The sequence below is a fragment of the Rutidosis leptorrhynchoides genome, chromosome 1 (genome assembly GCF_046630445.1).
Source record: "Rutidosis leptorrhynchoides isolate AG116_Rl617_1_P2 chromosome 1, CSIRO_AGI_Rlap_v1, whole genome shotgun sequence".
Lineage (NCBI taxonomy): Eukaryota > Viridiplantae > Streptophyta > Magnoliopsida > Asterales > Asteraceae > Rutidosis > Rutidosis leptorrhynchoides.
In genome coordinates, this window is record NC_092333.1 from 531,757,126 (window position 1) to 531,829,214 (window position 72,089).

General features: G+C 35.7%; 2 protein-coding genes and 1 long non-coding RNA gene across 3 annotated transcripts; 2 read left to right on the forward strand and 1 right to left on the reverse strand.

Moving 5' to 3' along the window:
- The first annotated feature begins 5,269 nt into the window (after positions 1-5,269).
- Positions 5,270-6,848, forward strand: LOC139877498 (uncharacterized). Its single transcript, XM_071864934.1, has one exon. It carries the CDS (start codon positions 5,704-5,706, stop codon positions 6,646-6,648), a length of 945 nt encoding a protein of 314 aa, XP_071721035.1. The 5' UTR covers positions 5,270-5,703; the 3' UTR covers positions 6,649-6,848.
- A 5,395-nt stretch (positions 6,849-12,243) lies between these two features.
- Positions 12,244-12,663, reverse strand: LOC139842282 (uncharacterized). Its single transcript, XM_071832443.1, has one exon. It carries the CDS (start codon positions 12,661-12,663, stop codon positions 12,244-12,246), a length of 420 nt encoding a protein of 139 aa, XP_071688544.1.
- Positions 12,664-35,402: 22,739 nt separating this feature from the next.
- LOC139877509 (uncharacterized) lies at positions 35,403-58,691 on the forward strand. The gene is made up of 7 exons (XR_011768635.1): positions 35,403-35,567; positions 50,534-50,735; positions 50,957-51,204; positions 51,381-51,447; positions 51,528-51,659; positions 58,026-58,094; positions 58,561-58,691. It is a non-coding gene; the product is annotated as an uncharacterized lncRNA (long non-coding RNA).
- Positions 58,692-72,089: the final 13,398 nt, after the last annotated feature.

The window sequence follows — 72,089 nt, forward strand, 5'->3', positions numbered from 1 at the left end:
TTGCGTCTTTATTACTAATTGTTTTTTTTTCAGAAAAAGGAAAGGAAGAGAAAAAGGAAGGAAAAGGATTGGGTTGGTGAGGAGGAAATTTGGTCAATGGTTGATAAATTTATAAACGATCAAGGAACTTTGCAACCACCACCACCAAGTGCATGGAGAGATCAAAGGAAGCATGTGGGGCCAGCAAAAGATTTGAAATCACTAATCCTCAATAAGCAAGATACGCGTTGCATGTTCATTTTCCAAAATGAAACCTTCCTCTTCCTTGATACTGAGTTTTGGAAACGTTTATTGGGAATTGCATTTTCTGGTTATTTGGAAAACATAGTAAGTTTGTTAATAATTATAAACTTATGCATGTTTTGTTTTGTTTTGTTTTTAGCTTTATAACATTCATAATCAACTTGATCTGATTATAGCATATTGATGGATGGGCTACCTTCCTGTTGAGATTTCGGCAGAGGTTTCTGCCCCGAGCTAGCCAGATGTCCTCGAGTCCTCAGTTTCCGATTGCAGATTATACATGTAGTTCTCGATGGACGATTATGCCATTGGGTTTCCTCAATCAACTTGAGAAATTCAAGTCCTTTTATGATGATGACACTCAAAATGAGGAGGAGAAGGGGGATACATCTAATCCTGAAGCAGAGGGGATCATTAAATTCAATCCCCCAGATTATATGTATTTGATTGGTCTTGGGGATGGTAGTGATGACCTTTATCCATCCTGGGCTGAATGTGATAAGGTTAGTCCTTTTTTTTTTATATAAACTATACATTTTGAGTAAACTGTAATAGGCGCAAGACAAATCTTGCGCCCTTGCGTCCGTTCGCAAACACTCTCTTGCGTCCTTGCGACCCTCGCAAGATTAACCTTGCGTCTTCATTATGGACGCAAAGTAAAATTTGCGTCCATGCGTCCACCCGCAAGGTAGACCTTGCATCCTTGCTCCTGACGCAAGGTCTACCTTGCGTCCTTGCGTGTCTCGCAAGGTCAACCTTGCGTCCTGCCTTCTTGACTTTTTATGTTTCTTTTGTTGCAGATTTTGATTCCAGTACATTTTTCAGATCCTGAACATTTTATACTACTCACTTTGAACTTAGATGAACAGAGAGTATTAGTCTATGATAGTTTAAAGGGTTGTTTAAAAAAAGGTCAACTCGAGGCTGTCTTCAAAAACTTATCAGACAACTTGCCGTTATATTTGAAGGCTATTGATTACTTTAACAAGAAGCAGGACTCACAAATTGTTGACTATTATGAGAACAGAGAAGATGTAGAGTTGATGATCGAGGATGCACCGTATGTGCCAATGCAGAGTGGTGGCCATGGTGATTGTGGTGTTTGGGTCTGTCTTCATATGGAGAGGATAGTTTTTGGTTGGGATCAGATTGACAACATTGGAGACCCTAAAAAGGCTGCTAAGGACTATAGAATTCGAATGGCAAGAACATTCTTCCGTGCACGCTTTGATACACAGGAACCACCACCACCAGAGGACCCAGAGGACCCAAAGGTTGTTAATTAGTTAACTTGTAGATGTAATTATTATACAGTTTTTAGGTAAAACATGTAATTTTTGTATGTAAATAATCTGGGACAGACGCAAGGACTTTTTTGCGTCCTTGCTTCTAGTTTTTTGACAGAAGCAAGGTGTTGTTTGCGTCCTTGCGTCTCTTTAAATGGCTTACGCAAGGTTTTGTTTGCGTTCTTGCGTATGTTTGAAGGAACGCAAGGTTTTGTTTGCGTTCTTGCGTATTTAAAAGATATACGCAAGTTGATGTTTGCGTGCTTGCGTATGTTTCATGACATACGCAAGGTATTGTTTGAAAAGTTGCGTCTTTTTTAAAGACAGACGCAAGTTATTGTTTGCGTATTTGCGTGTGTTTGATGACATACGCAAGATTTTTCTTGCGTTCTTGCGTCTCTATGTAGGTCAATTTATGACACATATTTAAACAACTAACTGAGACTGATAAACAACAAACTGAGACTGATAAACAAGCAACTAATTCTGGTCCCCTAATTCTGGTCTAAATCGTACGTTTGATAAAATTGAGACTGATAAGCTTGCGAAGGTTCGACTTTCTCTTTCGACTTTGACTTTGATTTTGAGGCTGTTTTTTAACCCTCTGAGAAGTAGATTCACCGGTTAGGTCATAAGAAGCGCTACATGTTGTTCGGTTATGACCTGCTTGCTTGCAACGAGTACATGTTCTTACTTTCTTTTCAGTTTCTTCACCTTGAGATGGAATCCGATCGGTACTTTTTGGGCGTCCAGGTGCTCTTTTCTTTTGAATTGGGGGCTTTACGATTTTCAAGATCTTGGGCCCTGGATCGGACCATTCGGATCGATGGGGCAAAGGAAGGATGTGTTCGGAATATGTATTTATATAAGTTTGAGACAAGAACCAATGTGATACATAACATGTAACATCTTCCACTCCGAAGAGTCGTGCTGCTGCCAATACATGTCCGCAAGGTATGCCTGATAATTGCCATTGCCCACATGTACATGTTCTATCTTCTAGATTAACGAGGCCGTTTTTCCTTCCATCACGCACCTCTATTAGATTGTTTGTCGATGGAAATGCTTGCCATCTTCTTGATTTGTTCGTCCTCTTACCTAATTTACGTTCAACATATGGAGTAACCGTTGAAGTGAGACTAACTGCTTTGTTGTGATGTTTGAAAAACCAATCCTGTATAGAAGCGCGAAAAAATTCCAATAACATGCAAACTAGTAGTTTGCGAGCATGTTTGGATAGAGCGTTAATAGACTCTACACTGTTGCTAGTAAGGTATGCATACCTAACATGACCAGCATGACTTCTGGACCATTTGTTGAAACCAACGTCATTTAGATACTTGTGAGACGCTTTTAATCTTCGTTGAAATACACTAACATGATCTTGAAAATCTGACAAACGATAAGCCTTAACCATTTTCCAATAGTGCCATTCAAAATATTTGAATTTGTTGGACATCGTTTTTATGTTCATGAATAGATGACGTGCGCAAAAAGAGTGAAAGGCTTCAGGAAACACATTTGAAATACCATGTGCTATTGAAGGAGCACGATCAGAAATAAAGGTAATCTCTGACATACGATTACTCATACCACAACTTTCTAAATGATCTCTTAGATTGCCAAAAAACCATGACCAAACCTCGTTTGTCTCGCCTTCACCAATTCCATAAGCCAATGGCAAAATTCCGTTATTGGCATCCATTGCAACAGCGACTAAATTTGTACCCAAGTATCCAGCTTTCAAATGTGCACCATCAACGATGATAATAGGGCGAACATTTTGGACAAATGATCGAATCTGCACGCAAACAAATCAAATGAGATTGCTATTAGTTTAAGATAAAACAATTGTAGGATGAGTGATACTTACAACTGCGCCAAAGGACATGTAACACATCACGAATCTATTTTCATTGTCAGTCACCACATTTGTCATGCTTCCTGGGTTATGAATCTTAATGTTATGAAGATAAATGGGAAGCATTCGGAACGAGTCATCCATACTGCCACGAAGCATCTCTATTGCATGACACTTGGCTCTCCATGCTTGATTGTAAGAAATGCTCACCCGAAAACGGTTGCCAACATCATCACGTATATCTTTTGGATTATAGTCTCGATTTGCAGCTTTGAACGATTCCATCAGAATACTTCCTAACACCTTTTTGGAAGCATGATTATTATTTCCCATAATTTGGGTACGTGAGCATGTGTGTACGTCATGCAATTTCTTTACGATGAAGTTGTCAGTGTGGCGTATTTTGTATGCACTACATTTCCACTCACAATTTGGCAACATGCATTTAGCAGTGAATCGAGATTTGTCAGACTTTACAGGCTTAATTTGGAAGTTTTCTTCAAGACATTTTGTGTATAGATGGTTTACAAAATCATCCTTGTTTAAAAAAGTTTGTCGAACTTTAATCAAATCGGATACTCTATAACTGGTTGTTATTTGGCTCGTAGATTCAGTCTCTTGGTCATGCTCACTCAATAAAAGTGGCATATTCCAGAATACATCCTTTTTTTCTTCCTCTTCTTCATTTTCATCTTCATCTTGATCTTCTCTGTCATTTTCTTCCTCCGAAGCACTAGACGCGACAACTGATTCAAAAGGGTGATCTGTTTTTTTAATTTTACATACGTTCTCAACTCCATAGTTGAAGAAATCAAACTCTTCTGTGTTTGGAGGTGGTACTTCAGGTCGTGCTTCTTCCAAATTGGGTGTCTGAAGGTTTGTGCTCTCCTCGTTTGTTGGTAGGTTTTGTTGGACATCGTGTGTTGGTAGGTTTTGATGGACATTGTGTATTGATAGGATTTGCACTGACTGTAAGTTTTCTGGGAGTTGATGCATTGTAACTTTGTCGACAATGTAAATATTAATAGGAGCATTTGATATTGCATGTTGTAGAAAATCACGAAAGTCTTCATAATCATCAGTAATATCAAAAACAAGATTATCGACAACATATCTCATTGAAACAGGAGCATTAGGTGGCAAATTAATTTTTCTAAGAACATTTTTTAACAATATTCTTCGAGTAATTAGTTTTTGGGGAGCAACTGGGAGTTTTAATCGTGTTCTAAAACAATCTAGAGGCAAATACATAGGTAAGTTATTAATAAATTGAAAAGAACCACCACAACATATATGAATAACAAAGGTTTCATTATCACTAAAACTCATTATTTAAAATAAAGAAAGTTACCTTAATGACGCTTGAAATTATATGATTTATGTTGAAATGGTGGAAATGAAGTGAAAATAGAGCTGGTAATACCTTATATGAATTGAAAAAGTTATCCGTAATAGTACAAAAATCGTACAAAATCTTATCCACGAAATCATGAAAATCTTATCTGGATAAGACGCAAGACGCAAGGCGCAAAGGTGCAAGTCGCAAGACGCAAGACGCAATACGCAAGGACGCAAGTCTCTTTGTTGCGTTTGTCTGTAACGCAAGGTCGCATGGTCGCAAGATCGCAAAGACGCAAGGTCGCAAAGACGCAAGGTGTCTTGCGCCTTGCGAGGGCAAATTGTCAAACTTTTTTCTTTTAGGGCTGTCAGTCAACAAGCTTAAAAAAAAATGGTATTTTGGTGATAATTCCTATTTTTATCTCAATTTTACCTTTTAACGGACCTCTTTCAAACCAACCGACCCAATATTCTTCCGCCCCTATTCTACAATCTGTCAAAACGCTTCTATTCAAAACTTAATACGTAGTACGGAGTACTGTATAATTTTTGCGATTGCGATTGCCAGCTAAGTAAGCGGCCAAACTAGTGGCGTAAATTGCCATTTGATTTCTGTCCGTACAATAATTTATAGGTAAACTCTTCGTCTGCTTTTTACTTCGATTGTAGTTCTACCTCCTAGGGTTTCAGTTTCAAATTTTTCATTCATTGGAGCTTTATATCTATTTGATTCGGTTTGTCGAATTGCAATTAAACAGGTTGATGATTAATTGTGTGCTAGTGTTTCTATTTCGTCACTAGTTAAAACATATTGAATCATATTTACCTACTTGAAACCAGGAGCCTTCCATATTTAAAGCCCTAGATCAAAACAGTGAGTTTGTATCTGTTTGACCTAAGATTTGACTTACAATTTATATCCTTGTAATCGGTGACCTATTTCGGTCAGTTTGATCAGTAAGAAAGAAAGAAGAGATGGCAGAAAGGAAGGTATTGAATAAGTACTATCCACCGGATTGCGATCCGGCTAAAATTCCACGAAGGCGTATGCCCAAAAACCAACAGATTAAAGTGCGAACGATGCTTCCGATGAGCATTCGGTGTAGCACTTTTGGAAATTATATTTACAAGGGTACCAAGTTTAATTCACGTAAAGAAGACGTTATCAGAGAGACATATCTTGGAATTCAAATCTTCAGATTTTATTTCAAGTGCACAAACTGTTCAGCTGAGATTACCATGAAGACAGACCCTAAAAATTATGATTATACTCTCGAGTTGGGAGCTACAAGAAATTTTGAACCATGGTGTGCAGAAGATGAGGTGGGTGAGGAGCAGAAAAGGAAACAGGATGCTGAAGAGATGGGAGATGCAATGAAATCGTTGGAGAATAGAACACATGATTCAAAACGGGTGATGAACATTTTTTCTGCACTTGATGAATTGAAGTCTATGAAATCAAGGCATGCACGTGTAAGTGTTGATGCAATGTTTGAAGCCTTGCAGCGATCTGCTCCACTACAGCAAAAAGATAAGTTTGAAGAGGAGTGCGAAGCACTTATAAAATCTATCTTTCAGGGATCAAGAAATGTTGTCAACAGAATTGATGATGATGAACTTGAAGATGATGATGATTGCAATGGTGAATTTTCACAAAAATGTTCTAAGAAGAGAAAGGTTTCCAAATCAATTGTTGATATCCCAACAGATTACTTGATAAGTGAGAATTTGAATAATAAAAAAAAATTTCCGAATGGCAGTATCGTGCTCAAGTCTTCGGCTATAAAGTTTTCTGTTGTGAAGAAGCCTTTAGAGGCCAAAACACAAGAAACTGAAAAAGAAGAGAAGTCGAAAACTACTAATAATGGACTACATTCATTATACCAACAGTACGGAGATAGTGATGAAGAAGAAGAGTAGTCATGTGTTTCGTTTTGGCATTGAAAAAAAAGGAAATTTTGTTGGCATTATTGAGTTCTTAAAAGGCATCCAGTACAAGGAACGACATGATTATAACTCAAATTCAGGTTTAATTTTTTCAAGTTACTTATTGTGCTGGTTTTGTTATTCCTAATTTTTGGTTCATATACTGATATTATATGTTCTTAGATTTTATTCTCTTAAACAAGAAAGCTTTTCTATTTTTTGTTGACAATTTTAAAGGCTATAAGCTTGAATTCAGTTTCCAGGCTTTTTATTAAGTAAATTGATATTGATACCGTAAACAAGTCGATATTTTTTTGATTTTTATGAGTGCAAGGATAAAGGATATATCCTTGAAGCACCTGATTGAGATCAAATGATGCCATAAAGTCAAATGCAAGTCAAGGGTAGCCAATGGCAACACATATCAATATGAAAATATATGTCTAGAGGGTGAAGGTAATTGTGAATATCACTTAATGTTTCTTAACAACGTTCATTTTGTTTCAGCATGTTATTGTTTATCTGTTGCATGAAAGGAATTTATAGTGTTAATAATAATTGTAATATACACCAGTTGTATGAAACAGTAACAATGATCAATTGTTTTAGTTTTTTGTGTACTTGAGAACTGTTTGTACAATAACCGGCGATTAGTATTAATATGAGGACATGCAAGTCACAGAGATTGAGATTGGGTGATTATGGTTTTGGTTATATTCGCTGGCGATTCCCCGAAGGTAACAGTCAGGAGACTGTTTTACGCCACCGAAGCAAATGGTATAACATGATTGTATTATTATGTGTGTATGGATTGAATGTGGAATGTTTCCTACATTCTATACCATTTATAAGTGGGATGCAACGGCTTTCCATACCAGTTCGCTAGTTCCCAATGATTTTGGATCACTAGTTGACTTCCCTTTTGGTAAACCTGTTGAGGAAAGTGAGTTTGTCCTTTTCTTTTGTGGTACAGGCATGCACCGAACTAGGAATAGTTTCGCTAGCCTTGACTTTGTAATTGATCGAGGTTTTATGGGCTCTAAGCTCACTGTTGTTGCTCTGATTCCATGACCTCGTTCACTGTAGCTGAAGTTTCCTTCGTTCCATATATTGTAGCCATATCCTTCGAAGCAAACTTTGAAGCTGATAAACGGGCCGGAGGTGGGGTACACTATCAAGCCCCCCAGTTTAATTTTACGAAGCGTTAATATCGACATATGAGCTTCGTTAAGTTAAACTTAGTAATAATTACTTTTGCTGCATTGATTTGACAATTAACTGCGCCGTTTAATACTCTTGTCCCCAAAATTACCTTTTTACCCTTAATGAGAGAATCTTGTCTGTTTTGGAGTTGAGGGTACGATCGTCCAATGGTTTGCGATTACCGAGGGTACCCTGCAGTTTGATTTGACAGCCACCCTTCTCTTTTCCTTAAGGTTTTAACCCTTCCTCTTCTCCCTCTCATTTGTTCTTAATTTCCATTCAAGCTTTACTTTTCTGGAAACCTTTCTTCTTCGCATACTAAGGTACTCTCAATTTCTTCTTACGTTTTTCTTTTTTGTTTATTTTTACCATGTCTAAACGTGGTATTAAGGCCTCTTTTAGCGATGTTAATCCCTCCTTGTTGTCGTATCTAACTGAAATGCTTGGTTTGAAATCTGGCGATATTGTTATTCCGGCTAGCGATAAGCACATCTTGAATCCTCCTAAGGGTTACATTGACGTGTATACCCAATTGTTTACCGAGTGTAACGTTAGGGTTCCTTTTTCTTCTTTCCTTCTCAGTGTTTTAGACTACTTTAAAGTGAATATTTCTGTTTTTCATCCCTTGACTGTGAAAAAGGTTATGGCTTTTGAGGTAATGTGTAGGGCTTATGGCGGTGAACCTTCTGTTGATCTTTTTCGCCGCTTCTTTCGCACTGGTGATACCGGTGATTGGGTTACTGTTCAAAAATGAAAGAGTAGGAGAGGTGCTCCTTCTCCTGTTTATTGCTTTGCTTCCCAATTTCCTGACGTTCGTAGTTGGAAGTGTCCTTTCGTCTTTATGAAAAAATCCTTTTTGTGTTCGAAAGATTATCCTTTCGTTTCTGATCCTGAGAGGGCGTTTGTTCCTAAAGAATACAAGGATCCTATCCATTTTGTTCATGAAGATAATGCTTTGTTTAGAAGGATTTGTAACCATCCCATCATACCTTCTACTTACCCAGATGCTATACTTTTTAAGTTAGAGATGGCACCTGATTGGGAGGAGGGTACTGCTACTCCTGTGTTTTTTTATGGGGAGCAGGGTATGTTTCGTTTTTGTTTTTGTGTATCATTGGTTGCCTCTCTAACTGCTTACATTTTTCTGTTGTGCTTTTGACAGAGATGTCTTTGAGGAATGTTGTCAAGGCCCAAGGGTTGAAGGAGTATACTGTTGCTGTCCAAGCTAGGTCGACTGTTGTTAAGGATGTTGGATCCCCTACATGTTCTGGTTTCATGGAGATATCTAGTAAGCCAAAGGCTGACCATGTCGAAGTGAGTTCGTCGAAGGTTAATACTAAGGAAAAATCAAAGCGAGTGGAAGCTCCTATTGATGTGGATACTCAAGATGACCAACCTCTTGCATCTCTTGCACCAGGAGTTGGGGCTAGGGTGGCACAACGTCACAAAGTTAAAGGTGTGATGAAGCGAAAGGCCCATCCTGATGTTACTTCTGTGGAAAAGCAAAAGTTCGGCCAGCTTCAAGACGAAGCAAGTGATGACATTGTTACTGCCAACCATTTGTTTGGTATGCTTTACTTCAGCTTTTGCTTCGTTGGTTCTTTCTTGTTTGTTATTTATATCTTTGTTTGTTTGCAGATCTGCCTGTGTATTCTGAAGTTCCTGCTCTGAACAACTGCTTTGATCTCATTGATAGTCTCGTTCTTGATAACTGGGGGAATTCTTTTGCTGATGATATGAAGAGTTTTCATGATGCTTATTCTGTTATCAATTTTCAAGCTGTTTCTATGGGTCATATTGCTTCTTCCCTCCTACAGAAGCGTCTGAGCTTGAATCTTTGAGGGAGCGTCATGTTTCTATGGGTGAGCGGGTGAAGAAGCTTGAGCAGCAGATATTAATGACTCCTAGCTATGAAGAGGATTTGAAGGCTGCTCGCGATGAAATAGCAGGTTTACAGAGGCAGGTTAATGTGGGCAAGGTTCAGAAAGTTGCCATTACTGACGAGTTAAAAGACTACAAGAAGCGTTGTGAGGTGTTGAAGTCTGATTACTCTCAAGTTGTTTCTCAGGTTATTCCTCATGCTTGTCAGCAATTTCTGAAAAGTGCAGATTTTGGGCAACTTTTTGGTAACGTGGTGTTAGCTTCCAAAGTTCAGGCCAGGTGTGAAGTGATAGGAGATTTGGCGTCTAAGGGGGTTGTGCAACTTGTTGACTTTGCCGATTATACTGACTAGGGAAAGGCGATGGTTGACTCTGCTTTTGATGAGCTTGAGCAAGCTGATTTTGATTATGTCAAGACCATCTCAGCCAAGATTGATGCCAAGCCTAGTGAGCTTTTGAAGACTCTTTGCTACTGTTGTGCCTGCGGTTCATGAAGATGAAGAAACTCTCCTTGAGGTTCCTGAAGCTATGGGGGAGTCTGAAAAAGTTGATGCCCCCATTAATTAGTTGTTGTTTGTAATCGTTTGAAACAATTATCTTCTTTTATTTGGCCTAGGTGCCTGGGCTTTATTGCCCTTTTTATTTGAACAATGGTCATGTATGACATAACTCTAGTTCGTTTAATTTTAGCATGCCTTTTATTATGTGTTACCATGGATTTTTATCCTGCTTGGATGGGTAAAAACTCTCTACCTTGCAGGATGGTGGTGCAGTGATCACTTTTAAGGAAAACTTGTTTCCTTACGTCGAGTATTCCGAAGCATATTTTGCTTCGTTGCTCGGTATAGTGTGGATTATGACAGGGTTATTTTGCTTGCCGGCCGTCATTTTTCTCACATAATGCTCCGTATGGAGTTTTAATTTTGTCAAGACATTAATTTATCAAAAGTAGTTGAGAAATTCATTAAGTTTCGTGTAGGAAGTTTATAGACTTCAACTACCAATATTGCATCTTTCAACTACATGTTACAAAATAAAAAATACAAGACTTCTAATGATAAAACTTTTTAAGGTTGGTTGCATTCCATGCCCTTGGTATTGGTTTACCGGTTGTTGTTTCCAACTTGTAGGAGCCTTTTTTCAACACTTGTGCAATCACATAGGGGCCTTTCCAATTTGGTCCCAATTTTCCTTCGTATTCCACCTTGCTTGCACTGTTTAACCTTAGGACATATTCTCCTACTTTGAAGGTTGAGGGTTTTACTCTCTTGTTGTAATAGCCTTCAATCATTCGTTTGTATGAGGCTTCCCGAATCACAACTGCTTCCCTTCTTTCTTCGAGCAGATCCAAGTTAACTCGAAGGTTTTCTTCGTTGTTTTCATTGTTCGTTGTTCTTTCTGTTAGTACTTGTATCTCTGCGGGAAGAACGACTTCTGTTCCGTATGCAAGGCTGTAGGGGGTTTCACCATTGCTTCGTTTTGGAGTTGTCCTATGTGCCCACAGCACCAAGGGAAGCTCATCGACCCACCCCTTTCTGCATTTACCCAAGCGCTTCTCTATTCCTTTGATTATGTCTCGGTTTGTTACCTCCACCTGTCCATTACCTTGGGGATGATATACCGAGGTGAAGCTTTGCTGGATTTTCAATTGTTTGCAAAATTTTGGGAATATTCCTTCTGCGAATTGTTTTCCATTGTCCGAGACTATTTCCTGGGGAACTCCGAACCTGCATACGATGTGTTCCCAGACAAATTTCTCTATCTGCTTACCAGTGATTGTTGCCAACGGTTTTGCTTCGGCCCATTTGGTGAAGTAATCAATTGCTACCAGTAGGAATCTTGGGCTTCCTGGTGTATCACTGATGGGTCCAACTATGTCTATTCCCCATTTCACTAACGGCCACGCAGATGTGACAGAGATTAGTTCTTGTTTGGGCAGCCTCGGGACATTTGAGTGGATTTGACAAGACTCACAAGTTTGTAGCACCGTCGTGGTGTCATGGTGCATTGTAGGCCAATAGTATCCTAGTCTCATGATTTTGGCGACTACTGACCTTGGACCCGCGTGTAGACCACATATCCCTTCGTGCATCTCTTGGATTATGACAGTTGCTTGCTTTGGCCCTACACATCGAAGCCATGGGGTGAGAAAGGACCTTCGGTATAGTGCTCCGTTCATCATTTTGTACGAAGGTGCCTTTATCCTTATCTTCCTTGCTTCGTTTCTATCCTCTGGTAATTTCCCTGTCTCAAGATATGCCTGTAGCGGAGTCATCCATGTTACCTCATCTTCTTGTATGAGGTCATTGACTTCTTCCTCTAGGATTGATTTCTTTTCTAGCACCTCCACCAAGACTTCTTTTGCGAGGTGCTCAAATGTCAGCGAAGCAAGTTTGCTCAGTGCGTCTGCCTTCTTATTTTGACTTCTTCGGACATGCTCTATATCGAAACTTTTGAAGCTTTCGATCAGTTCTTTTGCTTTTGACAAGTACTGCTGGATGGTGGGTTACTTTGCTTCAAAGGTGCCCTTGATCTGGTTAGACACTAGCTGTGAGTCAACGAAGGCTCGGAGATGAAGGATTTTTAATTCCTTCGCCATTCTCAATTTTGCTAGCAGAGCTTCGTACTCTGCTTCGTTATTGGTTGTATCGAATTCGAAACGAAGTGCATAAGTGAACTCTTTTCCTTCGGGATTTACTAACATTAGACCAGCACCTGATCCATCGGAACTTGATGCACCGTCGGTGTACAACTTCCACTCTTCATTTTCGATCTTTGGGGTGATGACTTGGGTTGAGTTCTTCGTGTCCTCTTCATTTGCACTATCTGTTTCGGCGATGAAATCTGCTAGAACTTGTCCTTTGATTGCATGCCTGACCCGGAACTCAATGTCATGTTCTCCTAACTCAATGGCCCATTTGGCCATTCTCCCCGATTTTTCAGGTTTCGAGAGCACTTGCCTGATTGGTTTGTTAGTAAGTACCACTATCTGATGTGATTGGAAGTATCTTCGGAGTTTCCTAGCTGTATGGACGAGTGCTAGGGTGAGTTTCTCTAGTTCTGGATAATTCAGCTCAGCTCCTTGAAGTACTCGGCTGACGAAGTATATTGGTACTTGCGTTCTCTCTCGTTCGGTGACCAATACTGTGCTGATGCATTCTTTCGAAGCAGCCAAGTATATGAAGAGTGTTTCTCCTTCTTCAGGTGAGGTTAAGGTTGAAAGGACCCGTCCTAATTCATCTGGACGAAGTCACCAACAACTGGTTCCATTGCGATGATCGACTCCAAAAACTGTCTTTAAAATGAGCAAATGCACAGCGGAATGTTTCTTTCATACCTGAGAATAAACATGCTTTAAAGTGTCAACCAAAAGGTTGGTGAGTTCATTAGTTTATCATAAATAATCATTTCATAATTTTAATAGACCACAAGATTTCATATTTCCATTTCTCATAAACATACGTCCCATGCATAGAGACAAAAATATCATTCATATGGATTGAACACCTGGTAACCGACATTCACAATATACATATAAGAATATCCCCATCATTCCGGGATCTTTCTTCGGACATGATATAAATTTCGAAGTACTAAAGCATCCGGTACTTTGGATGGGGCTTGTTGGGCCCGATAGATCTATCTTTAGAGTTCGCGTCAATTAGGGTGTCTGTTCCCTAATTCTTAGATTACCAGACTTAATAAAAAGGGGCATATTCGATTTCGATCATTCAACCATATAATGTAGTTTCGATTACTTGTGTCTATTTCGTAAAACATTCATAAAAGTTGCGCATGCATTCTCAGCCCAAAAATATAAAAGGGTAAAAAGGCAAATGAAACTCACCATACTGTATTTTGTAGTAAAAATACATATGACGATATTGAACAACTGAACAATGCAGGGTTGACCTTGGATTCACGAACCTATATCATTTGTATATTCATTAATATACATAGTTGTAATCAAACAAGTATATATCTAATTTTATTAGTTACACCATTTTTATATTAATAATATATACTTTTACTTTGTGTTTTCATTTAAAATAATTATTATATATATATATATATATATATATATATATATATATATATATATATATATATATATATATATATATATCTGTTTGATATTATATTAACAATTTACCTAAGTTGTTATATATGAATATTTACATACAATTTGTTAATATGATTAATATATACATATCATCTTAATAATAACATATTAAAAACCTTTATTTTTATACTCATAATGCTTTTAATAGTAATGATATTGATATTACTAGTAATCATAATACTTTTGTTTTAGTGATAACTTTAATTAAATTGTTTGTAATGATAATAAGTCTTAATATTAATAGCACTGATAATAATAATCTTAATAATGTTAAGATATTACTTATAACAATAATAATAATGATAATAATGATATTACTATTTTAAGTATATTTATAATACTTAGTAGAAATGATACTAGTTCTAATATTATTGAGAAATGATAATTTTTATTATTTGTATAATAGAACTAATAATATTAGTTATTATCATAAAAATGATAATTTTTATCCTAATACTTGTATTTTTAATAATAATACTAATTATATTATTAATAATAACAATATTGATAAGTATAATATTGATGGTCTTAATAATAATAATAATAATAATGCTAATAATAGTAATAATAATAATATTAACACTAGTAGCAATAACAATAGTAAATTTAAGATTTCAATAATAACAATAATAATCATAATAATAAATATAATACAAATAATAATGAACAAATAGATAACTACCTCAAAGGCAAAAAAAGAAAATATTTGCCCAAGCTCGAACCCGCGACCTCTCGTTCCTATGTCACACTCCCAAACCATCCATCTGTTTCTTTCTTTCTGTTATAGTTGAGTTTAAATTTATTTACACTATACCTCTGTTTCTTCATCTCCTTCTTAATTAACCAACCCAAAACATTATTATTATCCTCTTAAACTTATCATCATCATCATACCTTTATCATTAACGTATTTGCTGGTTAACCAGGAACAAAACATAGAATAAATCCCGTTTTCAAAATTCATCTACACATGATCATTTCTTGGCCCAACAATATAAAACCAACACGGCCCATTCAAACCCATTTATGTAAATCCATTATATAAGGCCCACCAAGAATAATTGAGGATTCGGTTTAGCAGCAACAACAAACATAATCACTATCATTTACTTTACGTATTATTAGTGTAATTAAACATCATGATCATTATCATCACAATCGTTATTATTATCATCATAGTACGTTCATCATCATTATTTTTACCATGCCCTCACCATCATCATCGATCTTAATTCTAATATCACTTTCGTTCATCATTTTATCATCACCATTTATATCGTATGATCCCTGCCATCATCACTTAATCAACTATGTCTTGATAGGAGAAAAAAAAAATAGACAAGAGGCAGCAGTTTGATCTCGACCCAATCTAAACAGCTTAAGTCAACCAGCTGCAATGATCAACAAAAAAAAAAAAAAAATTGAGTTCCTTTAACTAGTGGAATGGAATGTGGGGTTGGTTAATTGAGTAAAATGTTGGCCAACCTTCTTGTTTTGTTTACACGTACCGAAGGGGAATTCCAAAAAGAATTTGCAACGGCTCACTACAATAAAGCAAGTGGGGTTGATTTGCTTTTAATATGATGGCCACACAAAGAAAGTTATTCCATGGTTCCACCAAGAGTCTCGGTCAAGACAAGAGAAGAAAATGTGTTGTATATTCCAATATTTCGGTTTCTATTTCCTTTAAACAAAAAAAAATGGAGTCTTGTTAAATAAAGGTTGTCGGCCAAGAGAGTTTTTAGAAGTACATAACTCTCTTGTGTGTGATAGAGGTGATCTTGGGATGGTGTTTGGCTGGAACTAAAATAGTGAAACAGAAGTAGATACAATCGGGGCTACACTTGTCAAACAGAAATCTACATAGCGGTAAAAGTAATGGTTGTTTTGGGTCGTGATTTTGATGGTTTGTTCGAACCAAATAAGAAACACGAGTAGGTAAATGGTTTGGTTTTTGAAGTAATTTAAAATGGTGAAAGGTGGTGTTCGTTTGTTTTTCGCAAGTGGTGGATGTGGGTTTTTAAAACGGTTTTAGATGATGGAGATTTGAATTGAAGAAAGGTGGTGGGTTGGTCATGAAGAGAATGAAACAAGAAAGATAGATTGGTGATGTTTAGTGTCGGTTGATGGTGACCGTGATTCATAATGGTTTAAGGTTGTAGCGAAGAAGAGTGATTAAGGTGATGGATTAAATTGGTGGATCACGATGGCTTTCATGGTCATGATGGTAAAGAAAATGACTGATATTGTGCATCCGTAGAAAGTAACAAGGATGGTGTTTGGGTCTTAGGTTTTATGAGAGTCAATTGACATTTATGTTTTGTGCATATGTCTGCGTATCCCTACATGCCTATGCATATACAAATTGTTTGTGGTTTTGATAAGACAAGAAACAGAATTAGATAATGGGAGACAAGGAAATAAAAAAATGAATTCTCCTTTAGTGATTTTAATCACGGATGAACAATGGTTTGTGTCTGTACATGATTATGCCAATCAATCTCATACTATAAGCAATCATATTGGTAAGTTGATAGAGGAAGAAAAATAATAAACGTGTAACTAATAAAATTTAATAGTATATCATTAGTAGCCTAACTTTTGTCTTGCTTTAGTCGACGTCAATATTCCGTGTTCCGTTGAAAATAAATGACGGATAAAAGGTTTCGGAAAAATCCCAAATTTTTATATCAATTATATTTATTTATTCGAGTCATTATTTTATAAAATTGATCATTAGTTGTTTAAAATTATTAAATAATAATTAAATTAATTATCCGCGCTTTATCCCAGGTAAAATATAAAGAATGTTAAAATTTAATAATTAGATCTTAAATATACTTGTAATAAGCCTATAATTCATAATTCATTTTCGGGTCACCGTTTATTTTAAAATCATATAAGTTTGAATTTAACTTTGCTTAATATTAATCGGGATATCAAACGAGTACTAAAATCCTTTAATATTTATAATATACTTTATATATATATATATAAAGATTCATTTTTAAGATACAACATTATTATGTCTTATTTTATTTTACAAGATTAATTATAATAACTAAATAATATAATATTTCATATTATATTTCGAATTAATATATATTTATATATACATACACACGTATCTATTTACAATTAATTGTTCGTGAATCGTTGAGAGCAGTCGAAGGTCAAATGAATATATGAACATAGTTTCAAAGTTTTCGAGACTTAACATTACAGACTTTGCTTATCATGTCGAATTTCATATAAAGATTAAGTTTAAATTTGGTCAGAAATTCCCGGGTCATCACAGTACCTACCCGTTAAAGAAATTTCGTCCCGAAATTTGAGTGAGGTCGTCATGGCTAACAATAAATATGTTTTCCTGAAGAATATGAGCTGATAAATAGAGTTTTATCATTATTGAATAATACAGATAAAATAATTCGATTATTCAAAGAGCACGAATGAAGCTATCACAAAAGAGTGAAATGAATAAATGAAGTTTCGTTTTAACTTTTGACGTTGTCTTGGTTGAATTTAGAAAATGAGCTGCATCGTAACTTTTGACGTAGTCAGGGTTGAATTTAGAAAATAAGGCGCGTCTAAACTTTTGACGCTGTCTTGGTTGAATTCCGGAATTCAAGGGATTAGAGAAAATCTTCGAAATCCAAAAGATTTGATTCTTCGGTGAGTAAGGAAATTAAGATCTCTATAACTAAATACAGTGATCCACCTCGATTACTCTGTCTGATAATTCCATTATAAATTAACCTCTTCCGTTCCATTATTCTCACTATTCCTATACTTTCTTTCTTAGTTCATACATCCAAAAGATTGTGAAAATGCTTAATCCAATTCTAAACCCTGATATTTTCCTAATTATCATTTCTGTCATCCTTCTTTTTAATCTTCCACCAGAAAATCTATTTACTTTAATATAACTTTGGGGTGATACTATTCTTAATTATACCGTGTCCTTATATTGTTATTCGTATTAATATCCACGGTTTGTAACCTCCGGGTTGTGATTGAGCTTTATATCTTCTCTTACATTCTAGGGCTCTTTGTCTTTTTATTCTCCTCTCGACCTCTAGTAAAGCGAGTAATGGTCCAGAATTCGTAAGTATGGAGTTTTGAATGATCTTAATGTTCTAAACAGGAAAGAACGTATTAGCACGATTTGATTTGTCAAATTACCAGAATCACTGAGAATAGAACTATCAAGAATATACTTTCTTGATATGTTCAGAAATTAAGCAGAATGAAAGAGTTATGTAACATGGCACATGATGACGTTATGATCTGTGAATCATCACGTTCCATTTAGAAACTCAGCATGACTTACTGTAATATAATCACGTTGATCAAGTGTCATTATATTATACTAACTCATGCATCAGTTCCCAACATTACTTCAATAACATTCATATTTTAAGCTCGAAAGTTTACAGAATATAGAAACTAACAGTTTCTATATGATGTAACACTGATAGCCCGATGAGATTAATGATTTCAGATAAGAACAGTTATGAAAATATCTTCGAAAATATGGAGAATATTTATAATGAAAGATACGATGATATCTTGGAATTTCTAATATCGATGGATGATGAAGAAAATTTTTTAGCAAGATTTTAACCTGACTTCGGAGCAAAATATTCTCTAATGATTTCAACGGATCCAGAGTTACTTGAATTCTTTGAATATAGGGTATGGTCCTAGTATTTGTCCTTGGTCTCCTTCGTGGTTTGCTCAATCTGTTTTCCAGTTCCAACTTTTCTGAGTTTTACTAACATACTATTCTTTATCTTTATACCTTCGACTGTTAAAGTCGTGTACAGTTTTTGCTGCTGTATTCAGTTTGTACAATTTTTGCTGCTGTATTCAGCTTTTACAATTTTTGCTGCTGTATTCAGCCTTTTCAGAATTTGGAGTATTGATTTGTAGACTGGGTGCTTTTCAAAATTTCAGAGTGGAAGATCATAATTTTAAGAGATAAGGATTATACGTATACTTATAACTGTTGATGTAGACATGCTGCGAGACTTCAAAATACTGGTTGCTAATTCCCGGTAGTTGGTATAGTGATTCTCGTTATAAGATGTAAATGAGTAAATGATAGGGTTTCACTGAATATAGTGATTTTTCAGAAAGTCAAAGATCAACGGAGTTGTTGGTAAATTTACTACTAATGTGATGTGATATAAACGGTTTCCCGATATTGATGACGAAAGACAACTTATATATCAGGGTTATAATAAGCTAATCCGAGTGAGAAGTCGAAGTTGACTTGTTGGAGCTGTGACAAAATTGGCTAATTTGGAAAGGGATTGTAAAGTTATTTACGGTAATATCAACGCCAGAGGAGCTCGCACAGATATGTGTTAAACGTTTACTCAGTTTCCTAGAGTTTTTAAGTGCATAACTATATGCATAAATCTTTTCTCTCATAGATGAAGTGCGGTTGTGTCGTCCTCTCGATTGAGGTGTTTTCAAGAATCATGAAAGGTTTGAACGCAGATTGTAATTATCAAGATATAAATGAGGTTTAAAATGAAATCAAGTGGCAAACTTGAAGAATTGTTTAGTTTTATATGTTATATTCAATATTTTAATTTATTTTAATTGTCCAATGTTATTAGTCCACAGTCGATAGTCCACAGTTGACAGTCCAATAATTCTTATACAGTTTAATATACAATATTCGAATTAATTAATACGTGTCGTGACCCGTATACGTCTCAGACTCGATCACAACTCAAACTATATATATTATTGTAGAATCAACCTTAACCCTATATAGAGAACTCGATCATTACTGCATATAGAGTGTCTATGGTGATTCCAAATAATATATATATAGATGCGTCGATATGATATGTCAAAACCTTGTATACGTGTCCCGATATTTAAAGTGCGTAAAATAAATAACAGAAAATAAATGACGATAAATAAAGTGCGTAAAGTAAATAACAGAAATTAAATGATGTTAAATAAAATTGCGAGAATTAAAATTACGATAAAATAAATTGCGATAATTAAAATGCGATAAATAAAATATACTATGGAATTAACAGTTAGCTAGGAACAGTTAGCTAGGATCTTGTTAGCGTGGTTTCTTAACAAATTTCTATATTGTTAATTAGTCTATTTCTAATCAATTTTTATCGTGTCCATTATTTCTTCATTATGCCACTTGTTGAATTCTGATAGATCAAAATCCAAATATGAAAATTGAATGAAAAAGGTTATTCTGTGGTGAACGGATTTGTATATCATTGGATGTAAGTAGGATATTAAATGACCGTTGAATCAGATTCGAAGAGTGTACAATGTAACTTATTAATGTAAATCTTAAATATTCCTCGGGTATTACCTACCCGTTAAAATATTTTCATCGTTAACAGTTTGTACAAAAAGATTTTTAATTACCATCTTTATGAAAACATATATACATATATATTTTCTTCAGATGTAATCATGAATTTAATGAGTTAGTATGATATTAGACTCATTTGATTTACCGTTAGAATAAGAATAACTAATCTCTAAAATATTAGAGATTATATAATCGCCATGTTGAACGAAGAAAAATGATATAGAACGATTCGTGGAACGATAATTATACTCGAGGTACAGAATGAGATGTTGAGGCATGGATTGCTGATAGTACTGGTGTTGTTACTGTTGGTACTGTTGGTGCCGGTGATGTTGCTGAAGCTGGTAAGTTTTGCACCATGTTCTCCAAATTGATTACTTGAGCACGAAGTTCGTTGACTTCTTCGATTACTCCGGGGTGATTGTCGGTCGTAACGAGCGGATGAATAAGGTTTAGAATCTGAGTTATGATATAGTTGTGGCGAGATATTCGGGAAATGAGGGTGAAAGTGATGTTACGAACAGGTTCGCCGGTAAGTGCTTCAGGTTCATTGTCAAAAGGTGAATTCGGTTGGTGGAAGGGATCGCCTTCTTCGCGTCTCCATTGATTAAGTCGACTACGAACCCATCAGATGAATTGGGGATGGTTGATTGATTGATTCATTCTGGTGACACCGCTCTCGGAGCTTAGGTGAATATCCATGTCGGAATAACTATCGGAATATCTATCGGAATCTGAGGGACTCGAACTGGTTGAGGGATTCATATCGTACGATCAGATGAAGAATTTTTGATTAGAAATAGATTATAGGATGTAGATTAGTATCCTGCAATACATAATTTACATATGCATATATAATACTAAAATCCCATAAGTTACGGAGGAATCTACGGAAGTTGTCAGGCAAAGTTACAGTAGCAGATACGCTAAGATATGAAGTAGCAGATACGCTAGATATGAATTTTGTCTATACACTATTCATGCAGTCAATGCAGTAAAACGTGTCTAGACTAAGAATAATACGCAGGTAATTTCCTAAGGAGGATAAGCAGATGATTTTCGACTAGAAATGATAAGCAAAACTTTTGACATGCAGACACGGTCGAAGTCCAGACTCACTAATGCATCATAACGACTATCAGTTAGACACACTAATGCAAGACCTGGTTCGCTAAGACCACCGCTCTGATACCAACTGAAAGGACCCGTCCTAATCCATCTGGACGAAGTCACCAACAACTGGTTCCATTGCGATGATCGACTCCAAAAACTGTCTTTAAAATGAGCAAATGCACAGCGGAATGTTTCTTTCATACCTCAGAATAAACATGCTTTAAAGTGTCAACCAAAAGGTTGGTGAGTTCATTAGTTTATCATAAATAATCATTTCATAATTTTAATAGACCACAAGATTTCATATTTCCATTTCTCATAAACATACGTCCCATGCATAGAGACAAAAATATCATTCATATGGATTGAACACCTGGTAACCGACATTCACAATATACATATAAGAATATCCCAATCATTCCGGGATCCTCCTTCGGACATGATATAAATTTCGAAGTACTAAAGCATCCGGTACTTTGGATGGGGCTTGTTGTGCCCGATAGATCTATCTTTAGAGTTCGCGTCAATTAGGGTATCTGTTCCCTAATTCTCAGATTACCAGACTTAATAAAAAGGGGCATATTCGATTTCGATCATTCAACCATATAATGTAGTTTCGATTACTTGTGTCTATTTCGTAAAACATTTATAAAAGTTGCGCATGCATTCTCAGCCCAAAAATATAAAAGGGTAAAAAGGCAAATGAAACTCACCATACTGTATTTTGTAGTAAAAATACATATGACGATATTGAACAACTGAACAATGCAGGGTTGACCTTGGATTCACGAACCTATATCATTTGTATATTCATTAATATACATAGTTGTAATCAAACAAGTATATATCTAATTTTATTAGTTACACCATTTTTATATTAATAATATATACTTTTACTTTGTGTTTTCATTTAAAATAATTATTATATATATATATATATATATATATATATATATATATATATATATATATATATATATATATATATATATATATATATATATCTGTTTGATATTATATTAACAATTTACCTAAGTTGTTATATATGAATATTTACATACAATTTGTTAATATGATTAATATATACATATCATCTTAATAATAACATATTAAAAACCTTTATTTTTATACTCATAATGCTTTTAATAGTAATGATATTGATATTACTAGTAATCATAATACTTTTGTTTTAGTGATAACTTTAATTAAATTGTTTGTAATGATAATAAGTCTTAATATTAATAGCACTGATAATAATAATCTTAATAATGTTAAGATATTACTTATAACAATAATAATAATGATAATAATGATATTACTATTTTAAGTATATTTATAATACTTAGTAGAAATGATACTAGTTCTAATATTATTGAGAAATGATAATTTTTATTATTTGTATAATAGAACTAATAATATTAGTTATTATCATAAAAATGATAATTTTTATCCTAATACTTGTATTTTTAATAATAATACTAATTATATTATTAATAATAACAATATTGATAAGTATAATATTGATGGTCTTAATAATAATAATAATAATAATGCTAATAATAGTAATAATAATAATATTAACACTAGTAGCAATAACAATAGTAAATTTAAGATTTCAATAATAACAATAATAATCATAATAATAAATATAATACAAATAATAATGAACAAATAGATAACTACCTCAAAGGCAAAAAAAGAAAATATTTGCCCAAGCTCGAACCCGCGACCTCTCGTTCCTATGTCACACTCCCAAACCATCCATCTGTTTCTTTCTTTCTGTTATAGTTGAGTTTAAATTTATTTACACTATACCTCTGTTTCTTCATCTCCTTCTTAATTAACCAACCCAAAACATTATTATTATCCTCTTAAACTTATCATCATCATCATACCTTTATCATTAACGTATTTGCTGGTTAACCAGGAACAAAACATAGAATAAATCCCGTTTTCAAAATTCATCTACACATGATCATTTCTTGGCCCAACTATATAAAACCAACACGGCCCATTCAAACCCATTTCTGTAAATCCATTATATAAGGCCCACCAAGAATAATTGAGGATTCGGTTTAGCAGCAACAACAAACATAATCACTATCATTTACTTTAAGTATTATTAGTGTAATTAAACATCATGATCATTATCATCATAATCGTTATTATTATCATCATAGTACGTTCATCATCATTATTTTTACCATGCCCTCACCATCATCATCGATCTTAATTCTAATATCACTTTCGTTCATCATTTTATCATCACCATTTATATCGTATGATCCCGGCCATCATCACTTAATCAACTATGTCTTGATAGGAGAAAGAAAAAAATAAATAGACAAGAGGCAGCAGTTTGATCTCGACCCAATCTAAACAGCTTAAGTTAACCAGCTGCAATGATCAACAAATAAAAAAAAATTGAGTTCCTTTAACTAGTGGAATGGAATGTGGGGTTGGTTAATTGAGTAAAATGTTGGCCAACCTTCTTGTTTTGTTTACACGTACCGAAGGGGAATTCCAAAAAGAATTTGCAACGGCTCACTACAATAAAGCAAGTGGGGTTGATTTGCTTTTAATATGATGGCCACACAAAGAAAGTTATTCCATGGTTCCACCAAGAGTCTCGGTCAAGACAAGAGAAGAAAATGTGTTGTATATTCCAATATTTCGGTTTCTATTTCCTTTAAACAAAAAAAAATGGAGTCTTGTTATATAAAGGTTGTCGGCCAAGAGAGTTTTTAGAAGTACATAACTCTCTTGTGTGTGATAGAGGTGATCTTGGGATGGTGTTTGGCTGGAACTAAAATAATGGAACAGAAGTAGATACAATCGGGGCTACACTTGTCAAACAGAAATCTACATAGCGGTAAAAGTAATGGTTGTTTTGGGTCGTGATTTTGATGGTTTGTTCGAACCAAATAAGAAACACGAGTAGGTAAATGGTTTGGTTTTTGAAGTAATTTAAAATGGTGAAAGGTGGTGTTCGTTTGTTTTTCGCAAGTGGTGGCTGTGGGTTTTTAAAACGGTTTTAGATGATGGAGATTTGAATTGAAGAAAGGTGGTGGGTTGGTCATGAAGAGAATGAAACAAGAAAGATAGATTGGTGATGTTTAGTGTCGGTTGATGGTGACCGTGATTCATAATGGTTTAAGGTTGTAGCGAAGAAGAGTGATTAAGGTGATGGATTAAATTGGTGGATCACGATGGCTTTCATGGTCATGATGGTAAAGAAAATGACTGATATTGTGCATCCGTAGAAAGTAACAAGGATGGTGTTTGGGTCTTAGGTTTTATGAGAGTCAATTGACATTTATGTTTTGTGCATATGTCTGCGTATCCCTACATGCCTATGCATATACAAATTGTTTGTGGTTTTGATAAGACAAGAAACAGAATTAGATAATGGGAGACAAGGAAATAAAAAAATGAATTCTCCTTTAGTGATTTTAATCACGGATGAACAATGGTTTGTGTCTGTACATGATTATGCCAATCAATCTCATACTATAAGCAATCACATTGGTAAGTTGATAGAGGAAGAAAAATAATAAACGTGTAACTAATAAAATTTAATAGTATATCATTAGTAGCCTAAATTTTGTCTTGCTTTAGTCGACGTCAATATTCCGTGTTCCGTTGAAAATAAATGACGAATAAAAGGTTTCGGAAAAATCCCAAATTTTTATATCAATTATATTTATTTATTCGAGTCATTATTTTATAAAATTGATCATTAGTTGTTTAAAATTATTAAATAATAATTAAATTAATTATCCGCGCTTTATCTCAGGTAAAATATAAAGAGTGTTAAAATTTAATAATTAGATCTTAAATATACTTGTAATAAGCCTATAATTCATATAATTCATTTTCGGGTCACCGTTTATTTTAAAATCATATAAGTTTGAATTTAACTTTGCTTAATATTAATCGGGATATCAAACGAGTACTAAAATCCTTTAATATTTATAATATACTTTATATATATATATATATATAAAGATTCATTTTTAAGATACAACATTATTATGTCTTATTTTATTTTACAAGATTAATTATAATAACTAAATAATATAATATTTCATATTATATTTCGAATTAATATATATTTATATATACATACACACGTATCTATTTACAATTAATTGTTCGTGAATCGTTGAGAGCAGTCGAAGGTCAAATGAATATATGAACATAGTTTCAAAGTTTTCGAGACTCAACATTACAGACTTTGCTTATCATGTCGAATTTCATATAAAGATTAATTTTAAATTTGGTCGGAAATTCCCGGGTCATCACAAAGGTAGGGAGTTTGGCGATGTATTCCTTCATTTCAACGAATGCCCTCTCCGCTTCTTCGTTCCAGACAATTTTCTTTTTTCTCAAGCATCCTTTCAGTTGTTTCTTTACTCCCTTTGATACGAATCTGCTAAGTGACACTAGCTTCCCATTCAGGCTCTGCATGTCTTTTATGGTTGCTGGGGTTTGGAGTTGTTTTAGCCTGTCCACTTTTTTTGGAATTCGTCTGGATCCCCTTTCTGGTGATGTAATACCCAAGGAATTTTCTTTCTTCCACTCCGAAGGGACATTTCTTCGGGTTCAGCTTCATGTTTATTGCCCGAAGCTTATCAAAAGTTTTTTGGATATCCTCTATTAAATTCTCTTCTTTCCAACTTTTGATTACCATGTCATCTACATAGGCTTCCAGATTTCTTCCCAGCTGATTGTGAAAGGCTTTGTCGACTAGCCTTTGATAAGTTGCCCCTGCGTTTTTTAGACCGAAGGGCATCCTTTGATAACAATAGATTCCCTTGCTGGTGAAGAAGGATGTTTTTTCTCTTCCTTAGCCATTTTGATCTGATGGTATCCTTTGTAAGCATCCAGGAAGCTTTTGTATCGGTACCCGGTTAGGGATTCGACTTTCCAATCGATTTCGGGTAGAGGGTAACAATCCTTGGGGCGGGCTTTGTTGATGTTGGTGAAATCAACGCACATTCTCCATCCTCCGTCTGATTTCTTTACCATCACGGGATTGGCGATCCACGAGGGATATTTTGCTTCGCGAATTATTCCTGCTTTTAACAGGCCTTCTACTTCTTTACAGGCCGCTTCGTCCCTTTCCGGTGCCAAATTTCATTTTTTCTGATGCACTGGCTCGAGGTGTTTGTGTTCATTGAGTCGATGCTCCGTTACGAAGGGCGACCCTTGTACATTGATGGTTCGTGGTATCCCGGTCATGTCGCTATTCTCCCAAGCAAATACATCCACATTGGCTTGAAGTAACTTCCAGAGCTTTTGTTTGGTGGATGCTGGCAAGTTTTTTCCTATGCTGATCTGCTGATCCTGAAACATCGGGTTTACTGATATATTTTCTACTTGGGGATCCTCCTCCGAAGCTTCTAGGACACACTCGGTTGGTTCTTTCATTGTTTCTTTTATGGCTAAGATTACCTTATTCCTGTCATATGTTGATGCGAGGGTGCCGATCCCCTCGTGGGTATGGAATTTGACCATTTGATGAACCGTGGATACGATTATGCCCATCTTTTTCATAGCTACCCTCCCGAGCAGGATGTTATGTGGGGAGTTTGCTCGGACTACCACGAAATCAATGGTTTCTGTTCTTGCTAATGGTGGTTCCCCTATTGTGAAGTCGAGATCAATTTCTCCGATAGGCCAACACCTTTCTCCGGAGAATCCAACTAAGGGTACTCTTGGGGCACCTAACCGTGCTCTGATAGCAGGACTTAGCCGTTCGAAGCAATGTTCGTACATCACGTCGCAAGCACTTCCACTGTCGAGGTATATCCTTCGTACCTCTCTGTTGAAAATCTTTCCATTTATGGTGACCGGTAGGTCCGAAGGACATATGGTATCGAGTGCTGGGAACGACACTTCGCTCCATTCTCTGGCGATACGGCATCTTTCTCTTTTTTTTATAAGGCTGGTGTGAATCTATTGCTAGGATTGCATTTTCTGCTTCTTGCCTCGTATCCTCTATTTTCTTTTCCTGTGCCCTCTCTTTCTTTTGTTCCCGAATTCCCTTTATGAGATGGGACAGTTTGCCCGACTTAACAGCCTACTCAATGGCTGTTTTGAGGTTGAAACATTCATCTGTATCGTGCCTAAAATCATTGTGGAAGTCACAAAACTTGGTCATGTCTCTATTTCTTCCTCTGTTGGACATCTTTCCCGGGGCTTTGAACTTGTTGTCGGCTTTCTCTGTTGCTAGGATTTCCTTGGGAGTTTTTATTAATGCCCCCAGGATCCCAGCTCCGGTGTCCCTTCGGTAAGGGTGGAACCTCCCCCTATCCTCTTTTCTACCATGTTTATCGTCTCTTCTTTTTGACTTCTCCTTTCGCCTATTTATGGGGGTGTCGTCTAGGACGAAGTTATCGGCTGTTTCCTTAGCATCTAACCATATATATGCCTTTTCTAACAAAGCTTCGTAAGTGCTTGGTAGGTCTCGGCTAAGATGTTCAATGAGATGCCTGACCCTAGATCCGTAGAGTAACCCAGATATTTTTTGAGATTCTGGTAGGTTGGGAATTTGCTGTGTTTCGTTGGTATACCTAGCGAGAAAGGCTCTAGAACCTTCACTATCCTTTTGCTTTATCCCATGAGCGGCCACATGATTCTTCTTGTGTTGCTTTTGCTGACTAAACTTAGACCTAAACTGCCGTTTTAGGTCGTCGAAGCTAGCTACGGAGTCTTTTGGTGGGGAGTCAAACCAAACACTAGCATCTCCTTTTAACATGTAAGAGAATGCATGACAGGCTACGGGTATGTCCCATTTGGCCATTCGTGCTGCCCCCTCGAATATACTAAGGAAATCATCTGGGTCGTCTTTTCCCTTGTAGTAAATTAGGTGCGAGGGTATTTTCATTCTATATGGGAATGCACAGTTTTGGATGTAGGGCACGGACAGGGTTTTTTGGTTTATCCAAAAGTTGCTGTTAGCTACATTAGGGGGTAGTATTTGGTGACCTTGGGTGTAGCACATCCCCCCTGGGTTAGGAGGATATATCCAGGTGGTGGTCATTTGTTGTGGTGGGTGGTTCCAATTTTGGAAGTAGGCGTGGTTGGTCATTGGTGGTACCGAAGCATTTGGTTGGTTGCCTACAGGGGTTACCTCCACACATGGTATGTTGGGGGTGACATGGGGGTTTCCTTGGCCCCATATATATTGGTTGGGTTGCCCGAAGCTACCCCAGCTCGGGTGAGGAGGTGGTATATGTCTATTTGAAGCTTGGGATGCTAGGGACACAGTTGGAGCTGTCGTGTTACAAGTGTAGAGGGGTGCAGTAGGTATAGTTAGGGTTACCTGAGAGGTATTGGGAGTTTCCCCTGCACGAGTCACAGTTTCTGCCGATGAGTTTGCTGGCGGGATTCTAGGTTGCGAATTTTGATTCGGAGGTTCCATTTCCATCTCCTCGTCGTAATCCTCGCTTTCGTACGTTAGCATCCTTCTACTCTGCAAGACCCCTGTGTCCCTTAAGTTCTTTATCACCGATCTGATATGATCATAATTATTCAAGACAAAGTTCTTATCTATCAACGGTGGTGGTTCTGCGGAATGAGAGCCATGGGGGTTCGTCGAGACGAGTATAGCCGGAGTGGCGGGTGACCTGGTTAAGGTTCCCACAGTTGAGAACTCGAGTTGTGTTGAATCTGAGGCTTGTGTGATTCTGGGTGGCGTGAAGCCTGGAGGTATGTGACTGGAGTCCGCCATTGCGTCGGTTCTTGCTCAACAAAATGAATAAGATGTGAGTCCCACGGATGGCGCCAATTGTTTGTACAATAACCGGCGATTAGTATTAATATGAGGACATGCAAGTCACAGAGATTGAGATTGGGTGATTATGGTTTTGGTTATATTCGCTGGCGATTCCCCGAAGGTAACAGTCAGGAGACTGTTTTACGCCACCGAAGCAAATGGTATAACATGATTGTGTTATTATGTGTGTATGGATTGAATGTGGAATGTTTCCTGCATTCTATACCATTTATAAGTGGGATGGAACGGCTTTCCATACCAGTTCGCTAGTTCCCAATGATTTTGGATTACTAGTTGACTTTCCCTTTTCGTAAACCTGCAGAGGAAAGTGAGTTTGTCCCTTTCCTTTGTGGTACAGGCGTGCACCAAACTAGGAATAGTTTCGTTAGCCTTGACTTTGTAATTGACCGGGGTTTTATGGGCTCTAAGCTCACTGTTGTTGCTCTGATTCCATGACCTCGTTCACTGTAGCTGAAGTTTCCTTCGTTCCATATATTGTAGCCATATCCTTCGAAGCAAACTTTGAAGCTGATAAACGGGCCGGAGGTGGGGTACACTATCAAGAACAATGGTGTAAATTCAAATGCAAACTATATGTGAAGTGAAAACATGCACTGTGTGAATAACTTAACAAATGTGAACAAATTTTATCAGACAGCCAGCTTTACAATTCCTTTTAATATGTGTCTTATTATTTTGATCCCAGTTTTGCTCATGGTAATATGTTTTATTCTTAGTATGAACGTCAATTAGTATGAACATAAAAAATTCAAGATAAAATCACTCAAGACCAGATATGCCTGTTTGATGTGCCATCTCACAGTACAAACTTCCTCTGTCACAATCTGGTCTTGGAAGGCTTATGTGCGAAGTGCTGGTAGAAAATGAACAAACTAAGAAATTACTGGCCAGGTTTGACACTGGTGCTAGAAATGTCAAGGTTATTTTATTTTATTTTATTTTTTTACATTTTTTTTTTTTTGTTTGGTTAAGTTTTGCCACCTATCAGTCGGTGACACTTTCAGATGTAATTTGTTTGTGGCACATCAGATATAGTAGTATCTACTGATTTTTATGCAGTATTTATGTTGTGAATTTAACCTTTCATATGATAAGTATCTAACATTTAGACATGTGCGTAATAACATGTTAATATGCATGTTTTTCCAACAACCCCATCACGAACTGTATCACTCTTGATATCACTCTTGATGAACCTGTATGCACTTGTGCAGCAATTGAACATGAATCAGTCAAGAACATAAACATTTAGCAGCTAATAGTAGCTGCAATTAGCAGAGTATAACTTGTTCCCAATAACTTACACAATTATGCAGACGTATATAAATCGTTTTTGCCAAACAGGAATATGACATGCTATCTCTGTCACTATAGATTAATACTATATAATTATAATTTTGTAATTATATCTGTCACTATAATTGTCTAAAAAATTTCTAAAATTATGGACAAAAGGTGTTTCGGGGGCAACACCAACTGATCCGTTTCAACATAGACGGGCTTTGACACAATAATAATGTTTACTTCGTATATAGCACAAGTATTCCAGAAACCGTAGCTCTAACAACTAACTTTTGTAACACTGATATACAAGTCGGACGTAACCCCTGCTACCCGAGTAATACTCTTTTTGATTAACCGATATACTGAAACTTTTAGACGGGTAAATGTAATATAATTAACTTTAAATAATATGTTGAAACTCGTGATAATTGCTTTAATTTAATTAATTTTTTGGGTTATCAACTTCTAGATATTTTGGCGATTTCTACATCCGTAGCTTTTAGAGTCTTCATTTAACACGCATGATTGGGTGTTGGATGCATTTAGAAGTTTCGTGTCTCCAACCAAAGTGGAAGCTTTGCTATGCACTCAAGACTTAATGCGTATGTCAAACAGTGGCGATTCTAGGATCAAAACTCATTGGGGTCCTAAAAATTTATTCGATAACTTGCACAAAATATTGAATGTGTCGGGTCAAATCGGGTCGGGTCGGCTCGTGACCAAAACACAAACATAAAATTGAATAATTTTTTTTCATATATAGTAGCAATTAATGACATATACATTAGCAATTTCACACTAGCAATGCCCTATATAAAACAATTTTACAATGCTATTGTGGCCAATGGCCTATAAAGTAATAATTTTACAGTAGCAATTTTAAATTGCTATTTTATAGCAATTTTAAATTTTAATTTTACAACGTATTACCAATATAAATCGCATAACATAAACAATAGCTATACAATTACAGTTTCCCTTGACTTTTAAAAAAGAATAAGTTAAGTAGTTATAAGTGATGAGATTAGGGATTAATATACAATAATTATTACAAATATGTTTACCATTACACATTCATCTTACTTACAACTATATAATGAATTCATTACGAGTACTCATAATAAAACATATATATCTCAACATAAAAATTACACATAATTTGTCATATTATATGTTTGATAGTAAATTTAACAAATTATGTTCATTCTTAGACAAACATTACACATTCGGGTGCAATAATTTTTAATTATGTCATGTTATATTACGCTTTGTTTTCATTACATATTTGAAAATATTATAAGATTTCTTAAATATCCGACGATGAATATCCATTAACCAGCTTAATCCACTGGATATATATATATATATATATATATATATATATATATATATATATATATATATATATATATATATATATATATATATATATATATATATATATATATATATATATATATATATATATATATATAGACGGGTGAATTAAATTTAAATGGATATGAATATGACTATGGATATGAATGAACAATAACTAAATGAATATGACCTAACGCCCACACCTGATCCATATCCGATCCGTTGACATCCCTAGGATGAAGGATTGAAGATAGAACCAAAAGAAATTGTGATGTAAAATGAAGTAAAAAAGAATTATAATTGGAATTGGATAAAGGTTTGTTTATTTTTATATATAATATATTCAATGGCTCATACTATAAAGTCGTAAGTGAGCTAATTTCAAACACTTTAGGAGTCAAAACTATGAAATTATAATCTCTAAAAATTTATGGGGTCCCATTATTATTTTAGTGGTGTCAAATACAAAAAAGTATATATATTTTTTAATAAATTTCGGAAAACTAGTGGTGTCACGGGACCCCGCGGGTCTTTGTGTAAAGTCGCCACTGATGTCAAAATCTGCTACTGACATGGATGAGGATTTAGATTACATTACCATATTAACTATTAGACAATACCATATTAACTATTAGACAAAAATGATAATAGTACCATGGGCGTTTTCGTCCTTTCACTTTTTTTCCACATATTTTTTTGCTTTCCAAAAAAACCCCACACTTTTTTCAAAAATTAAAATCGACCCCCCAAATAGGGGGTTAAAGTGTCAAATACATATTTTCATAAAAAATCTTAAATAAACTCCACCCAAATATACAACGGGTCATATATTCTCGCTCGCAACGAGTTAAATTCTTCCGGCACCATCATTAAACTCGAAATAATTTTAGGAACACAATTTCACTAACTATACGCAAAACGGACGCTTTTTAAAAAACGCTAAATATTTGAGGTACTTTTCATACACGTTGATTTTGCGTTAAAATTTTAAAAGTCGACAATTCCATAGCGAAATTCGGATATGCACATATACTATTAATTTAAAATAACATTTAAATATTTCACGGATTATACCTTTTAGTTCGACTCGAGTTGCGCTTCAACGACATCATCGTTAGCCACAAAATAATTTTACAAACTAAACGCAATAAAATACATTGAAAAACGAACCCCCAGCGCAAAGCGAGGGTTCGTAAACTAGTTGACACCATTTGTACAGTTGATCAACTAACACATTTTATATGTTATCTGTGGACTAATTACTATTTAATTGATTATTAGGTGTTATTTTTATTTGTAGATATCTTGAAAGAACGTTAAAGAAAGTGATGAAGGGAGTATAACTATAAATGACTAGTTAAGAAAGTGATGAAGGGAATATAACTATAAATGACTAGTTACAAAAATGATATTGTCATTATGTATTTTTGTTTTTTATTATTATTATGACTAGCGGATCATTGATTATTATTTTCACTAGACTTTTGTTTCTGATGTATTATCTTATTAGACATTTGACTTGGTTATGTTTATGTACGTCTATCATTAGATTTCCATGAAACGAGATGGTTCTTAGTTCGATAGAACTGAACCGAGCCGATGACATATGGTCCGCTCCTTAGTTTGATTTTTTACTACAAATCGGGATTCGAAACGAAAGTGAACCCAAAATGCCTAATAATAATAAGAACTTGCGGGCATAGCCCAACGGTTCACCCTATGTCCTTGAGTCTTGGGATAAAGAGAAGTCATGAGTTCGATTTTTAGGGATACCCCTGATTTCTTTAAACCAATTGAACACAAATAGTGGTGGTATATATTGACCCTAAGGAGGTTTTACCGACATGTTCTATGGGATAAAGGTTCGACCACATGCCCGTATGGACTGTGGTTCGATGTCCCCTGGTTAGCGGTTCGAGTTTTCGCCCGAACGTGTGCGTATGTGACAAATGAGAGTATTTGATGTCAGAATTATCGTTAAAAAAATGCCTAACAATAAACCCAAACAATCAACACGATTAGTTACAAACGCTTTTTCACAAGCCTTTGTTTCAACAGGTCGTGTGAATCAAAATCCTATTAATAGATACAAACACATTCCAACCAATTCCCAAAAATATAAATTTGTATCAAATTTGAACTAGTAAGGTTTTGTACCATAAATATGAACACGTGACAAACACGTGAACATTTTACTAAACTATTATACTGAAAATATTTTTATTGTGAATATTTAATCCGAGATGGAGAGAGTATAAGCTAACAAGATCCTCACGAAGGGGGCCCAGAGGAACACAGAGATTGGCCGCTCATGACACATGGTTTTTAGGGGGCTCATTTTTTTCATAGATACATATACAATTGGAGATTTGGGAAAAATGAGAATTAGGGAAACAAAACTGAACAACGAATGTGAAACACAATAGGCCCAAAAATAACAATTAAATGCCACATAAAAAAAATCAAAGTCTACTAACACTCTAGTAATACCCAAAAGGTTATTTTTTTGAAAAAAAAAAAAACTTATATTATTTGTTAGTGCCTAAGGACCTTTTTTCCACCTCGTTCTAGTACCTAAATTATTTAGACCGACCCTGATCCTCGCACAGGGGCGGATGTACCTTAAAAGCACAGAAATACGCAATCTAGTGAGAATTTTTTCTGACTTTTAACTAGTGACACTACTTTGTTAGTGTAAATTTTTTTGAGAATTGAATAGTGTAATATTTTTTTAAACTTTTAATTAGTGACATTTGTGACTAAAATTTCTAACTCTGCTATTGTCCTCGTGTATAGTCCTCGTGTATAAGCTGAGTAATAATTTATAATCCCTATCCCTATACTTCTTTGTTATACCACTAGTAACTACTCGTTTTTATTTATAACGGGAATTTTATTATATTTATTAATTTATTTATTTATTTATAACGGTAATATATAGTAACCGCGTATTTGATCTTAACTAGTGTTCGAACCCTCGCTTCGCGCCGGGGGTTCGGTTTTCAATGTATTTTATTGCGTTTACTTTGTAAAAAAATTTTGTGGCTAACGATGATGTCGTTGAAGCGCAACTCGAGTCGAACTAAAAGGTATAACCGTGAAATATTTAAATGTTATTTAAAATTAACAATATATGTGCATCTCCGCGTTTCGCTATGGAGTTTTCGACTTTTAAAAATTTAACGGAGAATTAACGTGTATGAAAAGTATCCCAAATATTTAGCGTTTTTTAAAAAGCGCCCGTTTTGCGTATAGCTAGTGACATTGTGTTCCTAAAATTATTTCGACTTTAACGATGGTGGCGAAAAAATTTAACTCGTTGCGAGTGCGAAGATATGGCCCGTTGAATATTTGGGTGAAGTTTGTTTAAGTTTTTTTATGAGAATAATTAATTAACACTTTACCCTCTATTTGAGGGGTGGATTTAATTTTTTGGATAAAGTGCGGGTATGCTTGTGGTTGAATTTAAAAAAAAGGAAAAAGGCTAAAAGTTGAAAATAACCTGGGTATAATATAATAATATAATATAATATAATATAATATAATATAATATAATCTATAACCTAACACGTATACTAAAAACTCTATAAATAAATAGCATCCCAAACTCTATAATTTGTAAACCCCACCGACCCAAGCGATCAAATACTGCCGTATCCCTAATAATCTCTGTTCACAATGATTGTGAATTTAAGGTAAAACCTTTTGATCTATTCCATGGAGCACATTGGTTACCGCCGGCGGCGGCGGCGGCGGCGTTCACGGTATCCTCTGTTCACGGTATCTTTAAACCCTATGTTTCTTTCTGTTTACCCTAATCTTTAAAACGTTTTATCCTCTGTTATCTCAGGGTTTTAAAAAGGATTTAATTATTTTATGTTTTACGGTTTCTTTTTGTTGCGTGTTTGTTATAAAAAGGTGATTTTTTGTTTTGGGAACTAAGGTTGTTTCAGTACTGAAAATTTGAAGATTAGGGTTAAATCGAAAGAAACTGTATATGCGTTTTCAAGATTTGAATCACTGTGTTTTATGTTTAGGTTACTGTTAAAAGTGAAAGTTTGTTTTTTAAAAGAACTGATTGACTGACGTTGTGTATTATTATTTGTTGATCATGAATATTTGAAGTGTTAGTAATAGCTGTTTGTTGGTGTTTGGTTTAGTTTAAAAAGAATTATGTTATCTCAAGGTTATTAAAGAAGGATTTGTTAATCTTAATGTTTTAGGATTACTTTTTGTGGTGTGTTTGCTATACAAATGTGATTTCTTTTGGGAAGTAGGGTTGTTTCAGTATTAAAAATTTGAACTTTGAAACTGTAACATATGAATTAGTGTGTGAATCTAGGTTTAAAGTTGTTGGTTTAGGATAAATTTGTTGTTCTTGGTTTATGGTATGTTTAGATTGTTGTTAAAAGTGACTTTGTTTTTAAAAGAACTGCTTGACGTGTATTATCATGTGTTGATCATGAATATTTAAAGTGTTGCAAATTGCAATGTGGAGTTTTTATAGTTACGAAAATTGAAGAATCTAGGTTAATAGCTGTTGTTTGTTAGTGTTTGTTTTAATTTTAAAAAAAACTTTATGTTATCTCAAGGTTTATTAAAGATTGATTTGTTTGTTTTATGTTTAGGGTTCATGTTTGCTATACAATTGTGATTCATTATTGGGAGTTAAGGTTGTTTCATTATCGAAATTGGAAGATTATGGTTAAAAATTAAAGAAACTGTAAGATTTAAATCACTTAGTGATCTAGGTTTGAAGTTGTTGTTTTTTAGGATATAATTGTTGTTCTTGGGTGAAAATATTGAATCAAGGGCTTAGGTATGGTTTAGGGTATGTGTGTCGGGATCATCAGAGGATTGATGCTCGTATGAACAATTTCAGACCTCTGATCATGGTCTGACTTTAGGGCTTAGTTATGGTTTAGTGTATGTTTAGGTTATTGTTAAAAGTGAAATTTTGTTTTTTTTAAAGAACGGATTGACAGACGTTGTGTAAGTTGAATTGTTGTAAGTTGTGATGTGGTGTTTTGATAGTTCTGAAATATGAAGAAACTAGGTTAATATCCGTTTGTTGGTGTTTGGTTCAGTTTTAAAAAACATTATGTTATCTCAAAGTTTATTGAAGAAGGATTTGTTACTTTTAATGTTTTACGGTTACTTTTTGTCGTATGTTAGCTATACGAATGTAAATCTTTATTGGAAATTAGGGTTGCTTCAGTATTTAAAATGTGAATGTTTATTGGGATTTAGGGTTGCTTCAGTATTTAAAATGTGAATCTTTATTGGGAATTAGGATGTGAATCTAGGTTTAAATTTGTTGTTTTTAGGATATGTTTGTTGTTCTTGGGTGCAAATATTGAATCAAGGGCTTAGGGTATGATTTAGGGTATGTTCTCGAATGAAAAATTCCGACTTTAGGGTAGCACTTAAGTTAGCAGAGATTGGGAACTAAGGTTGACTCAGTATTAAAGATTTGAAGTTTGTTGTTAAAATCTAAAGAAACCGTATGATATGAATTAGTGTGTGAATTTAGGTTTAAAGTTGTTTAGGATAATTTTGTTGTTCTTGGGTTGGTTTAGCGTATGTTTCCGAATGAATAATTCTAACTTTAGGGTAGAACATTTTGATCTTTTAATGGAGCACTTAGGTTAACAGAGGAGGTGGCCAGCTTTCAAGGTATCCCGGCGGTGTAGTGAAATTTGGTACAGAGTCTTAAAATGGTTATTACTTCTCTAATCTGTTTCTGAACTAAGCTTTTAATCCCCTGTTTAAGGTTTTATAAAAAAGATTTATTGATTATATGTTTTATGGTTTTTATTAATTTATTTTAGGGTTTCTAATTGTGATGTGTTTGATATACAAAGGTGTGTTGTTTTTTTGGGAGTTAGGGTTGTTTTAGTTTAAAGAATTTGAAGATTAGGGGTTCAATATGAAGGTTATGAATGTGGATAGAGTTATGAAGGTAGTAACATCGTCTTCATCTTTATGGTAAAAGATAAATGTTAAAACCCATCTTCTAGTTATCAAATTTACAAATTAACTTCATGGTAGTTGTTATTTTAACAGATATTATCTCTTCTTTTAATTGTAAACAATGTGAATTCATACATTTTTTTTTTTTTTTTTTTTTTGGGAAAGGTAGTTTATTCGGTGGACAACACTTATACACATGTTGGCCATTTTCAGCAGGTAAGTTTTTAAGTGTTATAATTTGCAACGTGTGGTGTTTTTATAGTTTCGAAAGTTGAAGAAACTAGGTTAATAGCTATATAGTTCAGGTTGCTTTTAAACCTGAAAGTGTGTTTTTTTAAAAGAACTGATTAACACTGTGTTTTGTAATGTACTACCGTAAGTGTTGCACCGCAAGTTTTGTGCTGTACCACCATAAGTGTTGTACTGTGCTACAGTAAGTTTTGTGCTGTACCACCGTAAGTGTTGTACTGTACGTCTGTATTACCGTAAGTTTTGTGTTGTACTACCTATCAATGACACAAGTTGGTACAGAGTGATAGTTTATTTCCTGTTTCCTCTACGTACGACTAAGGGCAGGAATGGTTCATTGGACTGCTGATAAAGGGTCTTGCTGTTGGTGATTTGCAGCAATCATGAGTTAGAGCTGGTGCAGGCCGCCATGTGGTCGTGCTGTTGGTGATTTGCAGGAACTCGCATCATTGAATAACTCCTTTGTGTTTGATAACAGAAAAGAGGATAACTGGAAATGGTTATTATCGAGTGATGATGATCTCATTATTAAAAGTCTAGCTACTTTTTTAAACTGATTGTCGAAAGTGGTGGACAAGAAACGATTAGGAATAATCTTGTCCGTAAAAAGATTGAAGTGTTCGTTTTGAAAGCTTTGAGAAAAAGAATACCGGTTAGAGTCGAGTTTGATAAAGGGGTATTGACCTTCCATTTATAAAATGGGTAAGGGAAAATTGTTTGAAAATGCATCGAAGTTTCACCAAATTTTTATTGTATGCATCCAACTTTCAAATCTCCTATTGTATGTATTTAACTTTCTAAATTGTACTATTGTATGCATCAAGTAACTTGTACATCAGGTATCCGGTTAATATGTAGAAAAAGTTCATGGTTAGTCCCTCTATTTAACGTACGTCAAATTTTTTAGTTAAGTCTTATCTCATCCTACCATTCACTTCATCATTTTCAAAAACATTCATCTTCAAGAATATCTTCATCTTCAAAACACTTTTTATCATCAATAATAAAAAAATAGACATTCAAATTTATAATTCAAAAACCAAAATTCTATCATTCCAGCTATATTATTCTTTTTTTCCACCTTTATTTGCCTATTGCCTATTTAACAACCTCCTATATTATTCTGGTCTTCATTTTCTGATAAACAAGATCATATCAAATGTTTGAAATGAAAAGCAACAAATCTGAGTTCTTTGGCCAGCAATAAGCTAAGTTCTTTATCGAACAAATCTTAGTTTCTTTATACCATCAAACGTTAAAAATGAACAACGACAATAATTAAAAAATGAACAGCAAAAAGCTATCTGAATCGAAATAATCTGAATAAATTAAAATTCGAAACGGTCTGAGTAAACAAAAATCGAAATCAAAACGACGACCCTTCTTTTCTGATTTTGGTTGTTCGTGAGATCTGAAATACACTGAGATACAAATGGCCGGAATACGTGAGGTTTAGATCTGACAAACAAATGGTGTTCTTCCGCAACTTTTAGATCTGAAACAACAAATTAATGATGTTCTTGGACATAGGTGATGGTGGCAGAAAGTGGTGCTGGCGGGTAAATTGGGTTGTAGAGATCTAAAGAAAAGGTTAAAGATTGAAGCTTTTTGTTGAGTAAAAAATCTGGAAGTCGTTAAATTAGATCTGGAACTTGTACCTAAGTTTTCGGGAGTAATGGGTGAGAGAGAAAATAGAGAGAGAGTGAATGTGAGGGCAGAGACGGAGCGAGTGCAGGACGGCTGCAACGGAGATGACTACAAACACCGATACAAATGGTCAAGCAGAAACGATTTAACATCGTACATGTTCTTTAACTTTCCGAATGATTTCAAGGTGGTCGATTTGTGGAGGACATTTAAACCCTATGGGTCAGTTCGTGATGTATATGTGGCTGGTAAGCGTCTCAGGAATGGTGAGAGGTTCGCTTTCGTTAGGTTTCCAGATGTCGTAGACTCAAATAGGATGTTGGCAACACTGGAGGGGATCAAATTCGGTGACAGGAATATCAAGGTGTTCAAGGCAACTACCAGGAAACCTATCGCTAGTGGTGATGGTGGCAACACTAAGGCCCCTAGAGATTCTAGTGGTGGTGCAAAAAAACAACCTCTTTAACAGCAAGTTTCGAGATGAAAGATATTTCAATGAAGTGGTGGGCGACAAGAATGAGGATTTAAGAACGAAGCTCAACAACAAATGTGAAGATATACGAGCAAAACTTAACATCAAAAAGAAGTGCGAAGAGAAGGATGATAACAAGGTGATTATTGTTGATGAGGATAAGTGTAACACTGATATACTTAAGAAAGCAATAATATGCGAAGCAATCAATATGGAGATACTTAAAAATCTTGAATCCATATGCTTGGAGGAGGGATTTGTGGATGTTAATGTTAGTTTACTAGGAGGGCTGAGTGCATTAATTGTATTTGATACTGAAAAGGTGGCGATGGACGTGGTTGAGGGGGTTAACCACTCACTTAAACAATGGATCCACAAAGTTATGAAGTGGGACGACTCTTACTGGCCAGATGGAAGAATGGGTTGGCTGAGGATCACAGGTGTGCCACCACAATGCTGGACAAATGAAACGTTTACATCCATTGCAGAATGGTGGGGCACAATGTACGAGTTAAAAAATTGCTCTTTAGCGGAGGCACAAAAATTGGAATACAGAAGAGTGCTTGTCAAGTTGTTTAACCCTCAAGTTGTGAAAGATTTTCTAATACTGCAACACAAGAACAACTCATTCTTCATTTACATTGTTGAGGAGGAAAAATATTTTCCTTCTGTCCATGGTGACCCAGATTTTGATTCGGTATCATCTTCTGATTACAGTACAGACATGGTTGATTCAGATGAGGCGACCACTGATGAAGAGGAGCAGGTAGATGATACTTATTATGAATCGGATGACGAAAATGATGGGGAGTCTGTCAAAATTCCGGGCTTCAAACCTTCCGGTATGGATGCCGGAATTGGTGTCGGAGGTAACACAGTAAACGAGGCGGTTGAGGAAGAAGACCAGGAGTCGAGATGTCTTGGAGAGAACAAAACAATTGAGGATAACGAGGAGTTGGTGGCTGAGACAAAGAGTAATAATGACAAAAACCCTAATTCCAAAAAATCGTGTGGTGATACGTGTGAAGAAAATGCGGCGGTTGAAAATTCCAATGATGTGGGCACCGACTGTAATAATAACACACATGCGGAAGAGGTGGATCCGGATATTGGAAATAGCCCAATCAACATTGGGCCTTCAAACTGTGGGCTTAAGAGTGACAAGCCATGTGGATCTAATTATAATATGGGAAATAAAGAGGAAGCCCAATCTCCCTCAAAACCTAATGCGAAGAGCCCAACTAAATCCAATAGTGAGTTAGGTGTGCAAAATAAAAATAAGGGGAGAAGTACTAGGGCATCGAATAAATTAAAACAAAACAGAGGGTCGGATGTGTCGATTTGCAATGAGTGTTACTGGAGCTCGATGGGCAACTGGAAGACATCATCACGAATAATGAAGGTAAAACGAATGGCGCATAATGGCAACAGTTGTGGTGACAAATCCAAATGCAAAAACTGTCGAAAGAGGGATGTTCCAAGAAGAAGCCGATCGAAGAAATCGGATTTGTCCCAAAGCACCAGAGTTTCATTGGGTGAGTCCTTTAACAATGTTGAATTGAGGGAATATGGGGAGCAGATTGGGTTGAATTGGCCCAATCAACATTGGGTAAAGGGTTTATGTTGTTGTGAGAGACCCGACATTACGGTTTTTCAAGAGACTAAATGTAGAAGCTTGGATGATTGGTGGGTTCAACAACTATGAGGTCAATCCGATTTTAGTTTCATTCAAAAAGAGGTTGTTGGTAATTCGGGGGGTATGTTGATGATTTGGGATAACTCTCGGTTTAGGGTTAATTGTGCCGGTGGCGGCGAATTCTATCTAGCTATTAGAGGAAATTGGGTTGGGACAGGGCTTGAATCGACTATTGTAAACATTTACGGCCCACATAACGTTGCAGACATCGAGAGTTGGGGCAGAATTGGAAATGGTATCTCAGGATGAGGCGGACCAGATGTGGACCTTTCTGGCGTCCACCATTAGAGAGGCAGCCAAGGAAGCCTTAGGTGTGGCAGTAGGAACATCGAGAGGACATAGGTCGGATAGAGAATCATGGTGGCTTAGCGACGAGGTTCAAAGCAAAGTCGCGCTTAAGTAACTAAGGTTTAGGGAGCTCATCACTTGTCGGGAGGGGACTCCGGCCGATAGAACTAGGGCTGAAGAGAGATATAAAGAAGCCAAAAGAGAAGCTAAGAAGGCTGTAGCCCGTGCAAAAGAAAAGGCATATGAAGATTTATATAGGAAACTAGACTCCAAAGAAGGAGCAAATGATATCTACATGATAGCCAAAGCTAGGGAGCGAAGGCGCATGGACCTAGATAACATCAAGTTTATCAAAAATGAAGCTGGTCAAACCTTAGTAAAGGAAGATGAAATTCGAAAAAGATGGGAAAGGTATTTCTCATCCCTTTTCGCTGGAGGAAGACCCGAATGTCACGAAGATCCGCATGTTTCTGATATAGAACAATCTCGGAACAACTTAGATTGTGGGAGGATCAACCAAGAGGAAGTAAGATCGGCACTACGAAAGATGGGGAGAAATAAAGCTGCGGGACCGGACCAGATCCCCGTTGAGGCGTGGCGGTGCCTCGGCGACGATGGTGTAAGGTGGTTGACTTGCCTTTTCAACAAGACGTATCGAAGCTCTAAAATGCCTATGGAATGGAGAGTGAGCGAGATTATTCCCATCTATAAGAACAAGGGGATGCTCAAACTTGCGGTAACTATAGAGGTATAAAATTACTTAGTCATACTATGAAACTCTGGGAGAGAGTGATCGAGACTAGACTTCGACGCGTAACAAATGTTTCGGAAAACCAATTTGGTTTCATGTCAGGGCGCTCTTCGATAGAGGCTATCCATATTACTAGGAACCTTATGGAGAAGTATAGAGAAAAGCAAAAGAACCTTGAGATGGTTTTCATAGACCTGGAAAAGGCCTACGATTGCGTTCCACGAAATCTGATTTGGAAGACCCTTAGAGATAGAAGTATCCTGAGTAGATATATTAGTGTTATTAGGGATATGTACGAAGGGGCGAAGTCTTGCGTCCGAACGCCGGTGGGAAATACCGAAGTTTTTTCAATAGAAGTTGGCCTGCATCAGGGATCTGCCCTTAGCCCTTTTCTTTTCGCTTTGATTCTTGATGAGCTGTCTCGAGGGATACAAGAGCGTATCCCTTGGTGCTTAATTTTTGCAGATGATATTGTGCTTGTTTCCGAATCTAAGGAGGAGCTTAACAGAAGACTAGAGCAATGGAGGGGGGCCTTAGAAGGTAATGGTCTACAAATTAGTAGACAAAAGATGGAATATCTTAGATGTGATTTCGATAGAAACAATGATGATCAAGATGATGGAGTGAACATCTGCATTGGAGACCAGATCTTGCATCCACAAACCTCGTTTAGGTAACTAGGTTCGATGCTCCACAAATCGGGGAGGATAGATGAAGACGTGTCCCACCATATTAAAGTAGGGTGGGTGAAGTGGAGAGCAGCGACTGGAGTCTTATGCGACCGGAAGATCCCTCTAAAGTTGAAAGGAAAATTCTTCAAGGTGGCAATTAGACCTGCCATGCTATACGGATCAGAGTGTTGGCCAATGACGAAGGCGCAAGAGAGAAGGATGGAGGTTGCAGAGATGAGGATGCTTAGGTGGACATGCTGTAAGACGATGTTGGATATGATTCCAAATAGTATTTTTAGAGAAAACCTAAAAGTTAGAAGCATCATCGACAAGCTAAGAGAAGAACGTCTTCGATGGTTTGGGCATGTGAGGAGGCGACCCCTTACTGTACCTATTAGGAGAGTCGAGGCACTTACAGTTGACGGTGTAAGGAGAAGGGGTAGACCCACACGTAGGTGGGAGGATAGAATAAAGCTCGACTTGGAGCTTTTACTGACCGAGGACATGACTCCTGATAGGAATGCCTGGAGGGCTAGAATTAGAATAGACGAGTAGGCTTTGATTTGTATGTGTCTTTGCGGGTAGGGTTGCTTGTGGGTATGTGGGCATGGGTGAATGTGTGTATGTGTCTTCTTTTATTGTGATGTTCGCATGAATGTTGTGTACGTATGTATCTTCTTGTTTGTGTTTTTTCGGCTTTGCATTTAACCAGGACCCCGTCTTGGTTTGGATGCTTGCATGTTTAGGTTAGGATGTTTTTGGGTATGTATGATTATGGTTGTTTTTATGTGTGCATTTATGCTTGCTTGGTATATGTTTATGGATGTTTGTAAGTATGTTTTTGTATGGAAGTATGTATGCCTTTGTAAGTATGCTTATGTCTGTTTCTATGTTTTGTATGTTTAGGGATGTAGGTATGTTAGTGGGTATGTATGTATGCGTATATGTGTGTATCTTTTTTTTGTTGTTGGTACGCATGTATGTTTCATGTATCTATGTTTTATGTTTCGTTTAGGTAAGGTTTTATGTATGTATGTATGTATGTATGTATGTATGTATGAGTGGGTGTATGGATGCATGTTTGTAGGCTTATGTTTTGTACATATGTATACTTTTTATTTTATTTTTTTGGGTGTAGCATTTCTCAATTTGTCTGGAGCCCTCCACAGCTCTATTAGGTACGTTCCCATATACTTATATATAGTTTTTTTTTTTTTCTGTAGTTATTTACTATTATTACTAGTATTACTATCAATATTATTATTATTATATATATATATATATATATATATATATATATATATATATATATATATATAGTCCTAATTTTGGAGGCAACATCAAGCGTCAATTTATGAGCGACTTGACTGCCTCTTAGAGGCTAAATTGAACTCAAGCTTGATTTAAAACCCATGAAAATTTGCTTCTACTATTCTCATGGGGTTTCTTTTTATTACTTTTTATCATGTATGGACCTTTTTTTTTTTTTACCTTATTTATTTTTATTTGGTTTTGTTTTATTTTATTTTATTTTTATTTCTTGTTTTTCTACTCTTTGGGTCGGAGGTCCTCTTGGAAGCAATATCTTTATCCGTCGAATAGAGAGAGGGAGGACTCTCTCTACTCTTGTGAGTGTTTCACTCGGGGTGGAAAAATGATTTCTCTTTATTCTAAGATAGAGGAAGAATTGTCTACGTCCCACCTCCCCCATACCTCACACATGTGAGATTGGGTATGTTGTTGTTGTTGTTGTTGCGGACAAAAAGAAAATGTGGGATTCGCTTGATAATCTTTTGATTGGGAGTGATTCGGGGTGGGTTCTATGTGGGGATTTCAACGAGGTTCGTGAACGCTCAAATAGACTTAATTGTTTTTTCCATGATGCAAGAGCAAGAAGGTTTAATGAGTTTATAGTTCGGAATAATTTAATTGAGATACCAATTAATGGACGGAAGTTCACACGAATTAGCGATGATGGGACAAAGTTTAGTAAGTTGGATCGTTTCCTTGTTTCGGATAACTTCATTAAATTGTGGAAGGATTTATCAATAAATGCTCTAGATAGAAGAGATTCGGATCATTGCACGTTAATGCTTAAGGATGGAGTCATTGACTTCGGACCTAAACCATTCAAAGTCTTTAACGAGTGGTTCAACAAGGAAGGTGTCGACAAAGTGATTCAAGAAGGATGGAATAAAAAGGTGCGGGGCTACAAAAAAGATGGTATCTTTAGAGATAAACTTAAAAATGTGAAGGTTGAGTTAAAATGTTGGAGTAAAAAAGAATTTGGTAATATTGATGAGGAGATAAGAGTGCTTAAGGAAAATGCTTCGAATTGGGAGTCTAAAGCGGAGAATGGTTTGTTGACCGAGAATGAAAGATTGTGTTGGCTTGAGACTAGGAGAAAATGGATTGAAAAAGAGAGATCTAAGTCGGGTATGTTAAAACAAAAGGCTAGAATTCTTTGGGTCCTAGAAGGAGATGAAAACTCCAAGTTCTTTCACGCCTCCATTTGAAGGAAGTATAATCGGAACAATTTTAGGGGTTTGAATTTTAACGGCAGCTGGTGCGAAGACCCGAAGGTGATAAAGAAGTAGTATACGAGCACTTCAAAAATAGGTTTAGCTCCTGTAACAGGTAGGCGTCCATTCCTAAATTTTCATAACAGGGCTGAGGTGGGGGCTGGGAATATTACGGGGGATGGTGGGCCGGTTTTAACAGATCCAATTCAGCAAAGCTTGCAGGCCGCTACTGTTGGGCCTAACTCCCCTTCAATGGGGTTTGTCCCAAGTCCGCATGACACGCAGGCTGCTGCTGTTGGGCCTACTTCCACTTCCAGTGGGCCTGAGCTGGCTGTCTATCTCCTGAGTGTGCTGAATTACTTGAAAAAATTTAGTGAGAGTGAGGTGTGGAAGGCGATTAAAGATTGTGGGAGTTCAAAGGCCCCGGGCCCGGACGGATTTAACATGCACTTTTATAAGAAATTTTGGAACATATATAAAGATGATCTTATGGCTGCAATTGATGAATTTTGGGTTTCAGGTAAAATAAGCAGTGGATGTAACGCCTCTTTTATCACCCTTGTTCCGAAAAAATCGAATCCCTTGACCTTAAATGACTACCGCCCTATTAGCCTTATTGGAAGCTACTACAAAGTTATCGCGAAGTTGCTCTCTAATAGGTTAAGGGGGGTAATACCAAACCTTGTCGGATTCGAACAAAGCGCATTCATAAGAGGGAGGAATATACTTGATGGGGCCCTAATTGCGAATGAAACTCTTGATTTTTTAAAGCACAAGCGAACAAAGAGTCTAATTTTTAAAGTAGACTTCGAGAAAGCCTTCGATTGTTTAAGTTGGGAGTTCTTGATGGAAGTAATGGAAATAATGGGGTTTGGTGCCAAATGGAGGGGGTGGATTTTATCATGTCTTAAATCGGCATCAATTTCGGTCCTCGTCAACGGGTCCCCCACTAACAAATTCAAACTAGAGCGTGGTGTTAGGCAAGGTGATCCTCTATCACCTTTTCTATTCATCATTGCGGCAGAGGGTCTAAATGTGATGGCAAAAATAGCGGTGAAGAACAAAAAATTCATTGGCGTTGAAATAGGAAATGACAAAATCCCAATATCGCACCTTCAATATGCGGATGATACCATCTTCTTTGGTGAGTGGAGTGAAAAATATTCGAGACCTTTTCAAACTTCTTAAATGCTTTGAATTCACATCGGGATTGAAGGTGAATTATCTAAAAAGTAATTTATTTGGTGTCGGTGTTGATGGAATAGAAGTTGAACGTATGGCAAATTTGTTTGGATGCAATGTTGGTGCTTTTCCTTTTACATATCTTGGGCTTCCGGTGGGTGGTAAGATGAGTAAAATTGATAGTTGGTATCTGGTTATTGGGATTGGGCACGTATTCCCTCGGGTCGGGCTGTCGGGGAACTTCAGGCTATAAGTGAGATGCTGATGCGATGCAACTTGACTCTTGATCCTCAAAAACGTGATTCGTGGGGATGGGCTTCGAACAACAGTGGCGAATTCAAAATAAAGATTCTTGCAACATCAATTGATTCTAAGGTTCTTCACTCAAACCCATCTACTTTATGTACTTCGCGTAATCACTTAGTACCTAAAAAAGTGGAGGTGTTTGTTTGGAGAGCTAAAAAAGGTAGATTACCGGCCTTATTGGAATTGGATAAACGAGGTGTTGACTTGCATTCGGTTCGTTGCCCAACTTGTGACAATGAACTTGAAAGTATGGTCATGCCCTTTTATCGTGTGGTAAGGTATGGGAAGTTTGGAAAAGAATTTTTGATTGGTGGGGTGTATCTCTTCCTTCGAATATGAGTGTCATTGAGCTACTTGAGGGTAAGATGGATCAATTTGGGTCGGACTTGGCGAAAAAATTGTGGCAAGGGATGTTATGGGTAAGTGTGTACTTCATTTGGAAACTTCGTAATGAGAAAATATTCAAGAACAAAAGTTGGAATGTCCCGGTTGCGGTAAATGAAATACAAAGTAAAAGCTTCGAGTGGATTTCAAAACGATGCAAGACAAAGTCGATTGAATGGCATAGTTGGATCCATAACCCGCTTGCTATCTCGTGAGATGCTTGGAAACTGTCGAATAGAATTGATTGAGTTTTTATTTTCTGAGATTTCCTAGTTATGTTTACATGTACATATATACTCTTGGTTGCTTCCTTGGCACCTTGTATTGTGGACTTGGTAGATACCAATTGGTGCTACCATTGTGATAATATATAATTATTTTGCCTTTCAAAACAAAAAGATCTGGAACTTGTAGTTGGTTGAAAAACATGGAGGGACAGAGGTGTGGGTGATGGGTGGAAATAAAACAAATATAGAGACCAATGGCGTCAAAAATAAAAATAAATGATTAATATGTAACATCTAATAAACAATAGGGACTACTTATGTAATTTTGTTTAGAATTGAACGTGAGATGACCCTTATAACAAGTAAAATACATACAATAGAACAATTTATATAGTTGAATGCATACAATAAAAAATTTAAAAGTTGAATGTATACAATAGGAATTTTTTTTTAAAAGTTGACCCTTATAACCGAAATTTTGAGTTTAACGATCTATATTGGTTAGTTCCGACCAATCTTATGAACACTACGTAATTAGTAGATACGATATACATATTAAAATTTTAGTTTGGCTTAAGATTTACCTTGAAACGAAACCGAGCAATAATCGATCGCAAAGTTGAAAGCCTCCGTTCTTGTTTACGTTTTCAAACCTTAGGTGTACGGTTGTGTTCAACTCTAAATGTTTGTGTTTCGTAGATTGTTTGGTGATTGGAATATTTGACGAGTTCGTTTATATATATATATATATATATATATATATATATATATATATATATATATATATATAGAGAGAGAGAGAGAGAGAGAGAGAGAATTGTACGGACTATATAATCGAGAGGTCGTCAACGTGACACAAATTAATCCGTTTTACTTGTCTTCTATATTTTACTCCCTAGTTATTTGAATTTGAATATGAATATAATTTAATTGAAAGAGTTGGTTTTGATTAGGGAATGGAGACTATTACTTACCACTCACGATAAAATTGGGAACGAGGTCTCCAAATTGTGAACGTGTTTGTTTGACTCCGTATTTAGCTCAACAATGCTTATTGTTTCTTTGAACTTATAACTTGCCAATTGATAACTTTATCATGTTGTTATATATTTATTTATACTGGTACTACGTATTTTTATATATATAAATATTTAAATTATCTCTAGATTTGAAGAGATGGATTAAGAGTTAAATTTACATTAATGATAATATTGTAACAATTTTTTTTAATAGCCGAAATAAATATATATATTTATATATATATTTTTTTCGGTTATATATATATATATATATATATATATATATATATATATATATATATATATATTATATTTTTAAAATTTTATCATTTTAATTAATGTGCATTTTAGTCCCTGCGCATTTTATTCGTGTTAGTCCTTCGTTAAACATTTATTGATGATGACGATCCATGATCGTTAGTTTAGGTAACCTCATTACCCATTTCGTTATTTTCAATAGTCTCGGTTTTCTAACCGAGAAAGTTTGCTTTGGACAACCTAAGTTTCAAGTTCGTTCGTATTAAAAATGATCGAAAAAGTTGGGGTGTTATAAAGACTTTATAAGTAATAACTAATAAGTAATAAACTGTTCTACGATATGATCAATTATACTTTATAAGTAATAACTAATAAGTAATAAACTGTTCTACGATATGATCAATTAAACTACTTTTGCCAAGACTTAATTAGAATTGAGAGCTGACACAATCCTTCCTAAGGTAGCTTATAGGTTGGTTAAGTTTTTTTTTTTTTTTTTTTTTTTTTTTTTTATTTTTATTTTTTTACCTATTATCAAATGTATTAAATTATGACATTTACTCGTTTTGATGTTATTATTATTACACTTACTATGCAACTTTCAAATGTTGATTTTGAAACACAATTTGCTAAGAAATATCATCATACACATATTCATACTTTCCACCTGCTGGAGGGTTGTATGGTTTTTTATTTATTTGCTATAAGATGAGATGCTCTCAGTCTGACAAAACGAAAAATCTGATTGACGTAATTTTTTAGCTTTATTATCGATGTTGGCTGATCCTTAAGAAGAGGTATCAACTTCTCTACTCTACTTATTTGATCAGTAATAAAAAGTACTTAAAGCCAACATGAAGAGCGATTTCACTAACTCCCTTTCTTACTATACTTATGATATTTGCACTCAAATTATTATCTGATATTTGATCAATGATCATCTGAGACCCCCTGAAATTTAGATATGTGATCCCGGAATTATTTTTCAATATTTCAGATTTTCACAACCCAACCTGATCTCTCCTTTTGAACAGTACCTATTATCTGACAAATTTGTCTGACACATGCCATTTTCTGATACAATATATTAAATTTTTGCAGGTTAAAAATCATATACTTGTTAAAAATCATATACAGCTAGCTAGTCTTCAGAATAGAATGCTCTCGCCGAAGATCCTACATCATATTGCGATGCGACTGGGACGAGTGTCTAAAACGCATTGCTATGGTGGCACCCGAAACCAGACCGAACCTGGTTGTTAATAGTCGTATCATTATATATCTTATGGTGGAAATAATTGAGGTACTACATACTACTATTACTTATCCTTTTTTATTTCTACTTCTACAAATTCCTCTTATTTTTAGAGGTCATGTTAATGTTAATAATCTCACCATTAATCATTATCAACGTGACTGCCTCATCTAGAATATATCCAACCCTTTTCTTAAAATCTAAACAAGTGTTCGAATATCTAGTTTGGTTACTGAATCATACACCATAATCATATTTTCCATCTGCAGGAAGGTTGTATACACCTAAGTAGCCAACAGAGTCTAACATACAGCCTTCTTTTATAAGATGCTCTCTGTGCGTTGCCAGACAAAATGCCTATCGGTCTAGGATTATTGAGAAACCCTTATGCACGGCCAGACGATAAAATTTAGTTGAATAATTTGGAACCTGTTAGCTTTGTGTTTCCCACAGATTTTGTCTGTCGGGAAAGATCAGAGGCACGTGATGATGGTCTGTCATTTTTCTTTACATATGTGTAAGTTACTAGATTCTGTATATTTCCATATGTGTCTTAGATTCTTTATTTGATTGTTACTAGATTTAATTTTAGCGTTAGTTAAGTATGTTTCCGGTAATGATTTATGTTCACAATATCTATATTTATATCTATATCTATATATTAGTCAAAAGAAGTTACACTTCCTGGTTCAGGGCCTATTCTACATGACGCTTAGGATGTTCTTTTGTTGTAGTGTCGATGTTGGCTGATCCTTAAGAGGTACCATCTCTACTTATTTTATCTTTAAAAGTACTTAAAGCAAACATGATGACACAATATTTCATGTTTATTTTTTCAAGGCATGATATAGAATTACAGAAGTAGAGTGCACTTCCATCCTTTTAATCTGATTGATAATAGCACAACTTTTACATATATTGATGGAGTGGCGAAGATGCATAGAGTGAATAGAGGTGCACCAGAGCAGCCAGGTAATTTAAATAGTTCATACTACAATTGTTAATTACTACAATTTTTGTTACTTCTGTTTTCATTTCATATGTAATAGGGCAAACAAAAAAATCTGATATATAAATAGGGTACACTCAGTTATTGACATAATTTCCAAATATGGACTTACCTCTCTTAGAGTAGCTCGCCAGGTAGTTAATGACCTTTTTATAGAAGATAATGTTTTTCCATATGTGGTCTTTATTCAATGTTTGAATGCTTTTGTTCTATGTTCGGGAAATACATGTTTGTGTTTTATCTCGTCATGATAAGGCCGAGACAATTAGAAGGGCTTTAGACCATGGAGCGAGTGTTAAGATGGTCATAGTTATGTTAATCCAATAAAGGTCCATAGTTTTTTCTTGCAATTTAGAGGTGATAAAATGAACACGTATTGATTACCCAACTAGGCCTACTCATAATCAAATGGGTCAAAATTCCAATCTCTAAGGTGACATGAAGAAACCTAGGAATTGGCCCATCATCATCATACTTGCTTGGTGATCACAAAATCATAGGCCATGTCCACATTTACACATGTTGGACATGGCCATGTCCTCACATTTAGAGATGAGCCATGACCTCTATCTAGTACATAGTATATATGCATTACCATGACCTCTGTCTATGACATGACCATTTCTTCGGTATATTCATGGCTCATGTCTTGCGTCTTGGCCATGTCATCCATCTTGAGCATGGGTCATGTCCTCCATCTTCGACATGTCCATGTCCATCTTGGACACGAGTCATGTCCTCCATCAAGGACATTAGCCATCTCCTTCATCAAGTGATGGGTTATGTCTTTCATCTTGGACTTATAGGTCATGTCTTTCATCTTTGACTTAGGTTACGTCCACAATCTTGAATTTGGGCCATGTCCACCATCCTTGGACATGCCATACCATCCTGAACATGGCAATCCGTCTTGGACATGGGCAATGTCCTCCATCTATGACATGGGCAATGTACTCCGTCTTGGACATGAGCCATGACCATTGGATATGGGCAATGTGCACCATCCAGGGCTTTTGACATGGGTTCCATCCAGGACATGAGCCATGTCCACCATTTAGAACATGGACCATAGCCTCTATCCAGGACATGGGCCATGACCACCATTTGGACATCAGCCATACCATCCTGAACATGGCAATCCGTCTTGGACATGGGCAATGTTCTCCATCTAAGACATGGGCAATGTACCCCATCTTGGACATGAGCCATGACCATTGGATATGGGCAATGTGCACCATCCAGGGCTTTTGACATGGATTCCATCCAGGACATGAGCCATGTCCACCATTTAGAACATGGACCATAGCCTCTATCCAGGACATGGGCCATGACCACCATCTAAGATATGTGATAGAGGCCTTCTTGAAAGAAATGTAACACTTACGCGCATATGTTGTGTGTAACGCAGTGTTGCAAAACTCGTCTAACTCGGCCGATTTATCGGGGAGAACTCGGCTGAAGACACAAAACGAAAAATCGGCTAGAGAATCGCTAAAAACTCGGTCAACAAAAGTCAACACTTCTAAAAACCTGATATACGTTCAATTTCTAGGGTTTCTTTCATTCTGACTCAACAGCGACTCTCTTTCCTCTCTCTATGGCGACTACTCTTCTTCCTATTCTTATATGAGATATCGCCGGAAACGACATGAAATAGAAAAAGAAGATGAGTGGAAGAAAATAAGGTAAAACATGTCACGAAGTAGGCCTGATTATCGCCAAATCAGGTGGCCGGAGTAGATACATGTGGCGGCTGTGAGTTTTTATATTGTATTAGGGTTTAAGTTGAGATGATAAGACAGAGAGAGAAAAGGTATAACTTATACGGAGTAATATTGCTGCAAGTTTACTAAACAGCTGTCTCCTTCCATACACATATTCACTTCCACCATATATTTATTTTTTTACTTTTATGAAATGACAATATGACAATAATAGTCCCCAAAGTTTAACAAAACTAAAATAACTTAAACAAACTTGATATTTATACATATATATATATATATATATATATATATATATATATATATATATATATATATATATTAAAAAATATATATTTATATTAAAAGTCAACGTTAGTCAACACCCGAGGTAGTCGCCGAGAACTCCTCAAAAACCTCTCGCCGAGTTCTCCCCGAGTCGCGAATTTTACAACCTTGGTGTAACGCGATGCTAAGTAAGGGCTCGTCTTAATCACATTAAAGTGCTCGTCTTGGTTACCTAGATTTTTAGTGAAAAGATGTAATGTTGATTTTCTATAATCGTTATAAACGCAAATAACCCATGTCCTTCATCCAGGACATGAGTAATATGTCCTTTTTTTAAGACATAAGCCATGTCCTCCATCTTGGGCATGAGTTATGTCCTCCATCTTGGGCATGAGTCATGTCCCCCATCTGGGCATGAGTCACGTCCTCCATATGGGGCATGTGTCACGTCATCCATATGGGGCATGTATCACGTCCTTTATCATCAGCATGTGTCACGTCCTCCATCATCAGCATGGGTCACGTCCTCCATCTTTGGCGTGGCCCATTCGTCCTCCATCTTGGGCATGAGCCCATTCTTTCATCTTGGGCATGGGGTCTTATCTTCGGGCATGTGTAGTATCCTCTATCTAGGATATGTGCCGTGTCCATCTTCGTGTCCCCCATCATGGAACATGGATCATGTTTTTCATCTTCAACATGAGTTGGTTCTTCCATCTTCGACATGGACCATGGCCTCCATCTCTTATTACGTATGGGTCATGGCCTTTATCTAGGGCATGGGTCATATCCACCATCTAAGATATGGGTCATGGCATTTATCCAGGGTCATGTCCATCATGTAAGATATGAGACATAGGCTTTCTTGATAGAAATGTAATACTTACGGGCATCTGTTGAAGCATGTAATGCCATGCTAAGGGCTTATCTTATTAACATTAAAGAACTCGTCTTGGTTGCCTAAATTTTTTGTGAAAAGATATAACGTTGATTTTATGTAATAATTATAGAAACCTCAACTAATTACACTTTTTTTGTATGACATGAGCATGTCCTCTATGTCCTCCATCTTGAAATGGGACATCCCCTCTATCTAGATCATGTGCCATGTCTTGTATCTAGGGCATGGGATCCTCTATGGCATCAGGTCGGGTTTGGGTCGGGTTTAGGTAATCCCCGACCCAAACCCGATTAAGAAACCCCGCCCCAAACCCGGCCCAAAACCCGTCAGGTCCGCATTTACTTACATACTATCAGGTTTCGGGTTTCTCCACGGGTAAACGGGCATACCTGATTAGTCATTCTGTATTTATTTTTCAATAAGTTACCAAATCAAAATATCGAAAAATAACTTAACTACTTCATGTTTAAAGTATTATAAAATATCACATACGAAAAGTTGATTGAAAAGTTTCTAAAATACTAAAATACACAAAGTATATAAAATACCACATCTCGACCATGTAACAACATTTTTGCATTTTTGGTAAGTATCTGTTGGTGCCTTTTGTCTTTTTTATGTGTTCTTGTTTCCTTCTTTTAACAGCATGACCATGTAACAACATTTTTGTCTCTTCTGCAACCTCGATAGGTAACATGAAGTTTTATAATGATATGACCTTGATAGATTTGTTAAGTTTTTACTTCTTCCTAAATGTATAAAATTCTGACAGTTACTTGTTATGATGTTATTATGACAAACCAACTTTCAAATGGTGATTTCCAAACATGATTTGCCAATAAATATCTGATTTCATACACCATATTCATATTTTCTACGTCAGACGTGTGTAATTTGAAAGGTATTTGTTATAATGAACTTTCTTCAAGTAGTCAACAAAGTCTTCAGTCTGTCTTACCTATAATCACGTACAGCCTCCTTTTTTCTCTTATGGTCCATCTTGTGACAGGATTAGTGCAAAACCCTTATGCATGGTCAGATGATTAGTTTTAGTTTAAGAATTTGGAACCTGTTAGCTTTGTGTTTTCACAGATTATGTCGGTTGGGAACGATCAAAGGATTGAGGTCCGTATAAATCGTGTTAGGCCTTATTGGGCTGTCCACAGGGGCGAGTTTACTTTGTTAGGTGTGGGGTCCTATGACCCCACTAGTGGGAAAAAAAATTATACAATGTATATTTCAAATTGTAAACGACACCACTAAATTTAAGTACAGGACCCCATATATTTTTAAAATTTATACTTTTTCTAGAGGTAAACAACCAATAAAGTACCCTTCAAATATAATTAGTCTTGAAAAAAAGTTTAAGACCTCATTGGAATTTCATTCTAGATTCGCCACTGGCTGTCCACATGATTATGGTCTGTTAATTTATGTGTATTACTCTGTATTTGATAGTTACTGGATTCTATATTAGCATTAATTAGGTATTTTCTTATATATGAAAGGGATAGGGAATGTATCATGTGATCAGTGTATTTGACGGATTGTTATATATTTGTGTATTCTATAGATTGTCTCATATAATATATATATATATATATATATATATATATATATATATATATATATATATATATATATATATATATATATATATATATATATATATATATATATATATATATATATTTTGGGTAATGGGTTTTACCCGGTAAATATTATTTCAAAGTAACTTGTTCCCAAAGCAACCCCATCACCTCCTCATTAACCTAACTTTTCCCAAAGTAATTCCTAATTAAACCCTAATTCTAGAGTTATCTAAACCCTCCTATAAATAGAGACCTAGGCTAGAGCTAATCTTGTACCAAAACACATTCACAAATCTCTCTCTCAAATTTCTCTCCCTCCCTATTTTCGGCCAAGAACCGAAAACCACCACCACCCCCATCGAAAATCATCAATATCATCAAGATCTTCAAGTAACCTTCAAGTTGTTCATCGCGTTCTTCGCGTTCTTCAAAGATCTTCAAGGTGTTCTTCGATCATCAAGGGTTTTGATCTTCATCTTCAAGTGTTCATCAACTTTTTCTTGTTAGTCTTCATTAATCTTCATCAAGGTAAAAACCCTAGATCCAAAACTCTTAAATCTTACTTTTGATTCATGTTTATAATCATAATTACTCATGCATGATCTGAACATCTATATTGTTTATGTAAAATGAAAATAAAATATGCATATACATATACATACATACGGTTACGTGTATATAAAAAAAAAGGTTTCGTTTAGATCTTAAAAACCCTAAGGATTCACTAAGATTGTGTTAGGGCAGTTATATTTGGAAAGTAGATACACATTACATATATATGTATTTACTAATAAAATATATATATATATATATATATATATATATATATATATATATATATATATATATATATATATATATATATATATATATATATATATATATATATATATATATATATATATATACACACACACATATATATACACGATTACATATATATAAAAAAATAAAAATAAAAATACTATATATATATACATATACACGATATATATATATATATATACATATACACGATATATATATATATATATATATATATATATATATATATATAATACTTAAACCCTAATTAATCTAACCTTAATTTAATAAAACCCTAATATTACCTAAACCCTAAAACATTAAATAAAACCCTAATCATTATCTAATCATTACTTCACTAAACCCTAAACATAATAATACTATTAAACATTTATCACATAAACCCTAATCATTTAATACTTCTTTAATTAATTAAACCTAATTAATTAATAAAACCCTAATACTACCTATACTATATTACTAATACTACTTAACACTTATACACTTATACTACTACTTAACACTTATACTATTACTAATACTTATAATATACTGCTTATAGTATAATACACGATTACAATAGTCAATCACGATAACGTGTGATTACTCGAACGTCAACGCTACTTAAGGCCTAGGGTGATCCTTGGTACAACTATGGGACGCTTGTGGATTACGAATGCCAAACTTAGATTTTGGTCAAGAAATCCTGGGCCAACCGGTAACAATTGGTCATTCTGGTGACTCTGCGGTGGAATAGATGTTTGGGTATGATGCACAATGTCAAACCCGACTATGGTAATCATACACTTAGTTATTTTCACACTTAATAGGTGGTAGACTTATTAAGGACAACTCACTAGTGTTCAACGCTAACTTACTAAAAGTGGAAACTTACTAAAAGTGGAAACTTACTAAAAGTAGAAACTTACTAAAAGTGGAAACATACTAAGAATGGAAACTTAGTAAAACGAATTATACTTAAAACACTTTACTTAAACTTAAATTTGGGCAAAACACTTAACTACTCTTAAATGTCATTAGGTTGACTTTCTGCTCATCCATCCAAACTTCCTATTCCGAGGAATAACGATCTTTCTCCTACTTACTAAGGTGAACTCATAGCCCCACTCTTTATTGCTAGCAACTTATTTAACCTTTTGGGGTGAGACACATTCTATTTTTACTTTTTACGATTTAGACACAAGTACCAACTGTTAAACTATGCTATACCCGACTATGTTCGACTAAGTCCCTACAGTGATATTTTTAGTTGCTCATTAAATGCATTCTTAATTATTGGGTGTAGGCCTATCGGGAGTAACGTCCCCGATACATTTGACCAAGTCATTGTATTACTTAATAATTAAATTAAACCGACAAGTATAGACACAACTTGTCATTGGGGCAAACTTTGAACGTTTAGTCTAAATATCACGAATTGGCATAACTTTTTGATCCCTGCGAGATCAACTTTATAAACTAAATTTTGTGGTCTAAAACAACGGTCAAACTTATTTGTTAAACCTATGAACTTCACTCAACTTTTTTGGTTGACACTTTAGCATGTTTGTCTCAGGTGCTGATTGATCAAACTTATTTACTTACTGCTTATGTGATGCTACTTGGACTTAGGATCAAGAGATATCGCATTTATTATTCTTGCATTTGAAACAATTACTTTATTGTAATTTCCATTATTGTAACGACTTTCATTTTCCACTGCGTACTCAATAAAGTTTGTTTTTATCATTTAGTATTGTTCTCGTATATTATAATATGTTGGTTTATTTGATATTAATGTCACATTCACCCAGGCCCTAATTGGGGGTGTGATAGATTGGTATCAGAGCAAACCAGGCTGTTATAGAGAACCAGGATTGCATCTTTATGTGTGCCTTATTTGCTAGCTAGGGTGCCTTAGCAATGTCGGAAACTATAACCTTTCCTGCCTTAGACTTTAAAGCACTTAGCATTGCCTTATAATCTTAACACATATGCTTTACTAAACTTGACTCAAAGATTCTAATCAAAGTCTCTTTCCTAATGTTAGGATGTCAAGCTCAAGCGTTAATCAACCAAATAAAATGACTCTCTTCAAATCTTCTGAAGAAATGGCTCGCTTTAACCCTATCACCGAAGTAGGTGTTGGACACTCTTCAACTTCGAGACGAGTCGAAGCTCACCTTATGGTCTTGGTGGTCCTCCCTCACCAAACTATAGTCCGAATACTTTACCTAAGTCTCCCGACTACTACCCAACCCCAAGAATTGAAGACAAGGGAAAACGCCCTGCTGATTTTAATGAAGATGGCCCGTCTAAGAAAAGAGCTCGATCTCCTTCTTACGATAACCATGATGACATGTGTGAAATCATGAATCTGCGAACAACTACCGAGAAGAACATCGATGGTTTGCTTCGCCATGTTACAAGGATCGAGACTCGAATGGATGAAAAGGACCTAGTGATCAAGAAACTTGTGGAGGAAAATGTGGAGTTAAAGAAAGAGATAAAGTTGGTGAAGTATGAGGAAGAACGTAACACCCGTTGGGGAAAACAATCGCTTGCTCATCTCAAGGAGAATGTTGATTTCTGGTTGGATATGGAAAGAAATCGCGTCAACAAGTAGCTTGCTCTAAAGGGGTACGATAACAACGCAGTCAACAGCCGTGTTACTAACCTCTATGATAACCTCGAGTATCTCTATGAGAAGCAAAAGGCGAGGAACGAGAAAGTTGATGAGTTTATGAAGAAGGTGGAGGATGAGAAGAAGAAATATGAAGATTACTTCAATATTAATCTAGACTATTTTTCCAATTCCTTGTCTATGTAAAGGCTATGCCTTAAACTATTTCTATTTCCGAATCGTGTATTAAAAAGGCTTATTCAATGCCTCGTTCTAATAATATAAAGTGTTCTATTAATATCATGTGATATCAATGCTTTATTTTATTCATACTTATAATTGCCCAAACTTATAACTTGTCACCTTACCAAACTTATGTTCACTTCTATGTAGTGACATCATGGTTCGTCCAGCTGCACCTACTGTTAACAACATCGTATTGACCACTGAAAAATTCCAACAGTTGCTTGTTGCCGCCCAAGGCAACGCTCAAGCTAATAATGTTAATCCTCAACCAAAACCTTATTCTTACAAGGACTTTACAAACTGCCATCCTCCCGCTTTCAAGGGAAATGAAGAGGCTGTCGAACTAGTTCGATGGTTCGAGAAGCTAGAGTCCATCTTCCGAATTTGCAACTGCGGGGATAACGATCGGGTCAAATATGCCACTAGCTCATTAGCTGGCAATGATTTGACTTGGTGGACTGCTTATGCTAAGTCCGTGGGAATTGACAATGCTTATGCAATCCCATGGGACGAACTCAAAAGCATGATGGTTAATGAATTCTGTCCGAGAAGTCAAGTTCAAAAACTTGAAGCCGAGTTCTGGGAACTCAAGGTGAAGGGTACCGACATAGAAAGCTACACCAATCGTTTTCTCAAGCTTTCAACTTTGTGTCCCGAGATGTTTCCTACCGAAGCTAGAAGGATTGAAAGGTATGTTGAAGGTCTCCCCGAGGATGTTCAGGGGAATGTTACTGCTGCCGAGAAGGTTACACTTGATGCTGTGATTCTCATGGCACAAAATCTGATGTTGTCCAAGAGAAGAAGGGCGTCGGCTAATAAACAGGTTGACATTAAGAGCAATGAAGGTAAAAGGAAGTTTGAGCCATCTCAAGGTTCGACTCAGAATGTTAGTAAGAAGCTGGCGGATAGTACAAGGACGAATTATAAGGGTACCTATCCTTTTTGTATTCGTTGTGAAAGGCATCACCCGGGGCGGTGTACTGCTACTTGTTCGTTGTGTAAGAAAGTGGGACACGTTGCTAAGACGTGTAAGACTCCTCCAAAGGATAAAGCTATTGTTCCTGCCAAAGCTCCTCCTACTTGTTACACTTGTGGAGAAAAGGGACACATTAGTCCAAATTGTCCTAAGAAGAAAGATAATCCCGCTACTGGAGCCAATACTACTGCTGCAAAGGGGCATGCATTTGTTCTTACTGCTGCTGAAGCCCGAGATGAAGATGAGGTCATCACATCTTGTCAATAATTGTTACGCAACTATTTTATTTGATACGGGTGCCGACAAAAGTTATGTGTCTAGTGAATTTTGTACCATATTTACTGAAAAGCCTCAACCCTTAGAATCTAAACGATTAGTAGAAGTAGCCAATGGAAAGATCATGAAAGTCGATAAAATATATAAAAACTGCAACCTAATCTTAGCCAACAAAGAATTTAAGATAGATCTTTTGCCGGTCGAGCTCGGAAGTTTTGATGTCGTAGTTGGAATGGATTGGTTACGTCCATTACATGTTGCAATCTTGTGTTTTGATAAAATAGTTAACATTCCGTTGGGAAATGGAGAGACTCTAGTCATTCAAGGCGACAAGAGTGGTTCTAATCTCAACATTATCTCCTGTATTAAAACCCGCAAATACGTTATGAAAGGTTATTCAGCTATTCTAGCCCACGTTAAGATGATCGAATCGAAAGAAAAGTGTATTGAGGATGTACCAGTAGTTAAAGACTTTCCCGATGTGTTTTCCGAAGATCTTCCTGGTCTTCCACCTCCTCGACAAGTAGAATTCCAAATTGATTTAGCTCCCGGTGCTACTCCTATTGCTAAAGCACCATACCGATTAGCACATTCCGAAATGAAGGAACTTTCTGACCAACTCCAAGAACTATTGGATAAAGGTTTCATTCATCCAAGCTCGTTCCCATGGGGAGCTCCTATTCTATTCTTTAAGAAGAAGGACGGTACGTTGAGGATGTGCATTGATTACCGCGAACTCAACAAGCTTACTATCAAGAACCGTTATCCGTTGCCACGTATTGATGATCTATTCGACCAACTTCAAGGGTCAAGTGTTTATTCAAAGATTGATTTGAGGTCCGGTTATCACCAACTTAGAGTCAAGGAATCCGTTATTCCTAAGACTGCTTTTCGCACTCGTTATGGGCATTATGAATTTTGTGTTATGCCTTTTGGCTTAACTAATGCTCCTGCCGTGTTCATGGATCTTATGAATCGTGTCTGCAAGCCGTATCTTGACAAATTTGTCATTGTGTTCATTGACGACATCTTAATCTACTCGAAGAGTGAGAGAGAACATGAGCAACATTTGCGCATGATTCTTGAACTCTTACGAAAAGAACAACTTTATGATAAATTTTCTAAGTGCGAGTTTTGGCTCAAAACCGTACAATTTCTCAGACATGTTGATAGTAAAGGAATACATGTCGATCCAGCTATGATTACCGCTATTCAGAACTGGGAGATACCAAAGACTGCGAAGCATATTCGCCAATTTTTGGGACTTGCCGGTTATTATCGAAGATTCATAAAAGATTTTTCTCTTCTTGCTAAACCCCTTACGAAGTTAACTCACAAAGGGAAGAAGTTTGAGTGGTCCGAAGAACAGGAATCTGCTTTCAAGGTTCTGAAGGAGAAATTGACCACATCCCCGATTCTCTCTTTACCTGAAGGTACTGACGACTTTGTTGTTTACTGCGATGCCTCAAAGCAAGGCTTTGGTTGTGTTTTAATGCAACGTGAAAAGGTTATTGCCTATGCATCTAGACAGTTGAAGAAACACAAGGAGAACTATACCACACATGACCTTGAGTTAGGTGCCGTGGTATTTGCATTAAAGATGTGGAGACATTATCTATATGGTACTAAGTTTACGGTGTACACTGACCATAAAAGTCTTCGACACATCTTTGATCAGAAACAGCTGAATATGAGGCAAAGCCGATGGCTCGAGTTATTGAATGATTATGACTGTAAGATGGAATATCATCCTGGCAAGGCGAATGTGGTTGCCGATGCTCTTAGTCGAAAAGACGATGTTAAACGTGTTCGTGCTTTGAACCTGAAAATCAAATCAAATCAAATCTTATATCACGAATCTGTGAAGCTCAATTGGAAGCTATTAAACCAACACTTATCGAAGGTGAAGGACCTATCGGTTTTGAGAACCAACTCCAAGTGAAAGCTAATGGTACACGGTACTTTGGCAACAGAATTTGGGTTCCTCGCTTCGGTAATCTCCGTGAACTAGTCTTGACTAGGTACTCTATTCATCTCGGTTCCAGTAAGATGTATCACGATGTGAAGGAATTCTACTGGTGGCCTAACATGAAAGCCGACATTGCTACTTATGTTAGTAAGTGTCTCACTTGTTTGAAGGTCAAGGCTGAACATCAAAAGCCTTCTGGTCTGTTGACACAACCCGATATCCCGCAGTGGAAGTGGGAATGCATCACTATGGATTTCGTTACTAAGTTTCCTAAGACTTCAAACGGTAACGATACTATTTGGGTCATAGTTGATCGTCTTACTAAATCTGCACATTCCATACCGATCAAAGAAACTAACAAGATGGAGAAATTATCACAGCTTTACATTAAAGAAATTGTCTCGCGTCATGGAGTTCCTATCTCGATCATTTCTGATCGCGACGGTCGATTCGTTTCTCGATTCTGGAAAACTTTACAATCTGCTCTTGGAACTCAACTCGACATGAGTACAGCCTATCATCCGCAAATTGATGGTCAAAGTGAATGAACTATTTAAACCTTGGAAGTTATGCTACGTGCTTGTGTAATCGATTTCGGCAAATGATGGGATAGACATCTACCTTTAGTTGAATTTTCCTACAACAACAGTTATCACTCTAGCATTAAAGCTGCACCTTTTGAAGCTTTATATGGCTGGAAATGTAGATCCCCTTTGTGTTGGGACGAACTCGAGGACAGACATTTAACTGGTCCTGAAATTATTCATGAAACTACCGAAAAGATCGTTCAGATTAAGCAACGATTAGAAACTGCCCGTAGCCGACAAAAGAGCTATGCCGATAAGAAGCGAAAGGATATAGAATTCCAAGTTGGAGATAAAGTTATGTTGAAAGTATCCCCTTGGAAAGGCGTTGTCAGTTTCGGTAAACGAAGCAAACTCAGTCCACGATATGTTGGACCTTTCATAGTCACTCAAAGAGTCGGTCCCGTGGCGTACCGATTAGAACTACCAACTGAACTCAGTCAATTACATGATGTGTTTCATGTCTCGAATCTTAAAAGGTGTCTTGCTGATGACACACTTGTTATTCCTTTGGATGATATCCGCATTGATGAGCAAATGCACTTCGTTGAAGAACCTATAGAAATCATAGAAGGAGAGGTCAAACAAACGTATAAAAGCAACATACCTATCGTTAAAGTTCGTTGGAATTCGCGTAGAGGCCCCGAATATACCTGGGAACGCAAAGACCACATGATACGGAAATATCCCCATCTCTTCTCAACGGCTGATGCAAACGAGGAATTTACCTAAAACTTCGGGACGAAGTTTCTATTAACGGGGAGGTACTATAACGACCCTCATTTTTCCATTCTATATTTTTCCATATTAAATGCCCAACAATATAATTAAACTTAACGATTAAATTTAATTAACGATTGTTAAGCATTAAGAATTATAAAATATAATAATTAACTTTGTGTAATAAACGACAAGTTAATAAAAGATGAAAATAATGAGCTTATTAATTTTTGTGAACAAAATAAATAACCTTAAACTTTGTACACTTAAATAATTAAACTTGGATAATTAAGGAACTATTTAAGCTAATCTAAAGTACAAGGACTAAAGTGAAAAAGTTCCAAACCATTCCATGTAACCCTAGCCGAAATTTAAAGGGGGAAATTACCCTTTTTCCCTCCCAATTTTCGGCCCAAAGTAACCCCATCACCTCCTAATTAACCTAACTTGTTCCCAAAGTAATTCCTAATTAAACCCTAATTCTAGAATTATCTAAACCCTCCTATAAATAGAGACCTAGGCTAGAGCTAATCTTGTACCAAAACATATTCACAAATCTCTCTCTCAAATCTCTCTCCCTCTCCCTATTTTCGGCCAAGAACCGAAAACCACCACCACCCCCATCGAAAATCATCAACATCATCAAGATCTTCAAGTAATCTTCAAGTTGTTCATCGTGTTCTTCGCGTTCTTCAAAGATCTTCAAGGTGTTCTTCGATCATCAAGGGTTTTGATCTTCATCTTCAAGTGTTCATCAACTTTTTCTTGTTAGTCTTCATTAATCTTCATCAAGGTAAAAACCCTAGATCCAAAACTCTTAAATCTTACTTTTGATTCATGTTTATAATCATAATTACTCATGCATGATCTGAACATCTATATTGTTTATGTAAAATGAAAATAAAATATGCATATACATATACATACATACGGCTACATATATATGTATTTACTAATAATATATATATATATATATATATATATATATATATATATATACGCGATTACATATATATATATATAATAAAATAAAATAAAAATACTATATATATACGTATACACGATATATATATATATATATATATATATATATATAATACTTAAACCCTAATTAATCTAACCCTAATTTAATAAAACCCTAATATTACCTAAACCCTAAAACATTAAATAAAACCCTAATCATTATCTAATCATTACTTAACTAAACCCTAAACCTAATAATACTGTTAAACATTTATCACATAAACCCTAATCATTTAATACTACTTTAATTAATTAAACCTAATTAATTAATAAAACCCTAATACTACCTATACTATATTACTAATACTACTTAACACTTATACACTTATACTACTACTTAACACTTATACTATTACTAATACTTATAATATACTACTTATAGTATAATACACGATTACAATAGTCAATCACGATAACGTGTGATTACTCGAACGTCAACGCTACTTAAGGCCTAGGGTGATCCTTGGTACCACTATGAGACGCTTGTGGATTACGAATGCCAAACTTAGATTTTGGTCAAGAAATTCTGGGCCAACCGGTAACAATTGGTCATTCTGGTGACTCGGCGGTGGAATAGATGTTTGGGTATGATGCACAATGTCAAACCCGACTATGGTAATCATACACTTAGTTATTTTCACACTTAATAGGTGGTAGACTTATTAAGGACAACTCACTAGTGTTCAAAACGCTAACTTACTAAAAGTGTAAACTTACTAAAAGTGGAAACATACTAAGAATGGAAACTTAGTAAAACGAATTATACTTAAAACACTTGCATACTTAAACTTAAATTTGGGCAAAACACTTAACTACTCTTAAATGTCATTAGGTTGACTTTCTGCTCATCCATCCAAACTTCCTATTCCGAGGAATAACGATCTTTCTCCTACTTACTAAGGTGAACTCATAGCCCCACTCTTTATTGCTAGCAACTTATTTAACTTTTTGGGGTGAGACACATGCTATTTTTACTTTTTACGATTTAGACACAAGTACCAACTGTTAAACTATGCTATACGCGGCTATGTCAGACTAAGTCCTTACAGTGTATTTTTAGTTGCTCGTTAAATGCATTCTTAATTATTGGGGGTAGGCCTATCGGGAGTAACGTCCCCGATACATTTGACCAAGTCGTTGTATTACTTAATAATGAAATTAAACTGACAAGTATAGACACAACTTGTCATTGGGGCAAACTTTAAACGTTTAGTCTAAATATCACGAATTGGCATAACTTTTTGATCCCTGCGAGATCAACTTTATAAACTAAATTTTGTGGTCTAAAACAACGGTCAAACTTATTTGTTAAACCTATGAACTTCACTCAACCTTTTTGGTTGACACTTTAGTATGTTTGTCTCAGGTGCTGATTGATCAAGCTTATTTACTTATTGCTTATGTGATGCTACTTGGACTTAGGATCAAGAGATATCGCATTTATTATTCTTGCATTTGAAACAATTACTTTATTGTAATTTCCATTTTTGTAACGGCATTCATTTTCCGCTGCGTACTCAATAAAGTTTGTTTTTATCATTTAGTATTGTTCTCGTATATTATAATATGTTGGTTTGTTTGATATTAATGTCACATTCACCCAGGTCCTAATTGGGGGTGTGATAAAACTGCAAGAAGTGTTGTGTTTAATCAGCCTTCGCCTATTAAGCTTTTGTTTTCATTAAAAAAAACCTTATTAGGTTATTTTATAGTCAAAAACAAAAAAACTTTTTTAAATTTTACTTGAATGGTATGTACTATGAGATGGTTCGTCCTGGAAGGAGATTATAATTTGGAGGTTTAGTTGGTTGGTTTGGGATACATTTTCTGCCCTTCTCCTCCAGGTCTACACCATTGACTATAGATGGGCAAAAAAACCGGATCCAGATCCGATCCGGTGACCCGATCCGGAACCGGACAGAAGCAGAACCGGACACAGCAAAAACCGGATCCGGATCCGAGATCCGATCCGGTTCCAACCGGATCCAGATTTTCAAGAAAACCGGATTTTTTCCGGATATAAATCGGATTTTATCCGATCCGGTTTGGATCCAGATCCGACCCGGTTTTTAAAAAACTAGCGGGTTTTTTTGTGTGTGCAGTTTCAGCCTTTTTTTTAGTTTTTTTTGACCATTTTAACCCCACAAAGTCCATTATAAATACATGGTAATGCTTTGGTTGAAAATGCACCAACAAACATTCTCATAATTCTTTCTAAATCACTAAATATTCTCTAATCTCTAGTCTACTTACTTATCCCATAATGGATAATTCACAAGCTTCCGTTTCCGGTTCCGCTTCCGTTGTAACATCTTCACAAGGCTACACTACGGCCGATATTGATTACAAAAAAGAAACAAAGCGAAAAGGGGACGTTTGGTCCAAATTCGAGTTGTGTGTAATGAAGGTTGGTGCGGAAAAAGCTCGTTGTACACAATGTATGAAGTTCATGGGTGTTTCGGGTAATACAACGTTAAGAAAACATCTTGACAAAAGTTGTAGTGCAAGGCAAGACCCGAGACAACAAACAATGCGGGCCGATGGTTCGATTTTTGAATACGATGCCGAAGCTCTTCGGCAAGATTTGTCAAGGTTTGTCATTCAACAAGCGCTTCCTTTCAACCACTTCGACAATCCAAGGCTTACGGAGCTAATTCGGAATCGACTACAACCACGATATAGCAATGTAAGTCGTTCTACCTTAAGACGTGACGCCTTTAAATTATGGAAAAAAGCTAAAACTGAAATAATTGAAGGTTTTCGAATATATAAACATAGGGTTTCTATAACTTGTGATGTTTGGAGCGCACCACATGGAACGGCAAATTCTTATTTAGCCGTTACCGCTCATTGGTTTAATCCCGATTCGTGGCTTTTAATGAAACGTGTTATCGATTTTAAAATATTTGGTTATCCACATAACGGTAATAATATAAAAAAGCGTTACAAGACACTTTAGAAGAATATAATTTAATCGATAAAGTTTTTACAATTTCGCTAGATAATGCATCTAATATCGGATGTTTATTACCCAACTAGCGTACTAGTTTTAGAACAATTTTATATAATGACGGAAAAAATATGCGAATTTGCGAACTCAAATAATGTTATTTTTAGACAAGCGATTTTTCATATAAGAAAAAAACTAAAAAAATATTTTGGAGAGATACCGAAGGTATTTTTATGTGCGGCCGCACTTGACCCACGATTAAATTTTAATGGGGTTGAACGATTGATGACAACAATATATACCAACTTTGATTGTGTGCATGGTGTTTTCAATGACGAACCCAACTATCTTTTGAACCAAGTACACGCTTTTAATGATGTACTTGAGAATATGTTTGGTATTTATGCAACAAAATATGGTCGACAATCAAACCCAATTGTTGACCAACCCGGATCATCTTCTCGAAGGAGCCGAGACCTCAAAATAAGTCTTTTTAACTTGGTACGTGAAGACGCTTCCAAACGCGCACGAACATCGGCACCCACAAGCGAGTTGGGAAATTATAAGATGGCAAACTTTGCACTAAACATGAGTGAAGAACAATTTAACAACCTTGACATTTTAAAATGGTGGGAAACAAAACAAGACACATATCCAATATTAAGCATTATGGCTCGTGACTTATTTACCGTTCAAGCTTCAACCGTAGCTTCCGAATCGGCCTTTTCTTTGAGTGGTTGAATTATATAGGAAAGAAGGTCAAGACTTACCCCCAAGCTGTGAAAGTATGTGTATGTTTGAAAGATTATTTGGATGGGGTAGATAGGATACAAGATCAAACTTCATTAGAAGGTCCGTTATATAACGACATTGAAGAATGTATAGAGTATGAAGAAAATTTAGCGGGATTATCACCTACAACAACCGAAGAGAATTCCGACAATGAACTAAACGAAGTGGATGAAGGTGACTATGAACCGTTTGATATGGACCAAACCGAAATGAATGTATCGGGTTACCAACAAGCTTACCTTTCTCTAGTTGATGACCCCGCTTTTGAAGACTACGATCGAAGGCACCATCCTCAACGCGCTCAACAAGATAACACATTTGGGTCATTTGACGACTAAAGTGTAGTGACCCGAACTTTTCCATGTTTATATATATTAAGTGAGATTGATATTTACATGATTAAATGTTTCCAACATGTTAAGCAATCAAACTTGTTAAGACTTGATTAATTGAAATATGTTTCATATAGACAATTGACCACCCAAGTTGACCGGCGATTCACGAACGTTAAAACTTGTAAAAACGACATGACGATATATATATGGATATACATATGGTTAACATGAGATTATGATAAGTAAGTATCTCCATAAGTATATTAACAATGAGTTATATACATATAAACAAGACTACTAACTTAAGGATTTCGAAACGAGACATATATGTAACGATTATCGTTGTAACGACATTTAAATGTATATATATCATATTAAGATATATTAATATATCATAATATCATGATAATATAATAATTTAACATCTCATTAGATATAATAAACAATGGGTTAACAACATTAATTCAGATCGTTAACTTAAAGGTTTCAAAACAACACTTACATGTAACGACTAACGATGACTTAACGACTCAGTTAAAATGTATATACATGTAGTGTATTTAGATGTATTAAAATACTTTTGGAAGACTTCAAGACATATATCAAAACACTCATACTTAACGAAAATGGTTACAGTTACTTTTCCATTCTTTTCTTTCATCAAGAATTCTAGTCGTATTCTTACCCGTATTATACACTGCTTCAAAACGTACTTACTATGAGTATATACCAATAGGAACTAGCATGGGATTCCACTCTTGATTATGTCATGTATGACTAATCAATTTTAACTTCTACCATGAGCTAGTCAACTAACTAGAACTCCTTTTAACCCCACTCACCACTCACCAATTACCACTCATCATTCACTCCATTTCACTTCCAATTCTCTTTCTAATTCTCTCTCAACACACACACACACACACTATTATGAACGTATTTTTCCAGTAGTTAATCATCATCTCATCAAAAATCACTTCAAGAATCAAGCTATAATCATCATAGGAAGAACACTTCAAGAACACTTCAAAAATCCCTTCAAGTTTACTAATTTACTTCCAAGCTTTCTAATCCATTCCAAGTAATCATCTAAGATCAAGAAACCTTTGTTATATACAGTAGGTTATCTTTCTTATTCAAGGTAATATTCATATTCAAACTTTGATTCAATTTCTATAACTATAAACTATCTTAATTCGAGTAAAAATCTTACTTGAACTTGTTTTTGTGTCATGATCCTACTTCAAGAACTTTCAAGCCATCCAAGATCCTTTGAAGCTAGATCATTTCTTGTCACTTCCAGTAGGTTTACCTACTAAACTTGAGGTAGTAATGATGTTCATAACATCATTCGATTCATACATATAAAACTATCTTATTCGAAGGTTTAAACTCGTAATCACTAGAACATAGTTTAGTTAATTCTAAACTTGTTCGCAAACAAAAGTTAATCCTTCTAACTTGACTTTTAAAATTAACTACACACATGTTCTATATCTATATGATATGCTAACTTAATGATTTAAAACCTGGAAACACGAAAAACACCGTAAAACCGGATTTACGCCGTCGTAGTAACACCGCGGGCTGTTTTGGGTTAGTTAATTAAAAACTATGATAAACTTTGATTTAAAAGTTGTTATTCTGAGAAAATGATTTTTATTATGAACATGAAACTATATCCAAAAATTATGGTTAAACTTAAAGTGGAAGTATGTTTTCTAAAATGGTCATCTAGACGTCGTTCTTTCGACTGAAATGACTACCTTTACAAAAACGACTTGTAACTTATTTTTCCGACTATAAACCTATACTTTTCTGTTTAGATTCATAAAATAGAGTTCAATATGAAACCATAGCAATTTGATTCACTCAAAACGGATTTAAAATGAAGAAGTTATGGGTAAAACAAGATTGGATAATTTTTCTCATTTTAGCTACGTGAAAATTGGTAACAAATCTATTCCAACCATAACTTAATCAACTTGTATTGTATATTATGTAATCTTGAGATACCATAGACACGTATACAATGTTTCGACCTATCATGTCGACACATCTATATATATTTCGGAACAACCATAGACACTCTATATGTGAATGTTGGAGTTAGCTATACAGGGTTGAGGTTGATTCCAAAATATATATAGTTTGAGTTGTGATCAATACTGAGATACGTATACACTGGGTCGTGGATTGATTCAAGATAATATTTATCGATTTATTTCTGTACATCTAACTGTGGACAACTAGTTGTAGGTTACTAATGAGGACAGCTGACTTAATAAACTTAAAACATCAAAATATATTAAAAGTGTTGTAAATATATTTTAAACATACTTTGATATATATGTATATATTGTTATAGGTTCGTGAATCAACCAGTGGCTAAGTCTTACTTCCCGACGAAGTAAAAATCTGTGAAAGTGAGTTATAGTCCCACTCTTAAAATCTAATATTTTTGGGATGAGAATACATGCAGGTTTTATAAATGATTTACAAAATAGACACAAGTACGTGAAACTACATTCTATGGTTGAATTATCGAAATCGAATATGCCCCTGTTTATTAAGTTTGGTAATCTAAGAATTAGGGAACAGACACCCTAAT

Bases quoted from the DNA above. Each gene is read 5' to 3' on its own strand.
- LOC139877498 (XM_071864934.1), top strand. From the start codon at position 5,704: ATGGCAGAAAGGAAGGTATTGAATAAGTACTATCCACCGGATTGCGAT.
- LOC139842282 (XM_071832443.1), bottom strand. From the start codon at position 12,663: ATGGCCAAATGGGCCATTGAGTTAGGAGAACATGACATTGAGTTCCGG.